The following is a 72,089-nucleotide window of genomic DNA, read 5'->3' as shown; positions in this document are numbered from 1 at the left end:
ACATCCCAATGCTTTTTACCAGGATTAGACATAAATCTGCTGACAACTCCCGCTGCATGTGCAATGTCAGGTCTTGTAGCCACCATGGCATACATGAGACTACCACAAGCTGAAGCATAAGGAACCCTAGCCATCGCAGCTTTTTTCTCAGCAGATTTGGGACAATCGTTCTTGCTAAGTTTCAAATATGCAGGCAATGGAGTACTCAAGGCCTTCCCCTTCTGCATACCCAAAATGTGATTGGCTTCACCCAAATCTTTCATGTCAAATTGACTTTTTAGCTTGGTTTTCAAGTCAACAATGTCCTTCTTGGAATGACCAGCAATAAGCATGTCATCTACATAAAGAATAAGCATAATAAGCTATCCATTTGGTTGTCTTTTCACGTAAAGACATGGATCCTCATTACTGTGCTTATAGCCTAGGGAACGCATAAATGCATCAAATTTTTGATACCATTGTCTGGATGATTGCTTCAAGCCATAGAGACTTTTCAGAAGCTTACAGACCAAATGTTCCTTTCTCTTTAGCACAAACCCTTCAGGTTGGTACATATAAATCTCTTCCTCGAGATCACCATGTAAGAAAGCTGTAATGACATCCATTTGATCAAACTCCATATCTTCAGTGGGACAACCAAAGCAAGCAACATTCTCAGTGTGGTCATCTTGACCACTGGAGAAAAGATTTCCTGGAAATCAACACCATATTCTTGCTTGAAAACTTTGGCCACTAAACGAGCTTTGTAATTGTCAATCTTCTTCTTGTAAACCCATTTCCAAGGCAATGCTTTCCTATCTTTTGGCAATGGAACAAGTTTCCATGTTTTGTTCTTTGCAGTACTCGACATCTCCCTCTTCATAGCATGTTCCCAGTGAACCTTATCATTGGCTAGCATAGCCTCTTTGTAACGAGAAGACTCACCACTATTTGTCAGCAAAACAAAATCCACGCCTGGAACAAAACATTCTGGCGGATGTGAGACTCTTTGAGATCTCCGCGGCTGATCAAAACTCATACTAGCCTTTGTAGTAATTGGCTCGGGAGCTATCTGGACAGGAGGTGATACATCAGAAAATCACTTTTCGAAATTCCACCTCTTTCACTGGTTGTCTATGCATCTTTGTCTCATTAAAGACAACATCACTACTACGAATCACTGATAGACTTTCTGGATCCCATAAACGATTGCCAAATTGACCATCTACACCATAGCCAATGAAAATGCATTTCATGGACTTAGGATCTAGCTTAGCACGCAACTCCTTGGGTACATGTGCATAAGCTTCACAGCCAAATGTGCGGAGTTTTTCATAAGACAATTTATGTCCAGATCATAACTCCAAAGGTACACGAAGCTGTAATGAAGCATGTGGTGATCTATTGATCAAGTACACGGCTGTGTATAATGCTTCAACCCAAAACGCTTGCGGTAAATTAGCATGTGATAGCATAGACATAATCCTGTCTTGGATGATCCTATTCATTCATTCTGCAACACCATTTTGTGCAGGGATATAAGGAGTTGTAAACTCACGCTTAATTCCCCTACTTGAACAGAAATCTGTAAACTCTTTGGAGACATACTCCCACCATTGGCTGAGCGCAAAGCTTTCAACTTATGTTCAAACTGAGTTTCAAAACTAGATAAGAACTTCTTGCAGCAAGAAAATGTCTCATCTTTAGACTTCATGGCATAAACCCAAACATGCCATGTTGCATCGTCAATGAATGTAACATAATAGGATGCACAACCATGGGATTTAGAAGACATAGGCCTACATAAATCACTGTGCACAAGCTCTAAGGGTTTTCTTTCTTTGTCAAAAGAATGTGTACGATGTGTCCGTGTTTGCTTTCCATATTGACAATGCTCACAAAAGGGAAAATCAGAAAACGACAAAGACGATAAGTAGCCCAAACGAGAGAGTGTCTCCATTCCTTTCTTTGACATATGTCCTAACCGGCTATGCCACAAAGCAACAGTTAGCAGCTCGGTTACAGAAAGAACACTATTTTTATCAGATACATAAAGAGGATAAAGTGAACCGACTTTAAAACCATGGGCTAGAATAAGATGACCCTTTGCAACACGCCAAGACTGCTGATGAAAAGTGACTTTGTAACCCAAGTCATCAAGACGTCCAACCAAAATCAGATTGTGTGTCAAAGGCTGAAACATGATGCACATTATGGATGATAAACGTCACCCCATTTGCCATAACCATGGCAATATCACCTATGCCAACAATGTCACAAGAGTAATTGTCACCAAGTGTAACAGAGCCAATGGTTTCCTCGTATGTAGTAAACCAATGCCTATGAGGTGTGACATGCAAAGAAGCGCCCGAATCAAGAATCCATGTATGGGATACTTTACCATTAACAAGGAGTTCAACTGGCATAGAACTCTGCAAAGATAGAGTTCCTTGTGCATCATAATAGACATCATTGTTTTCAGCCAACATATTAATGTCTTGCGCATCACTGTCATCATGAACTATGTTCAGTTCTTCAATCTTAACCAAACTCTTTGGTTTCTCCTCTTTATCATCATAATCTTTGCCTTTACTTTTACCTTTCTCTTTGTCAGGCTTCCAAGCATAACAATCCTTCTTTATGTGACCAAACTTATCACAATAATGGCATTGTAACATTGCGGCGACCACAAGACTTTGATCTACCCTTGATGCATCTCTATTGCCCTCTTTCTTGGACTCACATTGCAAAGAACGGCCCTTACGTTGTTTATCATCTCTTTGCACATAATGAGCTTTGCCATGATGCGAGCTAGTCATGGTCTTTCGACACATCTCCTCTGACAAAAGTGCACTAGTAACATCATCGTACTTTAGCGTACCATTAGGACAGAGTTACTAACAACTATGCAAAAGATATCCCAAGAGGGTGGGCAACGAACAAAGAAAAAAGATTGCTTTCATCTCATCATCAATGGTCATGCACTGTGCACGAATCTGAGCAAAAAGAGAATCAAAATTATTGACATGGCTGCTAGGAACACTAGCTGACTCCTTCATATGAAGGTTGAAAAGTTTTCGCATCAAGAAAACCTTATTGCTAGCCGTAACCTTTTCGTAAGTATCGCATAATTTCTACCATAAAGCATGAGCAATCTCGCATTTTAACAGTGGAAAGTATACCGACTCACCAAGTTGCAATCTAATCGTAGACCTGCATAGCTCATCAAGCTCCTCTGACTCAAGAAGAATCTTTTGTATGTATTTGCACTTGCTAGACTTGGTCTTATAGTCAAATTTATGGATGACATTTATACAATACATGATCTTAGTTTTGGTGATGAAATTGTTGCATCTAGCATTTTATGTCGTGTGATGTATAAGCTCACTTTGTATGATAAGTGTGGGCAAAATTTTACAAATGTAGTTGTGGATTCTAAGGCTATTTCATATGCAAAACTTTGGCATGCACATTTTGGGCATCTGAACTATGCCAGTTTACTGTGTTTGCAAAAATTTGATATGGTTTCTTCTTTGCCACCTATTGAAGCACATGTCAAACATGTTTGTGAAGGTTGTATGTTGGGTAAGATGCAACATTTGAAGTTTTTGAAGGATGGTTTAGTTAGGGCAACATGCAGGTTGTAGCTTGTGCCCATACAAACTCCTTCCTTGGGCAATTACCTTTACTTCGTGACTTTCATTGATAATTACTCTAGGCATGCATGGGTACATCCGCTTAAAGTGAATATACCCGCATGTCGGGTAATCCCATTTTGGCTTGAGGCCATCATGGGTGCCACTTATGTACTAAACAGGTGTCCTACGAAAGCTTTGCAGTCTATTACTCCATATGAAGCATGGCATGATAGAAAGCCTTCTATTGAGCACATGCATGTTTGACATATGCTTTGGTGCCACAAGCACAACACTAAAAATTGGATGATAAGGTTGTCAAATGTATTCTTTTTTGTTATAGTGCTGAAAGAAAAGGTTACAGGTTGTATCATCCTCAAACAAAGCGTATCTTGGTCTCATGGGATGTTGTGTTTGTGGAAGATTCTGTTTAGCCCTTGCTGTCATGTACTAGAGACAGAAATATAACCTCGCAGGACATTTATGACACTTTGTTGCCTCTTCTTAGCGGTGGAAGTTTAAATGTAAATTCCAATGAGTGAAATGTATAACCTATGGGGGTTTCTGAAATTGTTACAGATCAGTCTATTACTGATGCAAAAATGTACATGTACTTGATGAGGAAAGGATGAGAACGAGCAAGCTAGATGTATGCCAAAATGGTTGGTACATACTTTGTGTGATAGTAAATTTGATGGAGCTTTGTCTAGTTGTACTCGTTTAGATTCTCACTATGCATCTTATGCATCAGATTGTTATGCGTTGCATGTGTCTAGCTTATGCAATGTTGAGGAACCTCTATCTTTTGATGAAGCACAAAATTCAAAAAATTGGATGGTTGTCATGCAATCAAAATATGATGCACTTATAGAAAATGACACATGGAGTTTATGTGATTTACCTCCTGGATAAAAGGCCATTGGTACAAAGTGGGTTTACAAGTTGAAACACGAGCTTGATGGTGAGATTGAACGCTATAAGGCTCGACTTGTTGCAAAGGGTTATGCACAGCAAAAAGACATAGATTGTGAAGAAAATTTTGCTCCCACTTGTTGTATGACTATTGTGCATTTTCTATGTGCATTGGCAGCTCATCTTGGTTGGGATGTGCATCAGTCAGACATTATTACTTATTTCTTGAATGGTGACATATTTGAGGAAGTTTGTGTAACGCAGCCTCGCGGTTTTGTCATTCAAGGGCAGGAAGATAAAGTGTGCAAATGTAAAAAATCTTTGTATGGGTTAAAGAAATCTCCTCATGCTTGGTATGAGAAGGCTGACACTTGTTTGGTCAAATGAGGCTTTCGTAACAGTCCAACAAAAAGCACATTGTATGTAAAGCGTGAGGGTGATGTACTTCTCATTTTTGTTCTTTATGTGGATGATTTGCTGATCACTGGACCAAATGAAAGACATACTATTGAATTTAAGTATGATAAGAATGCTACTTTTGAGATGAAATATTTGGGGCCTTTTGCATCATTTCTTGGGTATATACAGTGTAAGCAATGTGATGGCGGTATTGCTTTGTGTCAAACAAGTTACAAAGAGACATGTCTATGTAAGTTTGGACTTCGGGATTGCTAACGTAGTGCCACTCACATGGATAAATGTTTGAAATTGAGTCTTCATGATGTTGGTGATCATGTCAATGTCACTCTTTACCAAACTGTTATTGGCTGCCTTATTATGTATGCAACACGAGACTGGATATTCAATTTGTAGTCGCACTGGTCAACAGATTTATGCATAGCCCAGGGTCTAAGCATTGGCAGATGTCAAGAGGATTTTTTGCTACTTGAGTGGCTCTTTACATCTTGGGGCTTGTTTTATCCCAAGGGGGGATCATTGCCGCCAGATTTACATGTTTTTTTGGACTCAAAATGGATTGGCTATTTTGACACACGAGTGTACACAAGTGGTTTTTGTTTCATGCTCGGTAGTTCATACATATCATGGTTGAGCAAGAAGCAACCTATTATGGCCACTTCCAGTTGTGAGGCTCAGTACATGGCCGTCTTCACAACTATGGTTGAGTGGTATGGCTCAGATGCCTTATGGCTGATTTGGGTGTTGGATCCGACATTGCCAACACTATCTACATTGACAGTCAAAGCACATTGGCAGCTGCAAGGAACCCAGTTTTTCATGCTCGCACAAAGAACATTGAGGTGCATTACCACTATGTTAGGGAGAGGCTCTCAGAAGGAGAGATCAGCTTGGCTTATGTGCCAACACAGGACAAACTTGCAGATCTTTTCATAAAGGCATTGTCTCATGAGAAGTTGAAGCTTTCCACAAAGCTTTGGACTTAGTCCCCTTTGTGGATTGATCATGTTCTCAGGGTATGGAACTTCCCTATACTCTATGTGCCAGCTCTCACTCACCGCATTACTCCTGGGGGGGGGGGGGGGGGGGGGGGGGGGGGGGGGATTTGTTACCATATACATGTGGTAGTGATGTGTGTGAACACACTTAGGACCGTTGGGGTATGTTTTTCCTCACTAGGAGGTTTCCTCCCCGTGCATTGTATATATGCCCATCACTCTAAGACTATCTTATCTTTCCATTGCACACTAAGTAATACACTCTCTGTCGTATGCCTTGTGCTTCCTTCGTCTTGTCCAAGCTGTGTGCATTTTCCTTGCAACCCTATTTTCCAACATGAACTATTCAACAATCTTTTAAACCATGTTCAACAGAAGATATTGCCTATTACATTCTTCCCGACTTTAAAAACTTTGTCATATTATATTCTCTCTTTCTCAAAATTAACTATGTTCTCAGAGTTGGAAGGAGGGATGTTGAGCATGCAAAACATCGAAGTCAGTCCAAGTGGAATCTTTTACGAGATACATATCCCACTTAACCAAAACTCAAGAAGAGTCATACTGCTAAGTTGCTTAACTCTACAATCAAAAATGGTTTCTGGTTCTATCTTTAGAATGACTACTTCACTGTCTAACATCTTTTGTTATAGCATTCCCACAAAAGTTGATGTTTCAAAGAGGAATTTGTAGACACATACAAGTGATCATGATAATACAAGTTACCCTTATACAATAAAATTTTCTCTGTCCCACATGAGAATTCGTTAAAGAGATAATGTTACAATAGAAAGGATTATTATTAATGTCAAATCGAACTTGATCAATCAAATCACTACGCACCACAAAAATTAGATTACACATAGGCCTTCGAGACTCAAGGCATCGACAACCTATTATTTGAAGCCATCACTTCTACCTATTATTGAGTAATAGCTAAATGAAAATAAATTTTCAACTCTGATGATCAGTACGTAATTCAAATTTCACACCAAAAAACAAATGTTGCCAATGTTTCAAAGCATGAACAACAGCTTCTAATTTCAAATCATGCACATGATAATTCACTTTATGGCTTCTCAACTTTCTAAATTTATATACCACAACTCTTCCTTCGTGACATAAAACACATCTTGGTTGCTTACCGCTTGCATTATATGTTACGACAAAAGGTATCCGTAGTTCTGGATTTTCAAGATACAATTTCCAATCACCTTTTCTTTCAGTAATTCAAATAAATCTTGACATACTTCAGACCATACAAGACCCTTCTTTTTCTTTGTTAGTGCAGTTAGAGGACTCACAATCTTACAAAAAATCTTTTTTATTAGACTGTTTTAATCAATACACAACGTATATGTCCCATCTTTCTTCCTCTAAAAAAGAATCGGGCTACCCTAAGGAGATACACCAGGTCTGATTAACTCTTTCTTCCACAAGTCGTTGAGTCCGAGTTTTAATTTGTTAAGTTTATCTATGTTGAATTGATAAGGAGCTCGTGAGTATGGTCCGGATCCTGGGTATAGACCTATCCCATGGTCTGGTGATCTAGAAGGAGGCATACCTGACAAGTCATCAGGAAAAACACCCTTAAACTCATCAAGAAGCTTTTTGTTATACATTGGATTTTTCTCCTTTTCTTTTTCAGGCTCATCTTTTAATTCATTCGCGAAAATTATAAAAGTCTCACACCCTTGTCTAAGTTCCCTGATGAGTTTCATGACTGAAATCAGAATACACTTCGAATCTCTTCTTTTTCATGAAAAGTGTGATTATTTTCATCGGAAGATTTGAAAGAAATTTCCCTTTCTTCACAATAAATCAAAACATGATTTTTAGTCATCCAATCCATGCCAATAATTATATCATGTGTACCCATGTTTATGACATAAAAATTGCATTTTTTATTCTACCCATTTTAAAAAAAGACAGATATTTAAATAGCCCTTTCGTGAAACTTTGATTACCGTTGGCTAATTCCACATGTCTTTTAATTTCTTGGGTTGATTTCAAGTTTAAGTCCTCTGCCAATTTAGAGGACAAGAAGCAATGTGTACTATCCAAATCAATTAAGTCATTCAATTTCAGATTTTTTATTTTACCCACGAATTTGATCACAGAAGCTTTCAAATGACGCATCAAAGATGTAAAGAACCACAAAGAAGGGTCAAATGACTTACCTTTATCATCTGTGTCGCCAGTAGTCTCCATTTTAGCCATCTTGGCATGTACTACCTTATCAATCACTTTGCTCGGGCATTCAAATGTCCGTTGTCCTTGCTCTCCACATCGAAAGCATAATCCAAAGTCTTCAAGCTCTTTTGAGGAACTCCACGTCTTGCTGCCAATGCAATGGAGATTGCTTCTTCTAGTTTTTGTTTCCATTTATATTTTCCCATTAGAGAATGTGATGGGAACCAAGTGCGCATGTATGGAAGCATACAAGAGAGGGAAGGAGAAAGGGGGAAGGGGATGAAGCTGCACATGGAGTTGGGTTAGTGGAGAGGAAAGTGAGAGAGTGTTAGTTAACTCTCTAACTTTTTCTCCCTATATTGATTAGGGAAAAAAAGTAAAACAAAAAGGGTGGTTTTCCATGGCCACCTGGCCTACACCCCAACAACCTCCCACTTGAAGGTCATGGTGGCCAATAGTGGCATCATTATAATTAGTCTATACAAAGTTGATGAAGCATCACCTAGGCTTCATCCTACACCCATAAGTTCTATGCAATGTGTAAATCACTCTGAGGCTAGGCTCTTCGTAAGAGAATCTGCGGGGTTGTCGTCAATGTGAACCTTGACAAGCTCGATGCGCTTTGCCAACCAATGCATCTCATATGACATGGTATCTGACCTCTATGTGTTTCAACTTTGAGTGAAACATCGGATTTTTTGCCAAAGCAATGGCACTCTGGCTATCACAATGCAATATAGGAACCTCGTGAATGCCCAAATCTGCCAGTAGGCGAGCTAACCATATAGCTTCTTTGCTTGCATCAGACGTAGCAACATATTCTGCCTCAGTGGTAGATGAAGACGTGCAATCTTGGAGACACGATCTCCAAGAGATAGCTGCTATAGTAAACGTGAACACATAGCCAGATGTGGATCTTCTATGATCCACGCAACCCGCATAATCCACATCCGTGTAACTTCCAATAAAAGCATCACTGTTTTCGAAGCATAAACGCTTGCTGGCAGTACCCTTCAAGTATCTGAGGATTTTCTTCACTGCTTCCCAATGCTTCTTGCCAGGGTTTTCCATGTACCTAGTAACCACTCCCACTGCATGTGCAATGTCTGGTCTTGTGGCTACCATAGCATACATTAAACTGCCAACTGCTGAAGAATATGGCACTTTTTTCAGTTCCTCTTTCTCAATAATTGTGTTGGGAGAATTTTCCTTGCTAAGTTTGGAGTATGCTTGCATTGGGGTACTCAATGACTTCCCTCCCTTCATACTAAAACGTTGCAAGACTTTGTGGATGTACTTTTCTTGACATAATTCAAGGATTCTACGTTGCTTGTATCTCTTGATTTGCATACCAAGAAAGGGATTGGCATTTCCCAAATCTTTCATGGAAAACTGAGTGCTTAGCATCTTTTTCAACTGATTGATCTCATCAATTGAATTGCCTGCAATAAGTATATCATCTACATACAAGATCAAGATGATTAAAGAACCATTGTTCAACGTCTTTGTGTATAGGTAGTGATCCTCTTGACTTCTTATGTGACCCTGAGACTGCATGAATTTGTAGAATTTTTGATACCACTGCCTTGAATCTTGCTTGAGGCCATAGAGTGCCTTTTTAAGTTCACAAACCAATTCTGCCCTGGTTGGCTTTTGGGTGTCACATACAAAACCCTCTAGTTGTTTGATGTAGACGTCTTCATCTAGATCCCCGTGAAGAAATGTTGTGTTCACGTCCATTTGGACAAGTTCGATGTCCTGGATAGCAACCAAGCCAAGCACACTGCGAAGTGTAGTCATCTTGACTACTGGAGAGAAAATCTCATCAAAATCCACACCTTTTTGTTGCTTGAAACCCTTGGCAACTAGACGAGCCTTGTATTTAGGCTCGAGATCTTTCGTTGTATACTTCTTCTTGTATACCCACTTGCAAAGTAAAGCATTTTTGCCTTTTGGTAATTCAACCAAATTCCATATCTCATTATCCACAATCAAATTGTGTTCTGATTGCACAGCGTGCTTCCACTTAACGCTATCTTCCATTTGTATAGCTTCTTTGTAGGAGGTTGGCTCTCCACTGCCAGTGACCAAAATGTGGTGTATACCAGACTCAAACCGCTCGGGCGCACGTGATACTCTTACAGAGTGTCTCAGTGACTGACTGCTGGACTCTACTCTTTCCGGAGCAACGGTAGCATCTTGCACTTGAGGATTAGGTGCAAAACTACTGAATTGAGTTGGTTCGGAGGCTACATCCTCAAAACAAACGCGTCTGTACTCAACATCTTTAATGGGCTTCTTGTGCTTTTTTTATTCATCGAAAATGACGTGTGAGCCATTAGGAAAAGTTTGGACTCAAAAATGGGCCTTGTAAGAATTGTTGATGTGGCATAGCTTTCAAAAAGTGGGGATTGGTAAATTTTTTGCAAATAAGATCCAAACTTGTCGGAGGTTGGATATTTAGAACCTACTCCTCAAATGCTATCTATTGATATATAGCATGCGTGTATCGGACATTGCCTTCATGTAGATCTAGAAAAAGGTGATTTTAGATTACCGTAACGGTAACAAAACTTGGCTGATTGAAAAAAAATGGCATAACTTTCATAGAATTCATCCAAACTTTTCGGACCTTGGCTCTTTAGAATCCATTTTTCAAGAACTTTCCAATGATAGGTCGTATCATGGGGTTCTAAGCAATATTTAGAGGGGTCTACCGGGTTGCTTTCTTTTGTACAACTTTGATGATGTGGCACTCTTAAAAGGCCCAAAAATGAGTTCAAAATTTTCCTAATGTACAAATGACTTTGTTGAATTTTGGGTGCCAGAGATGATAGCCCATCTCTCCATTTGCACCATACCCGATAAAATTGCATTTGTGTGACCTGGGATCTAACTTGCAATGAAGTTCTTTGGACACATCTGCATATGCCTCACATCCAAATACACGTAAATGCTCATAGCTTGGTATTTTCCCAATCCAATAATTCCTTTGGAATTTTGAAATTCAAAGGAGAACTAGGTGACGTGTTAATGATATGCACTGCTGTCAGAACACCTTCCCCTCAAAACTCTAGAGTAAGCTTCGTCATAGACATCCTAGAGATAACTTGCTCTTGAATCGTGCGAATCATTCTTTCCGCTATTCCATTTTGTGCAGGTGTGTATGGAGCAATAAACTGCCGACGAATGCATTTTCGATTGCAAAAATCCTTGAGCTCCGTGGAGACATATTCTCCACCATTGTCCATGCGCAAAGCTTTGAGCTTTCTTCCTGATTGGTTCTCAACCATGGCAAGGAATTTTTGGAACATAGAAAAGACCTCTTCCTTACCCTTAAGGAGATACACCCACACCTTTCTGGTAGAATCATTTATGAAGGTGAGAAAGTAGTTTGCCCCCCCTAGAGTTTGATGTGGCATTGGACCACACAAATCACTGTGCACTAAGTTTAGGGGTTCGCCTAGTTTCTTGTTCAATGGTGAAGATGTCAACCTAGCTCGTTTGTCGTATAGACAATGCTCACACAATGGAAAGTCCGTGTAATCTAGCACAAGTAAAAGCCAAAACGCTGAAGTGTTTTCATTCCCTTTTGGCTAATATGCCCTAGCCGGCTATGCCACAACTCAGTAGACGGCAGGTCGGCAACATAGATAGAGTGTTTGTCGACACTCGAAACAAAACATAGAGTACAGGGATCCGTTTTTACGACCTTTCATCACGACAAGGTTGTTCTTGCGGATCAGCCAAGAACGATTACTAAAAATTGTAGTGTAGCCAAGAACATCCAATTGCCCTATAGAAAACAAGCTCTTTGTAAGCTTGGGCACATTTTTGACATTCTACAACACAAAATTAGTGACATTATGCATCTATAGTTTTACATCACCAATGCCAATCATGTCAAGCTCGTAGGAATCACCAAGCTTGACTATGCCATGCATGGATGCATAAGAGGAAAACCACTCTCTATGCAGTGTGACATGAAAACTTGCACCAGAATCAAGAATCCAATTTTGTGCATAACCCTCATCCTGTGCAACCAAAGCTAGTATGGACTGAGATCTAAAGTGAAAATGAGAACATCTGAGGGGATCTGTTGTTACCTCTGCATGAATCTCTGTTGGCATGATGATCATCACTAGAGGAGGAGCATCCTCTAATGTAGTGGTAGGTATGGGAGACTCAACCACATTGAGCTCCTCAATAATTATCGTACTTTTGTATTTTCTAGAATTATCTTTTTGTATGTTTTTCTGATCTCTTAGGAAATTGCGACAAATCTTTTTTGTAATGGCCCTTCTTATGGCAATAGTAACACTCGACATTTCTGGCACTGCGGTCTCTACTTGAGTTCTTGTGTCTGCTAGGACTATGAGGATTTCCCTCTCTGCTTTTGCTTTTGTATTTGTTCTTATCACGGCCTCTTGCCTTCGTTGAACTGCCAGCCATATATGCATCTCCATGACTAGCACCGTCGAGAGATTTACGTCGAATTTCTTCAGTGAGCAACGCATCTGTGATAGCATTGAACACTAACTTGCCATTTGGAGCCGAATCGCTAATGGTTGTGCAAAAGATGTTCCATCAGCTAGGTAGAAAGCATAGCAAGAATATAGACTTTTCGTCGTCGTCAAACTTCTTAAAGCCCTGAGATGTCAACTGATTGAACAAGGAGTTGAACTCATTTAAGTGACTAGAAACTGTGCTACCTTCTTTCATGTTGAGCTTCATAAGCTTTTTCATGAGAAAAACTTTGTGGATGCACTTTTGCTCTCCCATGTTGAACATAAGCTATCCCAAAGTTCCTTGGTTGTTGTCTTCCCTATGATAGTAAAGAACACTGACTCGGGTAGATGTAGACGTATCGTAGCCATGGCTCTCGCATCCAAAAGCTCACACTGAGCTTGCGTATAGTCATCATCCTCTGCACGCTCTTTCAACGGTTGTGATAGGCCTTTGTTTGTCAAAACATCTTTCATGTGCTCTTTCCACATGGTGAAGTTGCTGCCATTGAACTGGCAAATAAAATACTCCTCCTTTTTTGAAGAAGAAGCCATCGCTGACAAGCGGGTTTGAGAGATGCCAAACTATGGCAAGATGCTGCAAAAATTTGGGCAGAGTAACCTTTGTATTGGGAGTATAATCTCAGCCAAAATAGGCTCAAAAGTGCCAACAATGAAAGTCACAACTCGCGTGCAGGAAATCCAGCAGAGTCTCCTTTATATAAGGAGTCAAAATTCAACACAAAATACGCATAAATATGCCAAATGCACTAACCGGACATCTACTGCACAAAACCATTACTGTGTGACCACCGACTCGACGTCAAAAGCATATGAAACCGTCTAGATACATTTCCTATGGCGAGGGTACCAAAAGTGGGGAACTCCAGCTATCTGTATCACCAAAGGTATCTCAACATTCGAGCACACCCCAGCTCAAAGAAAACCTCACGCTATCAACCCTCCAGAGGCTAATGCAGACACAAATGGACTAGCCACAGTTTCACAAAGAGCTCTTCCGGTCCGAGTCTCAGAAACGACTGGACAAAACTGCCAAAATAGCCAAAAATGGCTCCACGTAGTACAGTGGGCAGTGTCGCCAACTCAATGTACATGAGTAAATCGTGCTCAAACACGCGCCAAAAACTGTTGCATGTAGTAAAAGTGATCCTTGTGGGTATATCAACTCTCAAACAGCTTAGTAGCACTAGGTGTGCTCACAGCAAAATGCATCTGTCAATGCATCTGTCCGCAGAGAATCTGTTGTCGAAATGATTGTCAAATCATCTGTGAAAGCGTTGTGTTTGGTAATCTAAAGCATCTGCGTGTGAACAGGTTGAAAAACCCCATGTAACCTATAACATGCGTGTTGGTGTCGCTATGTGCCAATTTCTGTCCTCGGGCAAAAATGCGCTAGTCGAATAGCCGCCAAAGGTGTCGTAGCCAACAACCGTGCCATAAAGCGCGATCGATACGCTCGGTGTTGATGTCAGGTGTCACTCCTCTATGGTAGAGGCACCTCACCCGTGTGTGGGCAAGCACAACAGTCGATCGCGGAAAAAAGTCGTCCGCGTGAAACTAGTGTCGTGTCGGATACCTAGGAATCCACCCCAATGTGAAGAATGTCAAGACGGTGCGTTAGAAATGGTGTCGAAAATCGATGTGCCAATGCAGAGTAGTAAATTGTTGATGTCAATGTCGTCTCCCGCCGCCCGACGGGAGTGGCTAGCTGAATAGCTGTAGACGATGCTCGAGGCTGCCTTCGACGCTCTCTCTCTGTCTCTCTCTCGCTTGCTCATTATCTTTCAAGCTCAAGATCTCTCTCTCTCTCTCTCTCTCTCTCTCTCTCTCTCTCTCTCTCTCTCTCTCTCTCATGCTCGCACTCTCTCTCACACAAGCTGTCTCCAAGCCGTATTGAAGAGTCGGCATCCGGGCGTGGGGGATATGTTTGCCGATTCCGAGTCCGACCGAAAAGCTTATCGCTCTTTGTCTCTCGAGGTGAGAGAGTCAGGGTGTGAGAACCAAGGGTCGGGGTAGCTCGATCTCTTTGGTTGCGAGTCGGGGGGGAGGGGGTCGAGGGTCTTTGGCGAGAACAGACCCTTGCACACAAACAAATTGTGTAGTGTCTTGAAAATTTTAAAAAAATCAATTCACTGGCGAGTTTGGCTTTTTTTCCTGCTTGTTGCAGGCCAACTGTCGACGTCGAGTGTGTATGTGTGTGTGTGTGTCCGACACAGCCACACAACCAAGTGCGCCCCCTCTTTCCCAGCACAGCTGCCTTGTGTGGCGAGGAATTCCTCCCCTTCTGCTCGCTTTCTGCAGTTCGCGGACCTGCCCCTGCTGACTCTGCTCGCAAGTAATTCCCATTAATCTCGTCGACTCAATGCCTCAAGCCTGCTGCAGATGCCCGATTCTCCAATGCTTTCCAAGCTCTACAATAAGCTGCTCATTTTTACTTAATGCATCTTCTCGATTGGATGCAGTTTGTGTCCGTGTGGGCACACACACGCTCCCAAGCTCTATCGATTGGGCGCCCGACTGATGCAATTTGATGCTCTGCTTTACTTCCCTAAGTCTCTTGCTCGGTTTGCTGCTCGAGGGCCTAATTGGCTGCTGCCTCTAAGCCCGAATGCGCCCAATTGTGAGTTGCTCGCACTGCTCACTGTCTGATTACTGCTCGGCATTGAGTGTGTGTGCGTCGTGTGTAACCAACACAAGCTCGGTCTGCCTTTACTCGATGCTTGAGCTCAAGCTCCATTTCCTTCTCCTGCTTTGCTTGCCTTAAGCTCTGAAGCTCGGGGTTGGTGTACACGCGGTTAGCCGAGGAGGGGAAGTCGACAACCTTGGGCTCTGATACCAATTGATGGGAACGAGTGTGCATGTATGGAAGCATGCAAAAGGGGGAAGGGGATGTAGCTGCAAAGGGAGTTGGGTCAATGGAGAGGAAAGTGAGAGTGTGTTAGTCAACTCTCTCACTTTCTCTCCCTATATTGATTAGGGAAAAAACGTAAATAAGATGGTTTCCCACGGCCACTTGGCTTACATCCCAACAGAATGTTCTTCGTTGTTATTGTTCGTTGTTACCTTGCCAATTAAAGAAAGATTGATTTGATTGGCTCCGAGGATTTGTTGCAGTGTTATTTGGACGATGAGCCGTCGAAATCATCCTCCTAGTCTAGTTAAAATTTTCCCACTTCTCTGTCTTTGCCATCGCATCTAAGAAATCAAAACAGTCTCCACCCTTTACTTGAAATGTCAGCACATCTCCTAAGCCTTCAATAAACTTCATCGTTAATGCGTCGCATGTCACCTCTGGAGAAAACGCAAAAATTTCTCCTTGTACTCATGTATGATCAAAAATGGTTTATCGGCTTCTTGCTGCTCGAAACCATAAAATTCCATCTCTTTCTCCATATTGTAGTGAGAAGAACAATACCTTTTTTTAGCTTGTGAATGAAACTCCTTCCATGCAATCACAAGCTTTCGTCGGTACGAGTCTACATGTACAATTTCCACCATAGCTTTGCAACGCTACGAAGTTGCAGCATAGCAATCTTCACCTTTGCTTCTTTGAAAAACTTCGTAAGGCAAAGAAGTCTTTAAGTTCTTCAATTTATGCTTCCAAATTATCGTCGGTCCTTCCTGTGTCATCAAACTCATTGAGTTTAGCCTTCAACTTGTTTGATTGCTTCTTCTCCCGCATCGTCATTATCTTTGTTTTGTTTCTTCTTCGTTGACCCTCACCTTGTGGAGGCGATGATGGACCGTTTTTACCACTCGATAACTCCACCCAAATCTCACCTCCACCTTCTCCTCCGCTTCGACGTCCACCTTCTCCTCCACTTCCACCTTCTACATCAGCTATTCCCATTCCTATATCAGCTTTCTCGCTCATGTTAAGATCTTTAGTGAGCCACCGGATAAGCTCAACTTGTTCCTTCAATCTTTGCTCATATGCTTCCATCCTTTCCCTGCAGAATCAAAATTGCTCTAATATCACTTGTGACGCGATACGGAAGAGATAAACAAAAAATGCAGAGTATGCAAAATAGATAGACAAAATAGAGAATTTGTATAGATATAAGATAGTGATTACAAGAAGAACATAGCTCGTTTCATAACCTCCTGATCGCCCGTGAGCTAACTCACTCTCAATCACAATCCCAATCTTGTGTACAATCTTAATCTCAATCACACTCGCACTCTCAATCACAATCATGATCACTCTCTCAATCCTAATCACACTAGGAATCTCAATCACAATCACGATCACTACCTCAATCCTGATCACACTAGGAATCTCAATCACAATCACAATCATGATCCCACTCACAATCTCAATCTCTAGATTCCTAATCACACTAAGAATCTCAATCACAACCACAATCATGATCCCACTCACAATCTCAATCTCTAGATGGCAACAACGATCATAATCACACTCGCAATCTGAATCACAATCACAATCATGATCCCACTCTCAATCTCTAGATGGCAACAACGATCATAATCCAGATCGCAAATAAATCATAATCTCAATCCAATGACACCTTGCAAAAACTCCGTTTTGAATATCACCTTGATTTCATTGATGCCTATAAAATAGCCAAAACAACATACTCGTGTGACCAAGTGAACACGATAATTAAATTAGAAAACACTATTTAAGACCATCATGAAGGGTTACAATCACTTCTTGGTTAGGTCAAGAAGCAAAAGAGTTGTTACCTGTGTATATTTGCTTGTAGGCTAATATGTTGTTGCTTCTAAGCTAACCTGTTACGCTGGCAACTTGCTTATTTCATTAACTTTGTCATACAAAGTCAAATATGGACTCCCAGGTACTCAAAACGACGAGAATGGGTCTGGTGGACAAGGCATCGTAGGCAGAATAGCGAAGACCCTCTTATTTTGGATGAAAAGGTAACTCTTTTGTCACGACTCATAAAAACCTATTTTGAAGGCTCCTTTTAACATATCTTGAGTTTGCCCATGTATTTTAAGCTAAAACGCTTGAAGATAAAACATTGATATCAATAAAAACACCAATAAAGTTCCCCAAAGAGTTGGTCTAATGGTAAAGCTTTGGCCTCTCAACCTACGGGTTGTGGGTTTAAATCCCCAGTTGGGTCACTCTCTAGAGGGACACCTTGTGCTCACATGGTGCTCACATTGCTAAGGCTCTTGCCCTTGGACACTCGAGTGTATCCTCCTCTTGGGGTAGGTCACCCGAGGAGGTTCCTAGATGGTTGCTACGAGTTCTCTCTATCATTCCCAGCACATGGTGCATCAATTAGATGGCCATGGTGATGCCTACACATGGCTCTTGCCCGATGGTGCGCGGCACTTTCCTGACCATGCACCTTCTCCTCTGGGCCCTCTGGTGTGTCGGAAAAAAAAAACATTAATAATGATTGTTTTTTAATTTTTAGTTTTACTATCTATAACAAGTATCCTCTATTCACTAATCATTATCAAACACTTCTTTAGTGTATTAGTTTAAAAGAAAGAGAATGTATTTTTTTCTCTCAACATGTTGAACGCATTTACATAAAACTAATACTCTCTACCCAATGAACTATCGCACAATCTTTAAAACCATGTTCAATAGAAGATATGGCCTATTGCATTCTTGAGACGGCAAGAGGTAGCCAATAAAGCTAGCTATAAGGGCTCTTTAGTGAACATATGGCAATAAGTAAAACTAGATGCTCAAAGGGGAGGTCCATCTACAGCAAGAAAGCTAGCTATAAGGCCCTTTAGTGAACGTATGGCAATAAGTAAAACTACATGTGATGCTCGAAGGGGAGGTCCATCTACAGCAAGAAACCAAGTTGCAAAAGCATGATGTCAAGCCTAATGGCACTCCTTGTGGGTGATGTGAACGCATGTGGCCAATGAGGCCTACGGCTTTCGAGTTGTAGCCAACCATATTTGGTGTTGGCAAACTTTACAGAGGAGCACAGAGCCACGACAAAGGTAGAGGAGGAACAGAGGTGTTGAAAGGGTTGAGGAGGGGCCTCTTTCAAACTAATGCAATGTTTTTAAATGATAGCCAATAGGTGCCAAACTGGGTATAGATTCGAAGTATGTAGAGTGTGTGCCTACAACTTTTTAAAAGGAAAGGAAGAGAATTGATGGGAGATGCTTCATATAGGCACAGTGTACGTGGGGCAAGCAATGGCAAAAGACGGAACTCGCACGAAAGGGGACGGATGGCGGGATCAACTAGGCATGCACATGTCGAGCAAATTGAGAGAGCATATGTAAGGCTGTAATAAATTGAGTGATTATTAGAAGACATTTGGCATGTTAATGGAGAGAGAGAGAGAGAGAGAGAGAGAGAGGCTCTTTTTTATGCATTAAATCGTGAAGATGACAGAGAGAGCAAAACGTGCACACAACACACACTTTCATAATGAAAATGTTCAAATGAGTATAGTAAGGCTTCATAACAAAGAAAACTTAAGAGTGTCACAATTGCCACCACATTTGTAAGGTTCTATATATATATATATATATATATATATATATATATATATATAAGAAATAGCATTTAACATTGTATACCAACAATTCAAATAAATATTCTTCATATTTTATTAAACAAGCCATGATGTGAACCATCAGACCCTTGTGCACGGTGTTTTCTTGTCGACTGTAACACTTGCTGGAAGGCCGAGGGGGGGGGGGAGGGGGCATTGCGAGTCATATGTGGGATAGGAGATTGTTGCACGTACGAAGTGTATCCTTGAGCCAGATCTGCTGCCACTAGATATTGGCCAAATGTGCCCTGGGGACAAGGGTTGCTCCGGAAGGGGAGCACCCAACTGCTCTCCCCTTGCCCTAGATGTTTGGTGGTGCTTCTAATGGCGTTATTTTTGCTAGTGGGATTGGTGACTCCCCGGATTCTTCACTTGCTCGATTGGGGTATGAGGCATGTTCGTTGAAATCCTTTTGGTATGCAAGGCAAGGTGTGGCAAGATTTGTCCTACATGGTGAAACCAAAGGTCTCTTTGTGGTGGGTGAGCTCCCCTTGCAACTGATGGTGGTTGCTTTGGTCTTCTACTAGTCTAACTGCACGTGGTGCGCCAAAAAAGTCTGAAGCTTGTAGTTTGTTCGAGGTGATGGAGCTAAATGCTCTCCCCTTATGCGGATCTACATAGGAAGTTCGGTTTTGATCTGCTCCGACTGATATGATGGTATGTTTCCACCTTATGGAGGCTTTGGTTGGGTCATGAAGTTGCCTTTGGGCACTCTCTCTCTCTCTCTCTCTCTCTCTCTCTCTTTGAGTCGATGTCCTCTTCTAGTTTGAAATGCATTGAAATGTCGAGAATTGAAGATAATGTGATGGTGACAATTGGATGGTGAAAGTTTTGCACGTTTTCTCCACCACTCTCGTATGGCCTTCTTGGCCAAAAACACGTATGGATGGTCGCGCACTGAATTGGTATGGCTAAGGTAACTCTTTTTAACGCGCCATGACACCCCTCATGCATATTTATATCAAGACTTTTGCACAAGAGACGGAATCTTCAAGAACCCAAGAACATTCTGTATAATCTATATAATAAAATATGAAAGTAGCCAGCAGTATTTCGAATAATGGCAATTGCAACAACCAATTAACATGGCACACGCTACGCGTGTGTGTGTGTGTGTGTGTGTCTCTCTCTCTCTCTCTCTCTCTCTCTCTCTCTCTCTCTCGTATGGGATGAAGTTCACGGGGTCCCTCGCCTAGCCCCTGAATAAGGTACAAAGAACAAGAAGTGAAACCTACGGCTGCAAAAGCAGCGCAAAGCAAAACTATTAACGGGGAGATGCTGCTTGTTGACCCAGATATAGCCCCCTACCTTGCTCAACCCTTCCGTGGTAGCCTTGACCTCCCAACGGCTCGACCTCTGTTCCATCCTACCTATGACTCAAGAGTTCCAACGGAGGACTTGGAAGAGTGTGGACACAAGAAATGCAAGCTACTTAAACAAGAGGGTTGTCGTGACAACAAAGAAATGGACAAAAGCCACATGCCCTAATTTACCATTTTTCCATGACACAAGTTCAAATTTACCTTGAAGCAATGATACACTTACACTATGCCTACAATTTCTGTCAGCTTGTGAAGCTCATCGAGCATTTCAAACAAAAGAATGCAGGCGCAACAGGCACACACACACGAGCATACATCGATACAAAGAACTGCATACTAATTTCCTGTCATAAATCTAGAGATGCAGTGCAAACTCCGCCATGATGAAGCCTAGCACTAAAATAATATATAGGAAAAATTAGCACAAAAATAAGGTAGTTGATAGGGCAGACGCACCATAAAAGATAGAAAGAAATCAAACCAAATCACTGTAGTATTTTTTAGAACAAGAGAGCATGAGGTGACTGCTTCATTTCTCTGGTTCAATTTTCACTTGTGCAAAACGATTGTCCATTTGTTACGTTTGAGAGGTCCCCCCTCATTCCACCACCTGCTCCTAAAGGCATTCTTATATAGTCAGCATCTACATGTATGCTGAAATGGACTTAGCCAAATGGTACTTGAAAGCGCTTTGGAAAGCTGCCATGCGCAAATGTGAAGCACCACATACAATCATACAAATCTGGGCATTAGCCTGCCTGTGACAAGCTTTATTTTACAGTGTGTGCCCGGCAGGCGGGCTAAGCAAAGAACTAACATATGAAACCATTAAAAACTCACCCTTTCATCCAAAAGGATGTTCTCAACCGGGTGTAATTACAAGAGGCTTATAACCAGGAAAATTTACAAACATAAGCTGGCAATTAACTCCCTGCAAATTTCCATAACCCTTGGTGTGAGAGAACCTGCTGAATCTCTCAAATCCAAGACGTAACCGTAAATCTGAACTTTCCAGTAGTGAGTGTTGCCACAACACACAATGGCTGCATCAATCTTTCTCCTTTTGAGCTTTCCATGCAGTACCTCTTCTGATAACACAAATAGGTACATCTTTCAAGAAGGGATCCATCAGTTGTCATGCAGTATGGCCCAAATTTTGCAGCTCAAGCCTAAAAGAATCACAGGCATCTTCATTCTACCTCCTGTGCGCCAACCCCAGGCAATTGGAGTTGATTGAAAACCAGCTAGCTACATCACAATCAGGACGCCAGCCTGGGCTGATAACCAGATGAAATCACATCCACGGAGAGGGCCTCTCCTGGCTCCTCCTTAGGTCTTACTTGTCCATAATAGTCCCCAGCTCCTGCAATATTTGAACCCATTCCCACTTGTGAGGGTCCACCACCTCCCTGAGAGCTGCCCTGATTGTACATCAATGCTTTCTGCATTGTGTTATTAGTTTCCATGTCCGCAACCTCTAAAAGCTTCCCAAATAATTGTTCCTGTAGAGAAGTAGCACCTCTTCCTTGCCCTGTCCCCCAAACATTTGCCCTAGGTCGTGTGTTTGAACCAGGCGCCACTGTGGCTACGCTGACTTCATGATTACTGTTCCTGGCTGCTGGCACATCATGATTGTGCTTCCCCTCATACGTCGTTATAACTGACTTGGGATCTGTTGAAGACCTTTCCACATGCTTTCTCACTGTGCAACCCACATTTGTACATTTATAATAGCTCCTGCGCATCCCACAAAATCTCTCTCTCTCTCTCTCTCTCTCTCTCTCTCTCTCTCTCTCTCTCTCTCTGACTTTGTATCATATCCACCACATTGTAACTTTCTGGTCTCATAGGTCACTTTGGCCTTTTGAAGACGTTAATATAACATTTCATTTCTGGTCTCATAGGTCACTTTGGCCTTTTGAAGACGTTAATATAACATTGTAACTTTCTGGTCTCATAGGTCACTTTGGCCTTTTGAATATAACATTTCATTCTCTCTCTCTCTCTCTCTCTCTCTCTCTCTCTCTCTCTCTCTCTCTCTCTCTCTCTCTCTCTCTCTCTCTCTCTCTCTGCGTGTGTGTGTGTGTGTGTGTGTGTGGAAGAGAAATCTCTCACAAAAAAGAAGTGGCGGAGTTGAAAAACCCTCAGAATGCCTAAATGGTACGGACTCTGAGGGAAAATATTACAAAGCATGCCCATCTGAAAAAACCATATACACGTAACCACTTGGGCAGAACTGAAAACTGAAAGGCCAAGAAAAAAACCTCCCCTAAAGAGAGTACAACTGCCCTGCCTAGGTCAAAAGGAAAGAGGCTAACGGCTGCCTCTGAAAAATAGGCACTCCCACCAAAAGCTCACTCTGCAACTCTATATCAAAGATCAAGGCCACCAGAGGTGATATCGCGTAAGGAACCGGCTGCAAAGGCAGCTGGTACCATCAGGGCTGAGAAAAGACAAGGAGAGGGAGCAATCGATGACGGAGACGATAGAGAAGCAGCAGCTGGTATCACCAAAAGCTCTACTGAAGGAAACCATAATGGAAAGCCAGCAAGAGCGCCCAAATTGGAGCTCATAAGGAGTCTCAACCACTGTAGAAGACAGTCCACTTGCTGAAGGGGGCTCCTATAATCCTTGGGCTGGGGAAGATGGTATCTGCCAAGCAACAGGCAGAATTTTGTAAGCAGGGAAAGTGCTATGAGTGTGGTGAAGTGGGACATGTTCTTGCAAAGTGTCCAAAGAAAGAAGAGAAAGCCAAAGATAAACCAGAAACTTTAAAGGCAGCTAAGGATAGAGCAAAGAAAGAAAAGATGACAACAGGACTTGTACCAGAGGTGATATGGAGTAAGGAAGGGGCTGCCAAGGCAGCTGCTCGATGTCATGCCAGCAGATCACGAGAATGAGAAAATTGAGCTCTACGGAGCGTGAAGCAAAGTATAGGATCAAGAAGCCTCAATTTTTTTCGACAATGGAGCCGAGGCCGACTTACCAGATATAAGCGACTCCTTTGGGAGCTAAGCTTGAAGAGATGGGACCACAAATGGATGCAGCATTAGCGACACCAGGGCATGAAGTCTCCATAACGCCTGTCATTGGCAAACTTCGTTTGCATTGCCAGGGTTACTTGGGGCACGAGGACTTTCACATCATGCCTCTAGAAGGGTGTGATGTACTCTTGGGAATTCCTTGGCACCACAAGGACAATGCGGTAGTGGACTATCGGGCTAAATAAGTTCATTTAAAGAATAGTAAGGGTAAAGATGTGATCTTAGATGTAAAATTGAAAGGCGAGTCGGTCCCACTTGTATCAGTTGTGGCCGTTTCCAAATTAAGCCTTTTTGTTTACTCAACCTTTCTAAATCCTTTAGAAGAAAATAAGAAAAGAGGATTTAGAAAATAAGAAAAGAGTCAAAGCAATGGAATTTTTTTCAATCTCAAGCCAATTGTTTCTCATAGGGTTTGTCTGACGACAACCTCCTAAAAGGCATGATATCATACGATTGATTTCATACTTGGAAATACTCCACCAAACCGGCCACCGGAGCAAGTGAACAAAGCCCAAGAAGAAATCATGAGCCAAGTGAAAGACCTTCTGAAGAAGGGTTTGATCCAGCACAGTTCTTCACCTTTCTGTTCTCCACTATTCAAAAAAGATAGCTCTAGGAGAATCTGTATCAACTAGAGGGCTCCTAATAAGATCACCATCAAGAAGAGGTTTCCAATACCCAGAATCGATGATTTACTTGACAGATTACAAGGTTCTACTTGCTTCAGCAGAATCAATCTCAAAAGTGGCTATCAAAAGATCAAGATCGCTCCAGGAGATCTATACATCAACATTCGAGATATTTGAGATATTTCTTGTCCAAAAGATCAAGATCGCTCTAAGAGATGTATACATCAATTGTTAGTCCCCTTGCCGGATCCATGCTGCACACATCACCTGACACGAGCCAAACTCACACCTAGACACACGTAGCGAGCGGACATCAGGCTCAACTCCCAGCCATAGAGCGAATATGGGCTCACCCCCGAGTGAACATCACGCTCACCCCCGAGCCTCGGAACCTACAGCCAAGCGGGCTAGCCTCTGCCACAAGGGCCGATGTCCCATACTACCAAGCCCACACCAGTACAAGTGTGTGGATAGAGCTGCCAAGGGCCTAGAGTCCAAGTGTGGTGATCACACAAGATGTCTCACAATTGAGGCTCAAGTCCTATTTATCAGACTTCATAACTAAACAGCCAAGTTCACTGGCCGAACATACTGAAAACGCCCAACAAGTGGCATGGGCGTAGGTCATTGATGTGGGGTGTGCGACGGCGTCCCGGGGAGGGCTTCACTGTCGATTTTTTTTAAATAAATAAAATTGGTGTGTCTAGCATCGTGGGCGCTTGTCTGCACGGCGTAGGCTCGAGACACTTGATGTTGAAGACCTCTCTGTTAAGGTTTGAATCTTGTGGCCGTGCCGTTTTTTGTAGCCTTCAATGGAAGGCGTCGGGTTAACAGAATCTTGTAGAAGAATCTCAGTACGAATTGAATAAAATAACCAACCTGCCAATGGGACATAGGCCTTATTGTTTAGATAGTCTGGGGACATAACACTTCCCCCCTTATTTTTAATTACTGTCCTCATCAATGTCCTCGATTATAAACATGGGGAAACGATTCCTTAACGATATGACAGACTCCCAAGTGGCTTGGGACTCGGGATGATGCTTCCACTTGATCAAATATTTGGGGTACGAAGACTTGCGGACCCTTTGAAAAGAGAACCGATTTGGGTTCAAGTGGAACGTAACGGCGGTGTCTTCCAAGTTCGGGATTTGCTTAGGAGGAATTACTAAGTCATCCTAACAGCGGCTTACGTGGAACACGGGTTGTACAACATTGTCTTAAGGCAGGTCCAACTAATAAGAAACCCCACTTATCTTCTTTGTGATTTGAAACGGATCACAATAACGAGAAGATAACTTTGAGCATGGGCCAATTCGGATCATTTCGAAATCCTTCGGTACCCTAAGGTATACCCACATGCCCTCCTCAACTTTGTGGGGTTGTCGATGTTGATTAGCGTAAAAAGTGGCACGATCTTGTGCCGTCTTTATGCTTTCTATCTTTGAAGAGATTTTGCTTTTCTTTGTTTTAGCCCCAAAATTTCTTTCTAAAATATTCCAAGCATCACAAGCATGCATCAATAAAGTGAACATAGTTATCATAAAGGGCTATGATGATTATACCAAGTGCCTGCTATAGTAGCCTTGCCTTCATCAAGCATTAGCACAATTGGTGACAAGAGAGGATACCATAAATCGACACTTGTAGCGCCAAGATCTTGCAAAAAACAAAAAAGCTTATTTAGCGTTATTTTGAATCAATTTTAAGGGGCTTTTTTGAAGATCTTCAAAGCTTCTTTCCTTTTGAATAGCCAATAGTGACAGCGCTTCAACACAAGCTCCATCAAAGATTCAATTACAGAGCTAGACCCTCAGGAAGTTGTACCCTTGTGAAGCAATAATAAAGAAATATCAAAAGGGGCGCCAGTCTTTGGGGCCAAGGCATCTGGAGACAGAACGTCGTTCCATGTCCTATCTATCTATCTATCTATCTAGCTATCTAGCCAGGGGAGTTACCTCCTGAGAGACCTGAGGATCATACCATAGATCTTGTGCCAGGTTCTAGTCCACCGAATAGACCACCATAGAGGGTTAGTGCAACCCAACAGAAAGAGATTATGAGTCAGGTCAACGAGATTTTAGAGAAGGGGCTGATTCAGCCCAGTTCATCCCCTTTTTGTTCGCTCGTACTCCTAGTGCAGAAGAAGGATGGTTCATGGCCCATGTGCATTCACTATCGCGCCTTGAATAAAAATACCTTCAAGAACAGGTTCCCCATACATTCTTGATCGGCTTGAGGGAGCGTCATTGTTTACAAGGATAGACCTAAAGAGTGGGTACCACCAGATACGCATTAGGCCAGAAGATGCACATAAGACTACGTTCAGGACAACATTTGGTCTCTATGAGTTTCTTGTCATGCCATTTGGTCTCACAAATGCTCCAGCCACGTTCAATAGAATGAGGACACAATATTTAGACCACATAGAAACAATGTGGGTACCTTCTTTGACGACAAGATTGTCTACTCAAAGTCTGAAGAGGAGCATAGAGATCATTTGACTGCAGTTTTCAATGAGTTGCACATGAACAGGCTACTCATTAATGCGAAAAAGAGTGAATTCTTTCTGGAAGAGATCCACTTCCTTGGGCACATTGTTTCAAAGGATGGGGTACGCATGGATTTTGCCAAAGTGGAAGCAATAAGGTCATGGCCAGACTTGAAGTCTGTACATGACATTCGAGGCTTTCTAGGCTTATGTTCCTACTACAGGAGGTTCATCCAAAATTTTGCCGAGATTGCTTCTCCACTCCATGCACTGCAAGGGAAAGCAGTCACTTTCAAGAGGACAACCAAGGAAATTTTAGCCTTCAAACACTTGAAAGAAAAGCTGACTTCACATTAGGTAATCATTTTGCCAGATCTTTCGGAACCTTTTGTGGTTCAATGTGATGCATGTGGCCACAGCCTCGGTGCAATTCTAATGCAGAATGGCCGAGTAGTTTCATATGAGAGCAGAATACTTTTGAAGACCGAAAGGAGCTTACAAGTTTATGAAAAAGAATTGTTCGTTGTAATTCACGCTCTCACTAGTTGGAAACACTATCTGCTAGGGACTGATTTTATTGTCCAAACAGATCATCAAACCTTGCGATATTTTCTCACACAAACGAAATTGTCTAAGAAACACATGCGATGGGCAACATCTTGTCAATGTTCCATTTTCAGATTGTGCATGTGCAAGGGAAAAAGAACGTGGTGGCTGATGCGTTGTCACGAAAGCCCCAAATTTCAGCAGTGTCAATTCCGTACCATTGTGAACTAGATGTATGCTGAAGATTCAGATTTTGCAAGGATCCATGATCAGCTTGTTGATGGGCAACATCATGAGCCATTATGCTTAAGAATTGACTTTCTCATGATGCATGGAAAGTTATGCCTTACTAAACAGTTACAGTCAAAGGTTTTGATGGAAAGTCATGCTCCACCTTATGTTGGGAATCGTGGAATTGATGCGACATTGAAAGGGGTTGAGGCATTCTTCTATTGGCCAGCTTTGCGTCAGATGTTGACACATTTGTAAGATCATGCTTAGTATGCCAAAAAGTCAAATTTGACAAGCAAAAGCAACCGGGATTCTTGCAACCATTGTCGATCCCTGATAGGCCATGGGAAAGCATAGCGATGGACTTTATCTTTGATCTTCCAAGAACGCAAACAGGCAACGATGATTTGGACTATTATCTGTAGGTTCAATAAACAAGCCCATTTCATTCCCGTTAGGAAGAAGATAAAGCCAGAACACATGGTCAAGATATTCATGAGCAATATCTTTAAGTATCATGGGATGCCTCAGTCAATTGCCAGTGACAGGGATCCACGTATGACGAGTCTTTTCTGGAAGGCATTGTTTGAGAACATGGGCACTACGCTAAAGTTCTCTTCTTCATTTCATCCACAAATTGATGGACAGTCAGACGAGGCAAATTCTATTGTCCTGGATCTACTCAAATGTTATGTGTCAGAGCACAAGGCAACTCGGGAACACCATCTCCCATTGGTTGAATATGCTTACAATAACACTGTGCACACGTCAACAGGTAAAGCACCATTTGAGATACTGGAAGGAGGGAAGAAAGTCCCGCCCATTTTGCAGACTAAGGACAAGATATTTGAGGCAGACAAGTATGTGCAAGATGTGGATGAAACATACAGGAAGATAAAGATTGCTCTTGGGAAGACTCAAGCTAAGCAAAAGAAAGTTGTTGATCGTCACCATCGTGAACTTGTATTTTCACTTGGTGATTGGGTGCTTTTGCGCTTTGAAAAGGCCAGGTTAAGGAAAAGGAAAGGCAAGGAACGTTTGTTTCCTAAGCTCAGTATGCGATGTTATGGTCCTTTACAGATTTCAGAAAAGATCAATGATGTAGCTTAAAGGTTAAGCTACCAGAAGGTTGGAAAATACATAATGCTTTTCATGTCAGCCTTCTAAGGCCCTTTGTTGGCGACGTGCCAGAGAATATTCCTGATGAGGAACAGCCCGAATTGGATGAGATTCTTGTTCCTGAATAGATATTGGCACATAAGGAAAGGAAGGTTAGAGGAAAGGTTGCAAGATGCTACTTGGTGAAGTTCAAGAACTATCCATCATTGGATGCTAAATGGATGGAAGAGTGAGAATTGGTTGATTCACCTCAACTATTGCAACTATATCTTGAAGCCTTTCAAATGGAACCCACAGTGATTGATGTAGCTCTATGGCATAATGTGAGAGCATGCATGGTTCATGATGCTCAAGAGAGTACTTAAACAATTGTATCTACTCTTTCCATACAGAATTTGGCTAGAGAATTCTGTGCTTGAGTACACCAGAAGACTTCTATGCTTTGTAACAAATTGCTGACGTGTCAAAGCCCTGAAGAATAAAGCCAACTTGGAGATGTCGGCCGAGGGGCCTAAACCCTAAGAAGAACAAGTAATAGAAGAAGAAGTCCTACCAACTTATGGGGACCCCGTCCGATGGGGCCCCAAGTGACATAAAGAATTAAAATAAAGCAGGACCCACACACACGCAAACTCATGACGTGTCAAAGCCCTGAAGAATAAAGCCAACTTGGAGATGTCGGCCGAGGGGCCTAAACCCTAAGAAGAACAAGTAATAGAAGAAGAAGTCCTACCAACTTATGGGGACCCCGTCCGATGGGGCCCCAAGTGACATAAAGAATTAAAATAAAGCAGGACCCACACACACGCAAACTCATGACGTGGCAGATTTCTGAAAATTGCACTAGCATGATGACGTGGCATGTTGTACGGATTTCCGCGTTTTGCGTTGACTGCTGTACGGAATTCCGTGATTTATGCTGGCAACTTTTTGCCTTTGCTTTTGGACCAGATGCTTTTGAGTTTGAAGACTTTTCACTGTAATTGCTTTTTAGGCCAAGGGCCTTTAAATATGAGGTTAGGGCTCATTCTCTGGCATTCTTCTTGGAGAAGGTGCAGAGTCTGGAGTACCGGCTTGTACTATGTTGATGCAATATAAAGAAATACCGAAAAGGGCGCCAAGGTTTGGGCCAATACTCTCTGGGGTGGAATTCAGCCACTCCGTGTCGCGTGTCGTCTCTCTCTCTCTCTCTCTCTCTCTCTCTCTCTCTCTCTCTCTCTCTCTCTCTCTCTCTCTCTCTCTCTCTCTCTCTCTCTCTCTCTCTCTCTCTCTCTCTCTCTCTCTCTCTCTCTCTCTCTCTCTCTCTCTCTCTCTCTCTCTCTCTCTCTCTCTCTCTCTCTCTCTCTCTCTCTCTCTCTCTCTCTCTCTCTCTCTCTCTCTCTCTCTCTCAGTTCAGTTGTTATTGAAGTGCTAAAAGTCTGTTTCAGTCTGTTCTTTTCTATTGGCACGTGGCCCACCCTGTGACAGTGGTATCAAAGCATCAGGCGTGTGCTTTTTTGAAAGCATACCAGTCCCACAAAAGAGCAGACATAGCAAACCAGAGACTTATTAGCCACTCCCACCCTTACTTCATCGCGCATCGGGCGCGCTCCCGTCTTCACCGCTCATGTCTTACACGGCATAAGCCATAAAGATCACTTGCAAGAGAAGGATCCAAGATTTGTTTCGAGCTGCTGTTTTTTTTCTCAGAGGCAGTGCCATGCAGATGTTGATAGCTACTAAGCAGCATACTCCAAGTACTTGGCAAGCTTTCAAGAAAATTTTTACCCGAAGTTATATGGTTTCTGATATCTTCCTCGGAGTACAACTTCTGGTAGAGTGGGGTATTCTGAAATGCTTGCCATGGAAACCCTAGCAGATTATATCTTGAAATTTCTCGACATCTCTCAGTAGATGTCTCTTCTCGAGTTGATAATCTTGGAGGTTCGGTGCGATTGCTATCTTGGGATTACCATCGCCGCCAAAGAAACATTGTCTATCCAAGAGCTGATGGATCATGCTGTGCTTGGCTACGACCTTACGGAATGAACCTAACCCTAATTTTTGGTGCATGTTCTAGGATAGAAAGTCAATCGACTTTTCGAGCTCGACTAATATCGAGATTGCTTTTTAAGTTTGAAATCTGTTTGAGAACTTGTTTGGTGATAATGTTTGAAATTTGTTTGAAATGGATGGTATCTGTTTTGAACCTGTTTTGGTGCCGATTTGAAATGTTTGACTATGGTTTAAATATTGGATTCATTGATTGTACTCCCGAGTGAAGAAGTGAGAAATAATGTTTTGGTATTGTTTGAACCTCAGAACGACGGAGGCCGATGCCTGGGGAGCGTTTCGTTGTATGCTTGAACCTCCAAGCGACGCAGACTACGGTCTGGGGAGCGTTTGGTTGTACAGTCCTCTGAGCTCATGGCCCAGACCTTTTTAGGTTATTTGTAGGGGGAGTAACGAGGTAGTCGTTGAGTAGCTTCATACCGCAGACCGTTTGGCTCGGGGGAGTGCTCAGCGGCGCTGTTTGATGTGTCTTGTAACATGCATATGTAAGCATTTGTGTTGCATTGTGATGTGCCAATTACTGAATATGCCTAATTGGATGAGATTGCCTGGGTATGTAATTTTAGTGCATCAAGACACCCGTGGAAGATCAATACGGTCTGGGTGTGATGGCTAATTTTACTACACCAGAATATCAAGAGTTTCGATCTGAACGAAAGGAGAAGCTAACTCCTTGATCAAAAGAGCCGAAAGGAGAAGCTAACTCCTTAACAAAAAGAGTAAACTAATTGTCCCTCGAAATGTCCCTCCGAAATTTTTGAGCTAACTTGAGTTGTTTTGCAGATATGCTATAATCGCGGACGTGTCAAAGCCCTCAAGAATAAAGCCAACTTGGAGATGTCGGCCGAGGGGCCTAAACCCTAAGAAGAACAAGCAACAAAAGAAGAAGTCCTACCAACTTATGGGGACCCCGTCCGATGGGGCCCCAAGTGACATAAAGGATTAAAATAAAGCAAGACCCGCACACACACGCAAACTCATGTCGTGGCAGATTTCTGAAAATTGCATTGGCATGATGATGTGGCATGTTGTACGGATTTCCGCGTTTTGCGCTGAGTGCTGTACGGAATTCCGTGATTTCCGCTAGCAACTTTTTGCCTTTGCTTTTGGACCAGATGCTTTTGAGTTTAAAGGCTTTTCACTGTACTTGCTTTTTAGGCCAAGGGCCTTTAAATATGAGGTTAGGGCTCATTCTCTGGCATGCTTCTTGGAGAAGGTGCAGAGTCTGGATTACCGGCTTGTACTGTGTTGATGCAATATAAAGAAATACCGAAATGGGCGCCAGGTTTGGGGCCAATACTCTCTAGGGTGGAATTCCGCCAGTCCGTGTCGCGTGTCGTCTCTCTCTCTCTCTCTCTCTCTCTCTCTCTCTCTCTCTCTCTCTCTCTCTCTCTCTCTCTCTCTCTCTCTCTCCAAAATATCTTGGATTCCCATCATAGAATATATGTGATATCAGGAGATATCAATGTGTATTATTGGCATGCAAGCGAGGTCGCTTGCAGTATTTCAAGGGTGGGGTGTGTCACCAAGAGGTGTATTTTTTCCATTGCCTTCTCTAAATATGTACTACATATTTTTAATTATTTTACTTTTACTTGTTTTCCCCGGAACCTTTGAAAAGGTGCAAGTGGACATTGCAAGGCCATTGTGAAACGGCTGTGGTTGAACGGGTTTCTCACATCGGGAGTCTAGGTCGGTCGGTCTGGGACTGGTTGGGCCAGTTAGCACTGAATTCTGATGAGTATGGAAGCTTGTGTGCGCCAGATGGAATTTGGGCCACTCAGCAAGTCACTTATAGCTTTATAAGTTAGTGGGAACTAGAGAATTAACTCAAAAGGGGCAAACTGGACACATGGCGGCTCCAAGCAGATTTGACACATCCAGCATGAAGAGGGGGCGCCCATTTTGAGAGGCGGCTGAGTTTTTCTCATTAAGGGAACTTACAGTGTGTGTGTGTGTGTGTGTGTGAGTAGTGGGTGCAAATTTACAGCTTTAATGGAAAACTTGCCTTCTCCTTTGCTCTATGTAGTGCGACGATTTGCTCTCGCGCATCTCTCTCCCCACTTTGCAAATAACGCAATGCCCCACTAATTGGGCTGTTCAGATGATCATGTACAATCTTGTGGGTTTCTGCGTGTTTGCTAAGGCAAGAGCCTTCTGAACAGGAACCGGATTAGCTTTTTGCTAATCCCCCACAGGTACGCACAGCCCCATCGCCAAGGAACACAAATTTGGAGAGTTTTCTCGCGTGAAAACTCCTCCAAATCACAAGGCAACTAACCCATGGCGTACGGGAGGTCTTGAGGAGCGTGTTGATCAGGTTTAGGGTTTTGCTCCTAAAGTGCACCAGAACTTCACAAAAGCTTCGGGAAAGCTAGACTGTGGTTGTATAAGAGTAAAGAAATAAAGAAAGAATAAAGAAATACCGTAAGGGGCGCCAGTTTTTGGGGCCAACACGGTGTCGGTCATCATTGCGCAGGGCATTCTAGCCACTGGACGCAAGTGTTGAGTCTCTCTCTTTTCCATCAGTACTATGTGTGTAATTAACAGGTTGTAGATTTGATACCGCCCTTTACTATGTACTGGCTCGTTATAACAAGCTTTTGGGTTTGACTGCTTTTCATGTAAACTATTTTTAGAGGCCAAGGCCTTTAATATGACCCAGGGGCTCTCACTCTGGAAGTCTACCCGCAAGGGATGCAGAGCAGAGCCATGGGAGTTGTAATTAGTTCAAGCAGTATAAAGCAATACCGAAAGGGGTGCCAACGTTTGGGCCAATGCTCTCTCGGGGTGGAACTCCGCCACTCCCCGTCTCGTGTCGAGCATCTCTTTCAATTCAATTGTTATTTGAAGTGCTTAAAGTTGTTCAGTCAGTTCTTTTACGTTGGCACGTGGTGCCCGCCCCTGTGACAGAATCTGACAGAGACAACACCCCTCCAACGATTAGTCTACGGGGAGATGAAGAAAAGCTACATCCCCACGAGGGAACAAAAGAAACCATTGAAGACATTTCCCTTCATCCATCCTATCTTGGCCTCGTCACATGCCCAAATTCTGTAATTCAATGGAAAAGGGTGATGATTTTGATTTTAACTCAGTCCATGGTGAAGAAGTACAACGAGGGGAAGTTCACGATGGAGCACATATCAACAAGGAGTGGGGAGATTGGTCTCAATTCTACTCAACGTAGGTGATCAACCAAACAGGATACCTACCCTTCCTACCTTTCCCTCGAATCGGTACTTGAATAGCGAGAACTATGCCATTTGGAACGAGACCATGACGGCGGTCTTCGACTCTTACGAGCTTGGAGGTTTTGTCAACAATAGCCAAAGGATGAAGCTATGGGAGCTTGTCAATGCTCAAATCCAACCATTTATCATCCTCACCATTACATCATGGGTCATCAATCACTAGAGTTACCGGGAACATGTACTTTTGGCCCCTAGAATGCCAAAACGACGTTCCAGGCACTTCACGTTGCACCGAACAGGTCAGAACGGCCGGCCATTCCAAACTGACAAGAGATACCACCGATTTTCAAATTCTTTATTTTTTTTGGTGAGTCTCCCCCATATAAAATGCCCCACCCCTTACCTTCACAATGCACACAAGCTATCAAGGCTCAAGTCTCAAGCTCTAGCCTCTTTAAGGCTCTCAAGTCTACAAGGCTACAAGCTCTCTCCCTCTCCAATCTCTCTCTCAACTCTCAAGCTCTCCTCCTCTCTCCCTCTCCCTCTCAAGCTCTCAAGCTCTCAAGCCTGCACGACGCACGTTTGCCATGTTAAGGTTGGATGGTCTTCAAATTGAGTTTTTTGTGAGTGTTGGAGTCAAAGAACTCTGATGCTACTTGTATTCAATCACACAGAGCTAAAAATTGCATTATTTGGGCGTTTTTTATGCCTCCCGTTGCGGGCCCCTCGGCCGTTCCCCCATTCGCCAGAATCCCGTCATCGTTCCCATTCCACGTTACGGGTAACTCTGCTTTCACGAAGACTTTAGATTTGCAGATACTTGAAGATCCAGATGATCATTTGCCTCTTGAGGTTGATGAACCCTCTTCTCCTATTCCTATCCCTCACGCTACGGAGGAGAATGCACACATTTGAGATGATGCAGATAACAGTGGTTCTCACCATAGTGCAGAGGTACAACCAGATGTACCAATAGCTCCTCCCATGGGAAACAAGTCAGACAAAGTTACCAAAGTGGCTGTTGGAGACCTTGTGAGATGCAACGACTTCAAATTTTCCACCAAATTGACGCAATGCCGAAAGAACTTAATTCCATCAAGAAGAATAACACTTGGTGTCACGAACTACTAACGTGTCAAGCAACTCAAGACCATGAGGATTGGGCGCTCTAGCCCTAACCATAACCAACCTCCAGATCCTGATCGCGGGGCCTAAACCCTAGCAACTTACAGATCCTCGCCGAGTGGCTTTTAAGATTAAAATCCTAACCCACAACAACTATTAGGACCCCCATTCGATGGGGCCTAAAATAAAGCAGGATACCACACACACAGACTGGCGTAAAAACTGATGATGTGGCAATTGTAAGGGCGCCCGCAAAACGTGATGCCATGCTAACGTGGCAGTTGTATAGACGCCCACGAATTACGAAAAATATTGACATCATGCTGCTCTACAGATAGCCATGATAGGCGCTAGCTTTTGGAGACCAAATGCTTTTAGACTCTTTGCTTTTCACGTAAACTGCTTTTGGATAACCTGGGGCTTTCAAATAGACAATGTGAGCCTTTTCTTTGGCATTCTAGCGGGAGCGGAAGTAGAGGAAGAGCCACAAATCTTGTACTGTGTTGAAGCAATATAAATAAATACTGAAAGGGGCGCCATCGTTTGGGGCCACCGCACTCTTGGGGTGGAACTCTGCTACTCCGTGTCTCATGTGCAGTGTTTCTCTTTTAGTTCAGTTGTTTTGATTCTTGAAGTGGGTACAGTCTATTCAGTGTATTCATTTCCGCTGGCACATGGTGCCCTCCTGCTACAGTGGTATCAAAGCGCCAATCGTGTGCTTTTCTGAAGAAATATTAGTCCTATCAAGAACAGACAAAGCACAATGGCGTTTCTAGGTTCTACAGAGTACTTGCAGTTTCTCGACGAGCTTTGCGACATACATTCGCGGCATCCTAAGCAAAATCTCCCGTTGTTGCAAAGTTTCCAACAGTTCCTGGATAACATGTTGCCCCCTCTGATGCCCCAGGTAGTATCACCTTCTCCAGCACCAAAAAACAAGCACTTCTAACTGACAACAAACTCACCCTTCTGTTCCAATTAGGGGAGTCCTTAGAAACATGGCACAGCCGTCTGAGCTTGATCCAATGCATCCGCCTTTGCCACCACCTCCCCCACGTCCATTGCCACCTGGGTACAATGGTTGGAGCGCTTATGGATATCCCTACTATCCACATCTTGGCTTCGCACCGAACCAACCAAAAGATTTCAATGATGGTGGGACTTAGGAGTGAAGGATAGAAAGAAAGCCGTGCAATTCCTCCAACAATTTGACAACATTTATGCTTTGGGGAACTACACCGAAGAATCGAAGATTTCTCGAGTTGCGGGATTTCTCAAAGACAATGCTATGCACTGGTGGAGTTCAATCGCTACCCAACCACATGCTCCAAGGACTTGGCACGCTTCTTCAAGACTATTCTTGCACGTTGTTACATGACCTACCTATTTGAAGTCTAGATTTTATCAAAATGGGAAAACTTGAAAATGTTTGCCACGGAGACCATGGAAGACTACAACCAAAGGTTTCTCGATGTACCTTTTGGTGTCTTTCTTCAAGTTAATTTCCTTGAGGACCAATGCAAGAGATATGCAATTGGACTACTATCACTCTCACAGGAGTATTGTCTTTCCAAACAAGTATCAATAATGCAAGAGCTTATGGACCATGTTGCGGTCATCTACAATCTGATGAAAGAAAAGCTAGAGTTTACTGTCACAAGACGGGCACCACGTGCCAATAGAAAAGAACAGACTTTTAGCACTTCAATAACTGAAGAGCGCGTGCGAGAGCGTGTGTGTGTGTGTGCAGCAATGGAGAAGAGAGGAGACACAGGTTTGAGTGGACTCCAAACACAGTAGTGTTAGGGTTATGAGTCCTTATTCTATTATGTAGAAAGAATGGTCAGTGTTAGTTCCCGGTAGTCTCCGGCCGCCCAACACTTAGGCGCAGCACATTGAGCTTTACCACCCCAGCAACCTCCCACTTAAAGGACAATGTGCCTTTAAGCTGGGGTGACAGTGTTTATATATATACAATACGGGTAGACAATGACCATGATCATCTACCCAATGAGTGCCCGACAATGTGCAAACCGCTCTGAAGGTAAGCCCTTTGTTAGAAGATCATCATGATTTTCAATGGTGTGAATCTTGGCAAGCTGCAATCGCTTGTCCTCAAGCACCTCACGAATGAAGTAATCCACATGCTTTGTCTTTGCATGAAACACTGGATTCTTTGCCAATTGTATAGCACTTTGGCTATCACAATGTAACACAGGCATCTCAACATTGATTCCCAAGTCTCCCACCAGCCAACCAAGCCATATAGCTTCCTTGCAAGCTTCTGAAGCTGCAACATATTCAGCCTCTGTAGTAGACAAGGTAACACAATCTTGCAAACGAGATCACCATGAAACTGCACCTCCAATGAATTCAAAAACATAGCCTGAAGTGGACCTTCTCTTATCCAAGTCTCCCGCATAATCTACATCCGTGTAACCAATTACACATGCTTCCTTTCTTCCAAAGCAAATGCACATGTCTTTTGTACCATTCAAATATCGCATAACCCCTTCTACTGCCTCCCAATGTTTCTTGCCTGGATTTGACATATATCTGCTAACAACTCCCACTGCAAAAGCAATATCAGGACGTGTAGCAAGCATAGCATACATTAAACTCCCAACTACAGATGAATAAGGCACTTGTGCCATTTCAGCATGTTCCTCTTCAGACTTAGGGCAATCATTTTTAGAAAGTTTCACATATGGAGGCAATGGAGTACTCAATGCCTTCTCCTTCTCCGTATTGAAACGCTTGAGCACTTTAGCAATGTACTCGTATTGAGACACATAGACAAATTTCTTGCATGTGTCTCGCTTAATGCGCATGCCAAGGATATGGCTTGCTTCACCCATGTCTTTCATTTCAAAGTTTGCATGTAACTCTGACTTCAAGGCTGAAATCTCATCCCTGCATTTCCCGGCAATTCACATATCATCCATATAAAGGACCAAAATCAGCAAACTACCATCGTTAGCTCGCTTAGTGTAGAGGCAATGGTCCATATTGCTACAGTTGTAGCCTTGAGAGAGCATGAACGAGTAGAATTTACGATACCACTCCCATGATGACTGTTTTAGACCATAAAAAGTCTTTTCTAACTGACACACCAAGTCTTCATTGCCCTTCTCAACAAAACCTTCTGGCTGCTGCATATAAACTTCTTCTTGAAGATCACCATGTAAGAACGCCGTCTTGACATCCATCTGGTTAAGTTCCATGTCGTCTTTAGCAACCAACGCAAGTACACACAGCAGAGTAGTCATCTTGACAACCGGAGAAAAGATCTCATCAAAGTCAATACCCTGCTGCTGCTTAAATCCTTTAGCAACAAGTCGTGCCTTGTACTTGGGTTCATTATCATGAGGTGTAATTTTTTACTTGTACACCCATTTGCATGGTAATGCCTTTTTACCTTTAGACAACCGAACCAACTTCCAAGTTTGATTCTTATGCAACGAGTCCATTTCTGATTGCATAGCTTTCTCCCACTTTGCCTTGTCATCCATTGACATGGCTTCCTTATAGCAGGAAGGCTCTCCGCAATCTGTCAACATAATGTAGTCCAATGAGGGAGTAAATCGATCAGGAGGCCTTGAAACTCTTGTAGACCTTCTAATAACTGCTTGAGCCGGTTGTCCCTCAACAACATCTTGTACTGCAGGAGGATTATGTACTTGTTGTCTGACATTAGGCACTTCAGCCCTAATTCCATCTTCTTGGAAGATAACTCTCCTGACCTCCACTGTATGCACAGGCTTCTTATGCATCTTTACTTCATTGAAGTATACGTCATTATTGCGAACTATCTTTTTAGCTTCAGGATCCCATAACCGAAATCCCATCTCGCTAGGATTGCCATAGCCAAGAAATATACATTTCTTTGACTTAGGAGCCAACTTGCTTCGAAACTCCTTTGGAACATGGCAATACGCTTCACAACCAAAGACTCTAAGATGCTTGTAAGAAGGTGACTTCCCAGACCAAAGCTCTTCACATACCTTCTCATCTAAAGCCTTGTTATATATTAATAAGATGGACAACAGTTGCTAACGCTTCCGCCCAAAATCCATTAGGCAACTCTGCATTAGACAACATGCTACGTAACTTCTCTTGTATGGTACGGTTCATCCTCTCAGCAACACCATTTTGTGGAGGGTTATATGGAGCAGTCAACTCTCTTTTGATGCCTTTGGAATCACAAAATTTCTGAAAGGCTATAGTGATATACTCACCACCATTGTCTGAACTCAAGCACTTTACTTTCTTGCCAGATTGATTCTCCACTAATGCCACAAAATTCTGAAATTTTGAAAGAACTTCATCCTTCTTCTTGAGAGGATATACCCACACTTTCCTTGAGAAGTCATCAATGAATGTAACAAAGTACAATGAACCTTCCATGGATACGTTAGGCATAGGTCCACAAACATCACTATGCACTAACTCTAATGGCTCACTTTTTCGAGTGCTTCCCCTTTTATGTGGTGACTATGTTTGTTTACCATAAAGACAATGCTCACAAACTGAAAAGTCTGAGAAATTGAAGCCAGGCACATAACGAAAACGAGATAAGATTTTCATTCCCTTTTGAGACATATGTCCTAACCGGCAATGCCACAAAGAAACACTTGGCTGCTCGATTACACAAATAACATGGTTTTTAACATTGGATACATGTAGCATGTACAAAGTCCCAGACTTTGAACCATGTGCTACCACTAAAGAACCTTTGGTGATCTTCCACGAACTATCACCAAATGTGCAGTAATATCCTGCGTCATCCAATTGTCCTGTACAAATCAAGCTTTTGGTAAGCTTCGGCACATGTCTCACATTCTTGAGCATGAATGAAGAACCATTCTGAGATTTCAGCTACACATTGCCGACACCAACTATGTCGCAAGCAAAATCATTGCCAAGACGAACACGACCTTTACGGGCTGCATCATATGTACTGAACCACTCTCTGTGAGGAGTCACATGAAACGAAGCACCTAAGTCAATAACCCAATCCTATAAAGCATAGTCATCAGTGGCAACCAAAAATGTTGAATCCATGGCAGATGTGAGATAAATATCTCCATCAGAATCTTCAACAAAAACATTGTTGATCTCTTCAATCTTTATACTGCTTTCCTTAGTCTTGCCTTCTTCCGACTTCCTATCTTTACTTTTCTCTTGTTTCCACTTTCGACAGTCTTTCTTCATATGACCCTTTTTGTGACAATGATAGCACTCAATGTCTTTTCGGCCACGTGATTTGCTACGAGATTTTTCTCTCAGATTATGCTTGCCCTTTTCTTGTGATCGACCACGAACAACAAGAGCATTGCTAGTACCACGAGAAGTATCAAGATTCTTCCTGCTAACCTCTTCAGTAAGCAAACTGCCCTCAACATCAGCACATGTTAAACCATCAAGAGGTGTTGAGTTAGTTATGGCTGTGCGAAAAGTATCCCAACTTTCTGGCAACGTAACTAGCAAGAACATTGCTTTGACCGAATTGTCGAAATTGACTCCCTGCGCCGAAAGCTGACTGAAAATTGTGTTGAACTCATTGACATGGTTTCACTTGAATGTGCCCTCATCCATCTTCAAATCAACTAACTTTTTCAGCCAATAAACCTGTAATGCTGCACTTTGCTTCTCATACAGGTCACATAACTTCTTCCACAGCTCATAACTAGTCTTTTCCATGTTCACATTGAAGTACACATTCTTTGACAAAGTCAGCATGATGGTGGACCTGGCAAGCTCATCCAACTCCTGCCAATCATACTCATCCATATCCTCAGGCTTTATCCCTTTCATCTTTATCGGCCGGATCTGCTTCTTCTGTACTAAGACGTTGTAAATTTGTTCCTTCCAGAATGGGAAGTTAGTGCCATCTAACTTCTCAATGTTGAACAAAGAGTTCTCCGATGATGAAGCCATCACTCGACAAGGAACAAAAGTGATAGATCCGCTCCACTAAAGAAGATGATAGAAAACCTGAAAATTTTCGGTAGAGTCTCCCCTGCAAAACTGACTTCTGAACCCAAAACAAATGTGTACAATGACTGAAATGCCGATCAAAGTGGCTAAACCGGCAAGATAAAATCTCAAAGAACTGTCAATGTCAATGTCTCCAACTCTAGAAGAGTGTCTCTGACCAACTGAACACTGTCAAAGGCATACGCATAAAGATGACAGCAATGCCAACAATGGCGGGTCAGCAGATGCACACTAATACAGCACTAACCACATAAAGATACATGCTATGTCGATACCAAAACTATGGGGATATCGGGGGCTCGCTCCAAAACCTGTATCACCGAAAGGATCTACACATTTGAGAATCCCCCAGCTCAATAAAACCTTACCACGACCCTCAACAATAGGCTTTGCATATTTCCATCACAATACATAAACCGCATAAGATCTTATATCAACCACAGAAACCCTTTTCTGTAACCGCTGCGACGGTTTGCCTGATATAAGAGACCCTCAAGACCTTACATCAAATATGCATGTGACAGACATTGCAGAAAGAGTCTGCAACGAAAACCTGTACAAAGAAGAACAGACGAGGGTAGACCACCCTACTGTCTAAACTGAATACCTCTCAAACTGTGCAAATTTGCAAAAACTTCCTTCTGCAAAGTTGTAGACCACGCAAAAATGGTTGGGGATCCCGGGAGGGAATGGACTTGAAATTAGCTGTTTTTACAGATCAAAACAGATCTGTAAAAATCTGCAGCTTCTACTTCACGACCTACAGGCAGTCTGAGTGACGTACCTCAAAATCGGTGAAGATTTTGAAAAAACTTTCTTCTGCAAAATTGAAGAGGACAAAAAACCGGTCTAGAATCGACTTAAATGAAGACGTTTTAATAGGCCAAAATAGATCTGCAAAAACGTGCTGCAGTTTTTGCTGCTTCTCCGCTTGCCTCTCCGCTGAGCTCCAATGGTGCTCCCAATCCCTGAGCTCTGATACCAATTGAAGAGCGCGTGCGAGAGCGTGTGTGTGTGTGTGCAGCAATGGAGAAGAGAGGAGACATAGGTTTGGGTAGACTCCAAACACAATAGTGTTAGGGTTATGAGTCCTTATTCTTTTATGTAGAAAGAATAGTCAATGTTAGTTCCCGCTAGTCTTCGGCCGCCCAACACTTAGGCGCGGCACATTGGGCTTTATCACCCCAACAATAACGACTGAACTGAGAGAGAGAGAGAGAGAGAGAGAGAGAGAGAGAGAGAGACGGGACAAGGAGTGGCGAAATTCCACCCCAAAGAGTCTTGGCCCCAAACCTTGGCCCCCCTGTCGATATGTTATATTGCATCAACACAGTACAAGCCCATACTCCAAACTCTGCACCTTCTCTAGGAAGCATGCCAGAGAATGAGACCATGGCCTCATATTTAAATGCCATAGGTCCCAAAAGCAGTTTACATGAAAAGCCTTCAAACTCAAAAGCTTCTGGTCCAAAAGCAATGCCAAATACCTGCCAGCGTAAATCACGGAATTCCGTACAACTGCCATGTCAGCAGTCACCACAAAACGCAGAGCGTCCGTACAACTGTCACATCATCAGTTTTTGCACAAGTCTTGGTGTGCATGGGTCTTGCTTCATTTTAATTCCTTTATGTCACTGGGGCCCCATCGGACAGGGTCCCCATAAGTTGGTAGGACTTCTTGTTTGCAGATTCAGCCTGGAAAACGCAGATTTCAGCATCTGAGTTATCAGCGCATCGTCGTCGCCATCGACATCGTCACCGACATAGAGTCGGAATTCAACAGATAAAGATTTGCAGATTTCAGCCATTAGAGTCTTCAGATTTCAGCTCGTCTTGTCGACGACAATGAAGTTGTCGTCCTCATCGTCGTCGACATCGTCGGCAAGTCCAAAGCATTCTAGAGATTTGTGCAATCAATAGTAGACCGCTCTCGCCATAGAGAGTGGGGCCAACATTCAAGTGTTGTATTCTTCTCTCTCTAGCTCTCAGTCTCAGTACCTTCATTCATAGTGTTCACCACTTTGTTTGTGATCATTTGCACTCTCTCACTAAAGGAACTTCCGGAAGGCTTTCCCTTCCGTAAGTAAAAGGAACCTTGAGCACAGTTCGGAGCACTCATCTTGAGCAAAGTTCAACATTCACTTCCGCTGCACCTAACATTGGTATCAGAGCTTTGGCAGTGTTCTGTATTACTCAAGAAAAGAACCGCAAGAATTTTTTTTGCTTGTTGCGGTCACACGTAACCCAAGTCCTCTTGGGCGTGTCGATTCCTAATCGTGTTTTTGAAGAGTGACAGGAAACCCAAGAAAGAAGGGCTTGTCCAACCTCCCCTTGTTTCTCTTTTCACTAATTGAGAGCGGACCGTGCACTTAGCAGCCAGCCAATCGACGTGAGGTGGGAAAAAGCAACCTTGGTGTGAGCGCAAGGGCGCCAAGGAGTGCACCCGCGGAAAAGAGAAGAAATCGGGTGAAGAGAAGAACTCGGGTGAAGAGAAGATCCTTCTCTAACACAGATTGCAAGCTAAAGAAGAACCTCAAGAACTCAAGCCCTCAAGACCCTCAAGGACCCAAGAACCAAGACCCACAAGAACCCAAGTTCCTCGTGAACTTAAGAACCCACGATCTCAGAGTATGGTCATCACCCGAAGCGGAATGGATACTTTTCTTGGAGGTGGTGAGCATGAAAGTAGCGAAGAAGAATTTCCCCACCAAGGAGGTTTTTCTGACCCTCTCCCTTCCCCATCTAAGTCAAGGATTGCACTAACTCCTACTCCTATGGAGGCTTTGGACCAGATGTTTATGCGAAGGAAGTTAGAGCGCGAAGAAAGAATGGCAACCATAGCACATGAGCACGAGCAAGCACGCTTGGAAGCCAAAGAAAGACAAGCCGAATTGGATCGTGAGCGCAAAGTAAGAGAAGCAGAATTTGATCGCGAGAACAAAGCAAGAAAAGCAATGAACGACCGATACATGAAAGAGATGTTGCGACTCTTTTCTCGAGTGCAAGCACAGATGCAAGAGATTCGGGAAAAGGAGACTCTCTCCGTCTCTTCTTCTCCAAAGCATGACACAAATGATTTGCATGATTATGATAAGCATGATGATTTGAATGACAATGATAAGCATGATGATTTAAATGATAATGACAAGCATGATAATTTGCATAAAGATGACGTGATTGTTCACAAGGATGATGTGTTAGTTGATACTTTCTCTAGTGAAGCTAACCTCATTGCAAAGACGATCAATCACGAAGCACCGATCTTGGCTCTCGAGTCGAGGTCGAATTGGATCGTGAGCGCAAAGTAAGAGAAGCAGAACTTGATCGCGAGAACAAAGCAAGAAAAGCAATGAACGACCGACACATGAAAGAGATGTTGCGACCCTTTTCTCAAGTGCAAGCACAGATGCAAGAGATTCGGGAAAAGGAGACTCTCTCCTTCTCTTCTTCTCCAAAGCATGACACAGATGATTTACATGATTATGATAAGCATGATGATTTGAATGACAATGATAAGCATGATGATTTAAATAATAATGACAAGCATGATGAATTGCATGATAATGACAAGCATGATGATTTGCATGAAGATGATGTGATTGTTCACAAGGATGATGTGTTAGTTGATACTTTTCTCTAGTGAAGCTAATCTCATTGCAGAGACGATCAATCACGAAGCACCAATCTTGGCTCTCGAGTCGAGGTCCAAAGAACCCCCTCACAAAGAACCGATCTTGGCTCTCGAGCCTAGGTCCAAAGAACCCCCACAGGAAGTATTCTGTGTTCGGATGATTAGTCAGCACGCATTCTTTGAGTGTTTCATTCGTGATGCTTTCCTGTATTTTAGTCACCGTCTTTATGTGATCCCTTTTCATAGGCATGACATAGTGTACGATGAGCACGATTCACTCATGAATGAGCACGAATGTATGCTGATTACTCATGAAAAGATGAAATGTTTGCATCCAAGGAATTCACATTTTATGTCTCTTGAGTTTGAGGTATGCTGATTTTTCTCATTGTCAACATTGCATTTATAGTAAGCACACTCAAACACCGCACAAGGAAAGCAGTATTTTGTCTCGTTTATCGATGATGCTACACGTAAGGTGTGGGTGTATCCAATACGTGCTAAAAGTAATGTTTTGGATACTTTTAAGAAGTTTCTTGCGTTTGTTGAGAATCATACTGGCAAGAAGCTTAAGTCTTTGCGCTCAGATAATGGTGGAGAGTATGTATCAAAAGCATTTATTGACTTTTGTGCTGCTAAAGGCATTAAAAGAGAGCTCACTCCTCCTTTTAATCCCTCCCAGAATGAAGTTGCAGAGAGGTTAAACCAGACTATCCAGGACAAAGTTCGGAGTATGCTGTCACATGCTGCATTACCTCATGGTTTTTGTGCCAAAGCTGTGCAAACAGCTATTCACTTGATTAATCGCTCACCGAGTTAAGACTTTGGGTGGAAAGGTGCCTGAGGAGGTGTGGTCCAGCAAGCCACCCTCATATGCACATTTGCGAGTGTTTGGTTGCGAGGCCTATGTTCACATCCGGAGTGAACTGCGCACCAAACTTGAACCCAAGTCTAGCAAATGTATTTTCCTAGGATATGGTGAGGACGGTGAAATGGGGTATAGATTATGGGATCCCACATTGCGGAAAATCATACGCAGCAATGATGTCATCCTCAATGAAAATTGCATGCATAAACAGCCCATAAGAGTCAAGGAAGTGTGGAGGGTTGTTTTTCGTGAAGATGTGACTTATGGACAGCCAAGAAGGCCCAATGTTCAGTAGCAAATGCATGCTGAAAATGGTGCTGAAAACCAGCCAATAGGTGCTGAAAATCAGCCCCAAGAAATTGCCATTGATGCACCACAGGTTGGGGAACAGGTTGATGGCCATAGGCAGCCCGTTGATGTGATGCAACCAGCCAACCTGCTGTTTTTGATGACTTACAGGCCGAAAACCCACCTGTTATGGATCATTGGGTGTGTATGTCTACTCGGGTGACAAGGCCCCCTGATAGATATGAACCGTCTTTGGACTATGTCATGCTTACTGATAGTGGTGAGCCGTCTTGTTATAAAGAGGCTATGCAACGTGATGACAGTAAAAAATGGTTCAAAGCAATGGTTTCGGAAATGCAGTTTTTGGAGAAGAACCATACATGGGATTTGGTAGGTTTGCCTAAAGGGCATAAGGTTCTGCCATGTAAATGGGTTTACAAGAAAAAGGTCACATCTGATGCTTCTTCTAAGTACAAGGCACGTTTGGTTGCTAAAGGGTACAAGCAAAAGCATGGTGTTGACTTTGATGAGATTTTCTCTCCTGTCGTGAAGCTTGCCACATTACGACTTGTTTTGGGTCTGATTGCTTCTCAAGATATGAAATTAAAGAAAATGGATGTAAAAACAACGTTTTTGCACGGTGGTTTGCTTTATATGATGCAGCCATAAGGTTTTGTGTCAAAGGGGCAAGAGAAAAAAGTTTGTAGACTCTTGAAGAGCTTGTATGGTTTGAAAACAGTCTCTACGTGCATGGTACCACAAGTTTGATACATTCATGAGATCTCAAGGATACAGAAGATGTAATTCCGATCACTGTTTGTATAGCAAAAAGGCCAGTGATGGAAGTCTTCTACTGCTGATTTTGTATGTATATGACATGCTTATTGCGGGCAGAAATGTCACTAAGTTGAATGCATTACAGCAAAGCTTACGGAAACGCTTTGACATGAAGGATCTTGGTAATGCTAATCATATTTTGGGCATGCGTATCTCTCGAGATAGACCCAACAAGCATCTGTATCTATCTCAGCGAGATTACATTGATAAGGTGTTGCATCGTTTTCATATGGAAGGGGAAAAGGTAATTGGTACTCCGTTGCCTCCATATGTAAAACTTACTGCACACGATTGCCCAAAGACAGATGATATGCTGGCTGAAATGGCCAAGATTCCTTATGCATCAGCCGTTGGCAATTTAATGTACGCTATGGTTGCCACGCGTCCCGACATTGCATTTGCGGTGGGAGTGGTGAGCAAGTACATGAGTAACCTTGGCAAAAAGCATTGGGAAGCAGTCAAACATATCTTGAGATACTTGAAAGGCACTAAAGACATGCATTTGTTCTGGGAAGAGTGAGACATCTGTGCATGGCTTTACAGATGTAGATGTAGACTTTGCTGGACTTCCAGATTGCAGAAAGTCTACCTCTGGATATGTGTTTACTTTCACAGGAGGTGCATTTCTTGGACTTCTAGACTGCAAAAATGTGTTGCTTTGTCTACCACTGAGGCTGAATATGTGGCTGCCAATGAGGCAAGCAAAGAAGCTTTATGGCTCATGCGTTTGGTAGAAGAGCTTGGCATCAAGTAACAGGTTCTTGTGCTACATTGTGATAGTCAAGAGTGCTATCATGCTTGCAAGGAATGTGCTTGAGGACAAGGCTATCACCCTTGTCAAGGTGCATACAAATGGCAATCCTGCAGATCTTCTGACCAAGAGTCTCCCAGCAGACAGGTTTGCATATTGCCGCCAGATGATGGGGGTTGAATGAGTAAGTGTATAGTCAGCTGATGCACCATAGTTAGCTATTCTTTTCTCTCCCGAGGCACATTGCCTTTAGGTGGGAGGTTGTTAGGGAATAATGTTTATAAAGGCATTTTAAGCCTCGAGTCAAGGGCCCAAATGTGAATGGCCCTTGACCTTTAGGTCACTTACTCGTATAATAAAGAGATAGCCCCAAACTCAACGCTAGGGCGTTTTTCCCAAATCGTACGAATTCTCTTCTCTCCACGCCATCTCCTTCTGAACCACTTTCGTGGGCTGCTCCTGCTTCACTCTACCCTTCTTCTCCATCGCCATCACAAGAGGTACCAAGTAGGCTTCTTCTTCACCTTCCCCACACTTCTTCTTCTGTTACTTGTTATTCTTAGGGATAAGCTTATGAGAGGCAAGCTAGAGTTTACACAGAACAAACCCCGACAACAAACCAGAATCCTCGATCACAACAAACAACTCCTCGAGATTCTCGCGAAAATCAACCTCAAAAGCCTCATTTTGACGCCTCAACAACAAGATACTTTATTACAAGAAGGCGGATGTTTTGGATGATTTCAATCAAGGTAAAACTATTTTAGTTGTCCCCTTCAAACTGGCAAACCAACAGAGCCGACGCCTGTGCCAACAGTCGACAAAACCCCAAGACCGCCTTCAACCACAAACCAGCTAAACTTGCCATTGGCCTTGTACCTAACATTTATGCCATAAACCTTGAAAGTACAAATGAACTCTGTAGAGCATATGGCAAAGTCAATGGCTTGAAAGCCCTGATTTTCTTTGACCCAGGAGCTATTGAAAATTTCAGCCATCCAAAATTCCTGAAGCAGATGAACTTTGATTATGATGCATAGGATGGAGAACTTGAAGCAGAGTTAGCCACGTGACAAACTCAAAAAGTGGTACCACTCATTGGTGCTCTTCCAATGTTTATTCAAGGATATCATGGAAAAGCCGATTTCCGCATCATAAAGTTGGGCAAATGTGACGTTCTCTTGGACATGGCATGACAAGAATGACACGACACTCCGGATCCAGAACCGTACGATTATCTTGATGCAGAAGGACAAGCTAGTCGTCCTCAAAGTTCGGCTGTCCAAACAAAAACCCAAATGATTTTTCTAATTGCTTTGAATTTAGATACTTTTGAACTTTTTTAAAGAAAGTATTGTTTGAAATTTGTTTGATATAGAATGTATCTGTTTTAAACCTGTCTTGGTGCCGCCTTGAGAATCATTTGCCTCTAGTTTTAATATTGGTTTCAATATTGATTTCAATGATTGGTAATTTACTCTCGAGAGGAGTACTGACGAGAATTGATGTTTGTGAATACTTGCCCATACTCATGGCCCGAACTCTTGTGATTATTTGCGGGGGAGATTGAATGTTTGAAAAATGTTGTTTATACTCATAGCCCAAAGGTGGATGGTTATTTACGCGGTGGGGGGGTACTAAGAATTCTAAGTAGTGGGTACTCTCAACACCTCCAAGCGAGGCAGGCTGCAGCCCGGGGAGCGCGTTTGGTTGTAAAAGACCTCTATATCTCATGGCCCGGACCTCTTTAGTTGATTTGCAAGAGGAATGATGAGGGAGTCGTTAAACAGCTCATGGCCTTGACCGGGATGATTATTTGCCGGGGGGTTCATCGGCGACTATATGTTTCTATGTTCTATAACATGCATATGTCAGCATTTGTGTTGCATTGTGATGTGCCAACCACTTAATATTCCTAACTGGGTGAGCTTGCATCAATATGTACTTTTAGTACATCAAGACACCTGTTACATATCAACACGATCTGGGTGTGATGGCTAATTTTGCTACGTCAAAATATCAAGACCTCCGATTTGAAATGAGAAATCTGATCGTCTCTCGGAATGACCCTTAAAAATTTTTGAGTTAACATGAGTTGTTTTGCATATATACGGTAATCACGAACGATTACTCTTCTCTCTCAAGAAGGGGGGTGTCACAAACTACTAACGTGTCAAGCCATCGAAGACCCGGCTGGTTGGGGTTTCCCAAACCCAACCCTAGCCGACTTGAAGATCCCGACCGAGGCACCTAAAATCTAAGAGAAGCGGCAACAAAAGAAGTCCTCACCAACTTATAGTTTCTCGTCAAGAGGCCCAATTTTTAAAGAGTTCCCAACAACTTAGAGGACCCCATCCGATGGGGCCCAAGTTCCTAGGGCTTAAAAATAACAAAGACAATACCTCTTGCATAGACAATTGATGACGAGGCATTGTTGTAAGGAAGACCCGGTTTTCGTGCTAGCATGCTGACGTGGTAAACTGTACGGACAGTTCCACGTTTTGCGCAGCCAATTGCTGACGTGGAAAATGTATGGATTTCCGCATTCTTACACTGCTGCTAGCTTTTGGGAGACTAGATGCTTCTGATGTAAACTGCTTTTCAAAGCCAAGGGCCTTTAAATATGTGCCATGGGCTCATTCTTTGGCACGATTCCCCGCATGGAAGTGCAGAGTAAGGGAGTACCAGGTTGTAACTAAGTTGAAGCAATATAAAGAAATACCAAGTTTGGGGCTAGTGCTCTCTTGGGGTGGAACTCCCCCGCTCCGCATCTCGTGTGTCATGTATCACTTTCAGATCATTTATCTTGAAATGTTAAAAGTCCGTTCAGTCTGTTCTTTTCCGTTGGCACGTATAGTCGTCCCGTTACATTGTGCAAGGCTTTGTAGGTGACTTCTTGTATTTGTTGCAAAGAAAGCTCTCCATAATTAGGCACCCAAAAATAACCTATAACAAGGGCAAAAACAAGCACTGGATAAGCTTGGTCTTTTTTTATACATATATTTAAAAGCGTACAATATGGATCCGTACTATACGGACGTACGGTGCTGTGTGGATCCGTACATGCATATGGATACAACCTTTATGCAAGAAACCCGGTTTTTCGTGCCTGGATCAAACATATAGAGATAAAGTACCCGTCACAAAGTGATGATGTGACATGACCTAAAAAACAGACTCCGGACAGAAAGAGTTCAGATCCCCGCTAATGATACAGAAGAAGTTGTGACAACTTGCTGAACCAATCCAAAGGCCAAAATGAAAGGTCCAATTTTATAAGTTGTTCCAACTTATAGGGTCTTGTGCGATGGGACCCAAGGGACATAAGAACATTAAAATAAAGCAAGGACCCCCAATTTGCATGGATCTGTTGACGTGGCAGCACTATATGGACCCCTCTCTTCTTTTTGATATTGAGTTTTGTATAACCTACTTGCTTCGGGTGGTGGATCTCTTGACAAGGGGTGGTATATTGTGGATCTAGCAGGAACTTGTCATCTAGCCCCAATTTTCTACATATGTCATGCACCCTCACTCGTGGTCCCCAATTCCTAATTAGAAGGGAGGATAATCTTGCTACCTATGCTTAGGTGGAGCACTTGGATTTTATGATATTTGTTCGAGCGTGTTGCAACAATTGCATGACCCCTGCTTTATAGTTAAGAGGGGTTTTGTACCTCTTGCACAAAGATGTCTGGACGCAAGAGCAGGTTTTCAACTCGCAAAAATTGTTGATTCTTCTTGGTCTGGTCAAATGGTAAGCCTACAGGTTCTTTGTTCCACAGGTAGTATAGAAGGCCATATTCGCAAGTATTACCTGCACCAACTTAATGTACTGGTCTTTGGTTCGTACGCCCTACTACTTTCTACTTCTACCAGCAGGGTCTCTTCCCAGCTGGTATTGAAGTTCAGAGTTCCAAATGGGGATTTCCAAGCTTGCACTCAAAGAGTGTCCCCTTTTCAGCAGACTCAAGGAGTTACTCCAGCTTCCTCAATACAGCCCAGAGGTCCTATTCAGATCTTTGCGATTACTGCGGCAGATGAGGTGGGGTTTGGTTGTTCATCTTCACGGTCCTCCAACACAGGACATTTACAATATGTTGGCTTCTAGCATTGTGAGTGTAGACAAAGTATGTCTCCTCAGTCTGTCCCAATGGAGGTGCAATGGGCCACTCCGCAATCCTTTTCCTTGTAGCTACTGATGACGTGCCCTCCCAACATGGTGTACAAGTGATGGAGTTCTAGTTTCTATGGCTTCACAAGCTTCCAGAGCTTGACGAACACTGATAGCGATTTTTGGGTAACTTTTACATGGATTTGCGACACAATTGTTTATCCTCAGACCCTGCGAGGATTACTCTCAGTAGCAGCTTGTTTTGCTGCTTGTGGCTCAAGTGCATACTAATGTTGGTGACGACTTGTTAAGACTCCTTTATCACTATGTGGCCAAACGCAGACGGAAATCCATGGAGATTGCACCCCTAAGACTTGTGAGGGGGTGTTAAGGGTTTCCCGCCTAGGTCTGCGGAAAGCTTCTTTGTGCTTATGCCTAGCCTTGTGAGGCTCAAATCATAAACAAGATTTTAGGTGAAGGCCACTTTTTGTCCGTTTCCTAGGCCATTTATTGAGGGATCCTATCCCTTACTGAAATGATTATTTCATCACCACAGCTTTTAGTGCATCCTCAATGTTAGCTTTGATGAGGATTTGCTATATGAGAAGACTTATGCATCTTCCAATGAAACGGCTCGTACACAATAGATTCTCCTTCCACAAAGTTTGTTATTCACCATAGCACTTCAAAATTTGCAAGATCCACCCTTTGATTTGCAAAGGACACATTGAAGAAAATCTAAGCTTTGATATGTTGCAAATGACATATTGAAGAAAAAATCAACTCTTAAGCCCTCGCCAGTGTTCTTAAACAACGTGGTCCCCTTTCACAAGCAAATTGATGCCAATGAGCTTCAAAAGAATACATTTGACGCTTTGAGTTTGCAATTGTACCTAAGAATACGAAAAATCAACTCTAGTGAAGATGATCTAGTAAGGCAGTATTAAGACTTGTGACTATCAAAATACACAAATAGAATCAATGCCTCTCTTTTGAGATAGTCAATGAGCTTTCACAAACAAATCCACTACAAAACCTTGCAATTTGACCCCCAAGTAGTGCATACGTTCAACAAGCAGAATAAAAAGCTACTTGAAACAGATCTCTGCGGCAGACATGTCATGATACAAGCAAGACAAGCGGATATAAAAGAAGAGAGAGAGAACCAACCGAGGGTGGGGATTTCCTTTGACAACTTTCTGCCCATACTTCCTCCATCTATAACCATCATCAAGTATATCCACCTCACTAGTTGTTTGTACAACTACTCTCGGCTCTCGAATAGTTCTTAGTGGAGGGTTTGGAATGACTTCTCTCATCTTCTCAAGTTTTCTGCACAAAAATGCAAGCATATTTAACATGGAGTTGAAAAAAAACCAAGAAGAACAGAACATGCTAAAAACCAGAATAACTACATGCGCTTTGGGTCTGACTCGTTGTCACCACCATCCTCAGCTTCATCATCACTGGTTGAGGCTAATGATGGTTCTGGGGTCCCAATCAAACCACCAGCAGGCTGACTTCTGTCGCTATCAGCCTTATTCAACTCAAACAAAGCACTGGCTCGATCCAATGTTGACGAAAGGGAGCCCTCTCGTGTTGAAGCATCAGTAACATGTGTATTGCTCATTGTATTCCTGCGAGTAGACTGGGGCTTTGTGTGGTTATGCTCTCCTTTATACACAATCTCAGTAATTTGTCCTTCATAGGAGCGCTCAACCTTTTTCTTCACCGGACAACTCGGGTGTGTACATTTGTAGTAACTGCGGGGATACTCGCTACCTTTCACCTGCTTTTGCCCATACTTCCGCCAGTTATAGCCATCTTCAGAGGGTCTCTCGACCAAGTGGGGCAACGGGTATACTGGCACTATTGATTGCGATGACAGCAAAGTCTTTTCTGATGATTCTGCCAATGGTTCATGAGAGCTTACTGCCTGGGAGGAACTATCAGCACCTGTCGATGCAGCTACTGTTACTGATGGCATAGTGGATGTGGGTTCAAAACCAGATGTGCCAGATCCTGCAGATCCAGACACCTGCTGTGAGCTTGCTTGAGCTTGAACCTGTGCCAAGGCCTGTTGATGAGAGAGACCATAAGGACCCTGCAGAAAAAACATACTGATTTATAATCAGGTAACAAAAGGAAGCCCTTGATAGCTACAGACCTCCAGAAAATCATGGAAATTGACCAAAGTTCATTGACAAACCATGCTCGCCAGAGGAGAATTTGGTAACTGAGGATGAGGCTTGAATATGAATGTAGGACTGACATCTTGTCCATAACTCCATTCTTTGTAATTGCTGGGTACAGTAGCACCTGCTGTGTCCTGGGGAAACGGTGGGAAAAAAAACGTTCCAGTTGTAGGTGACAGCTCGGCCTAAATAGCAACACCAAGAACAAAAGAAAGATGACCTCTTAGAAAAAATGAACAGTGATGTAATTTCATGTGCAATCAAACGCAACAGAAAAACAATGGGTTTCGTCCTTGTTTAAGGTCTGTTATACAATACACAACCCAATATCGCAATTCCCTGCCTACAAATATGAAACAAGTATAGCCAAAATGTTCAAAGAATAATGAACCCTTAACACCTATAAGGCATGACATTGGTAGAAGAATGAGCGCTTATAACACCTCAAACGACCTCCTTGGCATGAGGATGCCAGCTTACAACAGTCTCGTGAGGAGGAAATCTTAAATACAACCGATACACTCTTCTCACTAATGCAAACTTCTAGTAAGAAGGTGCCCTAAAGAGAGATGAATCAACATTCACCACTTGCGATTTAAATTTGTTGTCCCAGCAGAGGCCAAAAGTTCTCTGTAAAGGTTGCTACAAGCAAAAGATAACTCACCAGCCCAGCAGGTAGAAGAACAGGTGAGTCGAGAAGAGTGGTGGGGCTGAGACCTGGAGGAATTGTGAGGTAAGGAGAGCGAGGTATGGGTAGCCTGGGAGGCATCATTGACTTGAATCGTGCTCTGGGTGGAAGCCCATCAGAGCCAGGGCCACCTCCTGTGGAAGGTACGTTGCTATCAGCTGATAAAGGAAGACTACTGGAGTTTAGCGATCCGTCTCCTCGTCCATTAGTTGTTGTGGGGGAATTTATTGCTCCTGCTAGTAGTTGTGAGAAGGATTTGTGATCTCCTGCAAAAGGGTCTTGATCCGAAAAGAGGCTTGAAACAAATGTCATCGGGCTCGGGGTTGCGGCATCAGCGCCTTTTAAGAAAGCGTCAGCAGCATTTCTTGGAGGTAGGGTTAGGGTAGGGCGGGTTAAGGCCAGCTTCTTGGCACCTGTAGCTGTCTTGCTCTCTTCTTCTACTGCTTTGGTGGTACTACTTGCAACAGTCTCCATTTGCAACATCAGTAAACAAGTGGGGAAGTCTACTCTAGATAGGGGCTATTTACTGTTCGATTCAAACTTGGTCAGCATCAACCACAAACCGACAATGAATGTGAGTCTGTGCTTCAGCTAGGCTCTCGTGTTTACAATCAGAATAAAGCTCACCTTGACCGGCGGAAACACTCCCCAAATCACCAAAATCCTGAACACGCACGGCGCTTCCAAACAATATCAACGTCGCGAACGAGCCGTGCAAAAAATATACAACACTCCAATTGAAGCCCAAAATGAAATAGATGTTCTGCGTTTTTCAAAATCACCGAATAACCGCCATAGATAGGGTTCCTTTGCCCCTCTCTGATATCCCTCTGCTAACTCAATCGTCCGATTACCTGGAATCTCTGCAGGTCCCTCTACACACAGAGCTTCACGGCCCAAGAAGCTCTCAATCGCCCAAACGCTACATAAGAGCCCAGCTCTTCTGTGGAGTAGCCCGCAAAGAATAAGCCTGCACGGCAAGAGATCAAGCAGTTCTGAAGTGTGGGAATTCAAAGTTACGTAATTCGCTTCGACAGGATAAGAGCACAAAGTATCAACAGTCGCAGCTTGCTACCTTACCAAGAGTGAAGTGTGCAGAACGAAGGTAAGAAAGAAATACACGTGCTTGTAATGAACACGTGAATGGGCTGATTTGCGCCTTTGGGCGCATCGCATACGCAAGTTTGAAAAGGAGGAACCTAGAAAAGTATGAACCTTGGTTCCTGAATCCTACGTGTTCTAATGAACATCAGCAGTTCAGAACCCAAATTTTTAAACAAAACTTGTTTTCCTTCGTGGGTATGAAAGAGTGAAGTTTTCCTTCTGTGTGTGTGGATGTGAAAATTTAAAGTGACTAATCTGGCCGGTGGCCTTCGGCCTCTCTCTCTCTCTCTCTCTCTCGCGCACACAGGCCGGATCAAGCAGCTCGCCTCACATGTCAGGGAGAGGGAAGAGAATCCCTCCCCCTTTTGTAATAGTATGGATATTGGGTGCTTTTGTTTAGATCAATGACACGATTGTGTATATATTTTACAAACACAAGCTAATTATGTGAAATGGGTAGTCGAACATGCCAGCAACCTAGTGGAAATGAACACAAAGTCCCATCAAATAACATTCAGGATGTACATTTTAAAATGTTGTGTTGTAATATGTCAAAGGGCTCTATAGGAGTCCCAAGTTGCAGTGGAGTAACCTAATCATAAGCCTAAGATTAATCTCTATATTAAATTAAGTTGCCCTAAGAGCTAAGTTGGTCTGTAGATATTCAAGGCATCTTGTAAAGACTGAAAGGAACTTTTGACATTTGGAGAAGAAAACTTACATGAGTTGGACAAAGCTGGCTATGGAGTTTCCACTTCAGCTTCTTTCCTATTCATAGATTATATATACATTTTATGCACGCGTATGATTGCTTGCTTGCTTCTACATCCAAGGCTCATTCCTGGCTTGTGTATGTATGTTACTTGTGCATTCTATATGCATGAGTATGCATGCTTGCTTACCTATGCAGTCATAGCAACTCATCTCCAAGCATGTGTATGTAAAGTGAACTATGAGTTTGTGTGTGTGTGTGTGTGTGTGTGTGTGTGTGTGTGTGTGCGCGTGCGTGCGTGTGTGCGCTCACGCACTCGCACCTTGTTTGCCTTTGGTTTCCTCACAATATTCTTTATTGAATGTGTATCTTTTTTCATGAGGGTATGTGTATCAAAAGAGCATGCTTCTTGAAATGTATGAGTGTGTTGAGAGAAAGGGGTCAAGGTGAGAGTTGTCTAGTGATGACATGTAAGGTAGGTAATTCCAAGATGATGGTATCTTATACGTTTGGGTTTATGTAGGGTGGGCATAGGAAGACAGTGCATTTCTTCTCCCGTATGTGTTTTCTTTGAAGAAGGCAATATTACATAGGATGTAATGGTGCACATGGATTGCCTATAGTGGTGATAGAGCTTGCCTAGACATTGAGAGGGGGGGATTTTTTGTCACAAGCAAAATTGGTAAGTGCTTTTTTGGAATCCCTGAGCAAATTCCTACAAGATTCTCTCTTGGGATAGCTTCCTACAATGTTAAAATTATCTTCTTCTCAGGTGGTGTGTGGGCATGTTAATATAAAGAGGAAAATGGTATAACCTTCCTATCACCTAAGTGTGGTAGATTGGTTATGCTATTTCCCTCTTAAATGATAGGACTTGAGTTCAGCACGATAGGTCTTTGAGGTCTCTTAGGATAGCTTCCTACGATGTCAAAATTCTCTTCTTCTTCTTCTTCTTCTTCTTCTCTCATTTTACAAGCCTCATGTGCATGCATTCTCTCTCTATTTCATTTTCTCTATATGCTTTGATGAATCAAAATCACATTCACGAAAGGCATAACAACACTATACTATGAGCAAATTCCTTAAAGAGTCCTTTTGACATTACAATCTCTCTCTCTCTCTCTCTCTCTCTCTCTCTCTCTCTCTCTCTCTCTCTCTCTCTCTCTCTCTCTCTCTCTCTCTCACACACACACACAACAAGGCACACTCAAATTCATGAAGGCACATATGCTTTGTTAATTACTCTCAAATTCTTGAAAGGCATAATTGTTAAAGCTATGCATCTCAAGTGAGTGCCATTTATGTGTCTTTATTTATTTTGTCAATTTAGGAATTTTTAAAAATTATTTGACAAGAGAATTGGATTGGGAAAAACAGTTGAGGGGTATATAAAAAACCCCATCTTCCATTGTAATAATCATCTAATTCATTGTTGAGTTGGTTGGTTTCGGCAATCTCTCTCTCTCTCTCTCTCAAAACCAAAGATGATGTGCTTACAGCTTGGCGCAGTCTAAAGCTTGGGAAGGGGGAGTCAATCCAAAAGTATGTAGACAAGTTTTAGGATCGCTATCTCAAAGCCACTGTCTTCAAAAGAATTGAATTCTTAGATTTAAAAAAACAAACAAAATTGTGTAGGGAATTTTGAGGACATGTGCATGTATATTAATGCTCAAAAGCCAAAGATGATCTCATAAATCCTCCACCTCCATGGTTGCTACCAAGATGTTCTCTTTCAACAAGATGCCTTATAAAGATAATGCATATGAAAAGAGTGAGAAGGATCCCTATAATGCATGTTTCTTAAGAGTGTAGTCAACAAAAAGAAGAAAGAGAGGGGTGTATACAAGGGGCAAAGCAAACTCTCATTGAGAAATATAGAAAGGAGAATTGGTGTTTTAAGTGTAGAGATCAAGGGCACACCTATTGTGCATGTTCCACAAAGAACACGAAGAAGAACTCTTCTTATGCTACCCATGTCTCTTATCTTATAGAGGTCGATTAAAAAGCTACTCAACTATGTTATGCATGTGGTATGGCTAGGGATCAAAGTGCTTTCATCTCTTTGATCTTGGCTTCACTCATAATGTGCTTTTGGTTGAGTTAGCTCAAAAGTTGGGCATAAGAACTGAAGAATTGGGACCAACGCTTGATGCATTTGAAGATTTCAAAGGACAACACGTTCCGGTTACACCATCAATTGGAAAGTTAAGGCTCCACGTGTAGGGCTACGTAGACCAAGAAGAATTCTTTGTATCTCCTTTGCTCCATGAGGATGTGATTCTAGGAGCACCATGGTTTCATCCCATGGCTACTCAACTTAAGTATCCTAATAGAGTCGTAAGTTTTTATCATAGAGGTAGATCTAAATTCTTAGTACTAAGGGGAAGGGAAGTACAATTCCAATAAGACTCCTCTCCCACTATTGTGGAATTCAATGGCAACTCATGTTCTAATGATGATATGAGTCAAACGTCTTTCCTTCAATCATATATTGATTGCTTTATGACTCTATCCCAAGTGATTTACCTCCCTCAAGGGGGGATGATGACCATAGGATTATATTGGTATATGGACGTGCTCCTCCTAATAGAGCTCCTTATCATGTTTCTCATGCCTAACAAGAGGAGATTATCTCCCAAGTTAATGAGATTACAAAAAAGGGAATGGTATGTCCAAGTTCATCTCCTTTTTGTTCACATGTGCTTTTAATGCAAAAGAAGGATGGGTCCAGTAGAATTGGCCTTAAAGTGGCTACCATCAAATAAGAATTGAACCTATTGACAAATACAAGACCATGTTCCGTACGAAATTTTGGTTGTATGAATACTTGGTAATGTCTTTTGGCCTTACCAATGCTCCTGGAACCTTAATAGGTTGATGGAAAGAATCTTTCAAAAGCATAGAGCATACACAAGCATATTGTTTGATGATATAATCATCTACTCTAAGACTTTGGAGGAACACAAAGAGCTCTTAATTTAACGTGTTTTTTGAAGGACTGCGTGCTAACAAGCTCTATGTAAATGGAAAGAAAAGTGAATTATTTTTCAACGAGATAAGATACTTGGGACATGTTATCTCTAAAGAAGGAATCTGTATGGATCTGGACAAGCTTGGAGTAATAAATGATTGGTCACAACCAAAGAATTTACATGAACTACGAAGCTTTATAGGCATGTGCTTCTACTATAGACAATCTATAGAGAAATTCTCTATAATAGATGGGCCACTCCATGATTTAACTAAGAAACATATTAAATATCAATGGAGTATTAGAGAAATTCTATCTTTAATGAGCTCAAACAAAAGCTTATGACAAAGCCACTTTGTCATATTTCATAAAACCTTTTGAAGTCCATAGTGATGCATATGGTGATAGCATTGGTGCAATCCTTTCTCAAGAATGACATTCAATTGCTTATGAAGTCGCCGACTACACCCACAAGAGCAAGTATTTGGAATCTATAAGAAATAATTGCTTTATGTATGCATTAGATTCATGGAAAAACTACTTGCCAAGTACATCTTTCATCATACAAACCGACCACCAAAGTATCAAATACTTTTTGACACAAAGGAAGCTTTTTGACAAAGAAATGAGGTGGGCTAATTTTCTTTCACAATTTCACTTTCATGTAGCTCACATTTTAGGAATGAAAAGCGATGTTGCAAATGCACTCTCTTGTCGGCCTAAGGTCAATGCTATCTCTATTGCATACATTCATGACCTTACAAGCATGATTGGCAAGTATGCAGAAGATGGAGACTATGTAACTATTATGGTTGACTTTGAGAATGATGAGACCCATAAACCTTTCTCACTAAAGGACGGCTTTCTATTACACGGTTCATGAATATGCATAACAAAGAATCCATGTGTGAAGGTTATGTACAAATCCCATGCACCTCCTTATGCAGGGCACCATGGATTTCAAGCCACAACCCGTGCAATAGAAACTTATTTCTATTGGCCCAATATGCCACCTGACATTCAAGACTATGGAGAGCAATTCATAGTATGTCAAATTTCAAGTATGATAGACACAAGGCCCCTCAATTGTTGCAACCTTTGCCAATCCTAGAATCTCTATGGGAGAGTATTTATATGGACTTTATCTTTGGCTTGCCAAAGTCCATACATAAAAATATGGGCAATTGGAGAGTGATTGATCGATTTAGTAAACAGACTCATCTTATACCTATCAAAAAGACTACTAAATCGCTCTACATGGCTACTTTATTCATTTCTCAAATTTTAAAGTATCATGGTATGTCAAGTTCAATAGTCTCTAAGAGAGATTTGCATACGACAAGTCTTTTCAGAGGGGGGCTATTTGAAAACATGAGCACACGTCTTTATTTCTCTTCAGTATATCATCCTCAAACAAATGGCCAAAGTGAAACCACAAATTTGACTATTCTTACTCTCAAAACTATGTTGGGGTGAGAAGGACCAAGGTAATGAATGGGAGAAATACTTACCTTTGGTAGAGTTTATACACAATAAAACACAACGCTTACTTCTATAGGAAAGTCTCCATTTGATATAATTGAAGGTCGTCCCAAGCCTCCACCTATCTTAAAAATGCATAAAAAGATATTTGCAGCTGATGAAAATGTGTGTGACATTAAGATAGCCTTTCGAATGATAAAAGAAGCTATTTAAGTGTCACGAAAAAAGAAAAAAAAGAGATGTTCATAAGTAGAGAAGACCTTTAGAGTTTTTGAGAAGAATGGATTTTGTGTAAATATTCTAAAGCCGGATTATCTCAAAAGACGGGCAAGAACTGGCAAGGCAAATCCACAGGACATCAAAACTTCTATGTTAAACTCACTAAGAGGGAGGATTACCAAAGCGAGCAAAGAAATCCGAGCAAGGCAAAAACACGAACAACAAAACCAAGCAAGAACTACTCCATTTGCAAGGTTTTACAAGATTATGCTCCTATATACTATATAGTAATAATGGATAAATTAATTACTGCATTGTTAGTCCCATGGGTTGGGAGGTGTTTGCAGAAGTTTGAGGGCTAGAATGGATAGGCAAGGGATTATCTCATGAGTGCTACTGACTTAGGATGCATGAGCAACTGCTCTCTCTCTCTCTCTCTCTCTCTCTCTCTCTCTCTCTCTGTGTGTGTGTGTGTGTGTGTGTGTGTGTGTGTGTGTGTGTGTGTGTGTGTGTGTGTGTGTGTGTGTGTGTGTGTGTGTGTGGGCACTCTCCATCGTACAATCCATCCAAATTCATTAAATCAAGAGAAGATCACTCCATCCTCCACTTGGTGTGATAATCAAAGACATTATTCAAAAGAAAAGCCCAAGTAGAGTAGGTATTATTAGCTCATTCACTAAAAATGTCTCTTTTACTAGCAACAATAGATTAGTACGAGTGAGATGAGGAGTAATGAGTAAGATCCTAGCTAGGGACTTAATGAATCAAGATTTTTCTAGTTTTGCAAAGACAATTTTATTAATGCAACATATTATGTTTAGATTTTTGCTACACATGCTTCCTTGATGGTCTTTTTGTGTGTTCTACTCTTAGAAACATTAATTGAACTACTTTGATCATGTCTCAATCCAAGAGCTATTCAAATATATGATTTTAAATCTTCAGAATTTTGCAATACTTTGGTAGTGAGAAGAAATTTAGTCTTGCTTGGATGTAAATTGTACTTTGTTTTGAATAAGAATATTTGATGATATCATGTTACATTTTGGACATGACCTTATTTCATAAAAAGCACAACACTATTGTAGCATACAAGTAATGTGCGAGATGAGCTCTTTGTCAAATCATAATAGCTAGTAAACTGAGTATACTGAGCTTCTAACTTTTCTAACATCTCAATTACAACTCATGGTCACAATGGTCTCTAAGTTGATCTTGGCTTCCAGTATTCACACGAAGAAGATGTATGGTTTGATCAAGAGACACAAGTTTTGCATGACAAGAATTTGAGTATGCATATAACTGGTGACCCAAATCTCAAGCTAAATATAATATTAAAAGAGAAACAGCTAGCCAACATAGTAACACAAACATTGTTCACAACATGAACCCAAATTGCAAGCATCTTGTGTTTAGAACATACTCTCTCTCTCTCTCTCTCTCTCTCTCTCATGCATGCTTTATTCAGGGTCATTCATAAAACTAAAGTACATACTAACTCTCTAGACACATGCAAGATGGCAAAGATTTCAACCACAATTATATTGGCCCCTTGCCTATGCAATTTGAGAATTTTTTGTTGATGGAGGCTTGACGTCATTAGACTTTTTGCGAAGAGAGAGAGAGAGAGAGAGAGAGAGAGAGAGAGAGAGAGAGAGAGAGAGAGAGAGAGAGAGAGAGAGAGAGAGAGAGAGAGCTATATGCAGATGTAGAGACAATTGACTTGCTTTATACAACTCTCTCTCTTTGTGCACATCCATATACCTCTCTCTCTCTAGGACAAGTTTAAGACTAAATTAGATCATTTAATTGTTCTTACAACATAAAAAATTTATCCTCTTCCCCCCTCCAACCCCATTGTGTTTCAAAATGCACTAAGTTTGGATGAGTAGAGAATCTCTTGGGTTTGTAGAGCAAGAGAGAGAAATGATGCAAGCTGTGCGAAGTCAGTAAGAAATTGATCAAGGCTCTCAAGTAAATCCAACTATCGACTTGTGGGACTTTTCAAAGTGTATTGCCACTAGATGAAGGATATGAATAATGGCACCTCTACCTCATATGATAGACTCCATTTTGCTCTTTGAAGCAACCTTGTAGCTTTTTAAATCTACTAAAAGCTACTACTTTTTAAAACGCAATAAGTTCTACAAGGTGGAAAAAGGTGCGAGGAAGAGCGAGTTGGAAACGGGGATGGGAATGGAGGGAGCTTTTTCTAATCCTTTTACTTCAATAGTGTTTGCATGGATAAAGCTTTCCACGCCCTGTGTGGAGAGAGCCTTTTGGAGGGAGCTTTCTTTGTTATTTCCCAATCCAATTGAACCTTAAAACTAACATGTACACCAAAAAAATTATTGCTTTGAACATAGGAGAAGGAGAAGAAGACATCAAGCCACCATATTAAATCGCAAAATTCTCCAAATAGAATTACAATATTAATTTAGTAGCTCACATGCAATAACCAAAAAATATGCTTTGCATATAGCAGGAGAACACACAAGCCATTTTCTCTAATCATGAATTCCCTAAAAAAGAATCACTCTAACAAGTCTGCACAGTTACAATTACATTTCCGCACTGGGGGATGTGATCAAAACAATATAAGTACATTTTTGTTTCATGTCGTACGATGACAATTGAACACATGAAGAAAATTTTTATTTGTCGCCTTGCTTTGATGGATAAACATATTGTGGTTTAAATCCTGCAAAGATCAATGATCAGTCAATGCTACAAAGGAACAAAGAAGAAGTTGAAAGTTGAACCAGCAGGCCGTACGCAGGATCATAGACATGTGCTACCATTGTTGTCCACCCCGTTACCCTTGCGTATGTGATTGAAACAAACCCAAATTCTTCTCAAGTCTCCACTCCTATCTTGCCGCATTCTATTTACCAGCTCAACACCAGATCCATGGCAATTGAGTCAACATTTTGAGCACATGGCATCGTTTAGTACGGTATGTGGATTGCCTTGGAAATAGCATACGGTGGAAAACCTTGTAGCTGCAATTGTTTTTCAATCAAATAAATTGGGACTTAGCACCGACTCCAGTGCTTGTCTCTCTCATCCAATGTTTAAACATGAGATTAATATCACATACATGCATGTTAGCAAAGATTAATTGAGACAAGTTCGGAGACAATAGAAAAAAATTGTCAACACCTTTGTGTATGGATCAATGGTCGCATCTCCTCCAGTATAGAGAGGAGATCATTGTTATTTAGTTGCTCTCCATTTTCTCAAACCATCGCTCCCATTATCATCAGCTTTGCAAGGTTGAATTGCAAATGCCTAGGTCTAGTCATTGGTGTTTCAGACACCACACGAGACACAAGTTCTCTCGTTTGTAGAATTGCCGACGGCAAAACTCCCTTTGCGACGAGGTGGTTATGCCTTCAGATGTAAATGAATAATCGGGTCCAATTGTATTCAACGAGCAAGTAATAGACAACACATGAACACTCTCAAAGCTGAATTGGACTCTGACCGTAGTGGAAGCATCGAAGTGTCCAATTTTTGGAGATCAGCATACCAATTGACGTAATTGATGTCTGCAACTTCCCTGTCCAAGAAGTCTCATTCGGTAGTTTGCTCATTGCATTGATCGAGCACAAGCTATTTTTGCAAACGAGATGTCCGACACATTTACTTCTCTTGATTAAAGTTGGATACCTCATTCTAGAATGAACAGGCTTAACTTGACAATGGCCATCATACTTCAGATCCATCCCTAACATTTTGGGGGCCACTGTAGCCAGCTCATAAACACAGTCTCCATTGTACACTTGGGAAACTTCATCTACCTTTTTCTTAATCAAGCACTTAGAAATCATTCAACCTCAACTTGGGGTACTTGTGGCTATTTAGCACAATGAATTCCAAAGTAATTTTTTCAATCCGGTTTGATTTCGAGGATATTATTTTGTCTTTGTTTTCTTCTTCCCTTTAATCATCGTTTATTGCTTGCTGGCAAACAAAAATGAGTCCTGATGTTTATTGGCCAAGTTACCAGCAAAAAAACCTTCGTTTTCATCAGTGGAGCTGTGAGAAAATTCCATTATTGCCACACTTGATATCCACACCCTTGTTTATGGCTAACAAAAACTTTGTAGACAGGGTTGAATCCAACACAAATTGAAATTGATGACCTAATGTCACACCAACTTCCACCTTAGTCTGAATGTTGCCATCTAGAGTGGAAATGATGGCAAACATCTCGTTGTTACTCCTACCCCCATAATCGCTAGGATTCACCATGGCAAATATTGATGGGCAATCAAGCAACAAAGGTTCACCGCTAACATTATTCAAGAACAGACTCACCTTGCTTGACGAAGAGGAATCCATTACTCGTTGAATCCTTTATAGCTCACTGACTGTCTAGATATATGTAAGCTGACACCCAAGCCTATATTTATAGACAATCAACACCTATATTTGGACCTAAGCTTGAAATGTACCATGTTTGCTGAGTGAAGTTTATCAATTTGAAGCCAACATATTATTAGCTCAAAATGAGTGTAATTCTGGCTAGATGAAAAATCACTTCCACCTTTGTGTTGTTTACTATTTAGGATATTAGTTGCCCCAAAACTCAAGGAAGAAGAGTTACATAGTGAGAACTCCATAAACACATTCAAAATTGCCCTTTGATCATGAAGGAACTTCCAAAATATTCATCAAAATGTGAATTTTATTAGTAAATTGGCATAGAGAATTTTTTGTAAATGGGCCATAACTTTCAATACATGGGCTTTCCATTTTCAATAAGCATAAAAACACCTTTAGAACTACCTATGCTAGCTATGTATCATTTTAGAGTTAGTAAGTTGTCTTTTAGGATGATCTAATGCCAATTTTATGAAAATTGGTCAAAAACAACACACGTTTTTGTGGCTCAAGTTAGGTTTTAAAATGTTATTCAAACCTAACTCTAAAGGTCAAACCAGAAGCCCAAAAGAATTCCAAAAATTTTCAAGTCATAAGCTAGCTTTGTGGATATAGAGCACTTTAGAAGCTCCTTGGCATCTCAACAAATAATTCTATGAAGTTGCTGAGTTAAGAGGACACAATAGTGTCCAAGGACAAAAAATGTCATGTTACCGATATTCTAGTGCCGAATGTAGTGCTTTGTGATGCTTTTTTTCCAAGAAGTCCAGTAAGGGGCGCCTAATATGAACGATCACATAGGCAAGGTATTAAAAATAAGGGAAAATTACCAAAATACCACTCTAATTTGTGGAAATTCCCAAAATACCCCCAATATTTTCTCATAAATTCCCAAAATGCCCTTCAAATTCTCCAAAAACCCAAAATACCCTGGTTGTGAGATTAAATTTCTTCAAAGATAATTTTTTTGTAGTTTTTCATAAGAAGATTGATTGTCTATCAATACAAGATGTTAAAAACACAATTTGAGTTGATTATGTATGCTTTGGAGATGAATTGCTTCCTTATTTTTAGACCTAATTGTCTTTTTTAACGAGGTAATTTGTGACAAATTACATGTTGATCACTCAAAAATGGATCTCAATTTTCAAAAAGGGATAAAGATTTAAAAATCTTGACCAATCTAACCAAAATAGATACAAGGGTATTCTGGGAATTTTTGAAATTTGAGGGGTATTTTGGGAATTTCCACAAATTAGAGGGGTATTTTGGTAATTTTCCCTAAAAAGACAAAAGGCAAGGCTATTTTTTATTTGAAGATATAAAAGCTGGCGTAGCTAAAAATAAAGCTACATTGCAGGGGGGGAGAGGGTACTTCCAACTTGTGGCGATCTGTTGTAGAAGAGGGACCGAGCAGCGAGTGGCATGAGCAGATGACTGAAACACAAACAGAGTGTCGTAAAGGAGGGGAATCACCGACAAGCAGAGGAGAGAGGAAGCAGCTCGGTGGGGGATCAACAGTGCTAAAGCAGGAGTTGAGGAAAGGTGCATTTTGTAGAGGAGTGAGGAGGAGTAGGTAGCATTGAGACGAGCTGTAGGAAATTGGCGTATATTTCAAGCTTTTTAGGTATCACTCTCTCTCCCTCTCTCTCACCCTCCCTCCATCTTGCTCTCTCTCAATCTAAGCGCTAGCACTCATTTGCAACAAAAACGTCGTTAGCAGAGAGAGGTTTGGAGAGAAGATTAAAAAGAGAACACCAAGTGGTAGTGCTTAAGAGATATTAGGGGAGAGGGGCGATCATTAAGCCTTTGAAGGTATGATCTCTCACCCTCTCCATCTCCTTCTTTCTCTCCCTGTCTCCCTTTCTTGCGAGTAAAGCCAGTGAGTGCTAGTGCTCATATTGAAATGCGCATGAGAGAGAAATAGAGAGAGGAAGCATAAGAGAGAGATAGCAAGAGAGATTTTCATAAAATGCTAACGCTAGCACTCATTGCCATAGAGAGGTCGGAGAGTAGCTTTTTCAACAAAAAGCCAAGCGCTAGCACTTAAGAGAGATGAGGGGAGAGGCGCTTCTGAATCTACTCATGAGAAACGAGGGGAGAGGATATTTTCAACTAAAAAATCAAACGCTAGCACTCATTGATGCTTTTCAAAATGGAGAGTAGTAGAGCGGGAGGGTGGGAGGCGCCTATATAAAGGCATGGTGTGTGTTTTTTTTTGTGACTTTTTAAGCTATTTTTTGTTACGATCATTAGCCTTTGAAGGTATGCTCTCTCACCCTCTCCATCTCCCTCTTTCCCTCCCTATCTCCCTCACTTGCGAGTAAAAAAAGTGAGCTCTCCATCTCGTTCCCTCCCTATCTCCCTCACTTGCGGGTAAAAAAAAGTGAGCGCTAGTAACTCGAGATAGGGAGGGAAAGAAAGAGATTGAGAGGGGACGAGATAGAGAGGTGAGAGATCTATAAGATTTGGGGTCATGAGCGCATTCTTGGGATGGGAGGCGGTCCTCTGATGTCAGCTCATTCCACTTCTAAGCCACAGGTGATGGGCAGGCAATAGGTCACCATATGTTTTACGAAGCCTATGAAAGTTGGTAAGCATGGGCAAGTTGGGAAAGAGCAAGAGAGAGATAAAGCAATAAATGGGGATTGTATAGAGCAAGAGTGCGAGACACACACACACACACACACACACACACACACACACACAGAGAGAGAGAGAGAGAGAGAGAGAGAGAGAGAGAGAGAGAGAGAGAGAGAGAGAGAGAGAGAGAGAGAGAGAGAGAGAGAGAGAGAGAGAGGGATGATGAGTGAAAGACAAAAAGAGGGAAAGAGGGTGAGAGAATTCTTGCAATAGCAATGTGCATAATGCATCAAACTTGACAACTTCTGGATTTCCTTGGGTCATAAGTCTCCAAACACTAGCAAAAGTCTGGTAAGAATCCGACAAACCATCAAGAATTTTACGCAAAAGGGAACTGTTAGAAATGACTTCACCTGTAGAAATAAGCTGCTCATTTATATCCTTGACACTAGCAAGAAAAGTGTTCATTTCATCTTCCTCATACATAATCTTCCACCCCAGCTCTTTACGCGGCAATGCAATTTTAGCCTCATTGCAACTTGCATAAAGACCAGCTAGAATATCCCAAGCGTGTTTTGTAGATTTTGATGAACAAATATGAGGAGTAATAGTGTGCTTCACAGATAACATAATCAATGCATGAGTCTGTGCATCTTTACATCTCAACGAGCTTGCTCAGTCGTAGGCAAAACAGCTTTGGCAGTAGCAATTCTACCACCAAAACCTGCGACATCCTCAACATCACCTACATCCTTAGAACCAAGACGTACATCAATGCCCTGCACAATATTCCAAACGCCCTTTGACACAAGGACATGTTGCATCAAATAAGCCCACATAGGGTAATTGTCCCCATCTAATCTATCCTCAGCAAGAAACATCTTGAACACATCTGTGTTGTTGTTAGCCATGGCAAATGCTACATCTGATGTGAAAATTACCCAAAAAGAGGAGAAACAAAGTGGGAACAACACATGCTATACAACACAAACCATAGAAGACTGTAAGGGACATGTTATGTAGAAAACAACACTAGCAAATTTTTGCACAAAATGATGCTTGTGCAGTACTACTTGTAGTGGAAACGGAGACCAAATCAAAAATCTGAGCAGACTGAGCTCTACAGTCTCACCCGAAGTATTTGTTGACCTGCTGACACTCACCAAAGCTCAGAGAAATCGGAGAAAGTGAGCAAGCATGTGCTGGAGCTGCTTGTGGCTAAGCCCGGGAGGATGCAACCTTCTCTAATACCAATTGTTGGAAATAGGGTTGCAAGGAAACACACACAGCTTGGAGAAGACGAAGGAAGCTCAAGGCACACAACAAAGAGTGGCATAGCTGCTTCTTGGCCATATAGCATTTTGAATGGTGTACAATTAATAGATATTTGTAAACAATACAGAAAGCCCATAGAGCTGGTGTCAGCTTCAAATCCCAATCTGTGCAATGAGATTCCACTGTTTTGGTCAAGATAGAAATTAAAGTCTTGTTATGCTCTCAACTTGGCCATTTGCTTGTGAATAATAAGGTGTAGACTTATGGTGGGCTAGCATGAAGTTTGTCGTAAGCTCATTTATCACTCCATTTATAAAATGAGTACCATTATCACTCACAATCTCAAGGTGACAACCAAATTGTGTAATAATGTTCTCAAAGAGAAACTTAGCAGTTGACCTTGCATCAGCCTTGCGTGTCGCCTTGGCTTCCGCCCACTTTGTTACATAGTCAGTGGCAACAATAATATATCCAGATTGAGTGTCACGAGCTACCGGACTAATTGGGCCTACAAAGTCTAAACCCCATATTTCAAATGGTTAAGTCACTTTAATAGGATGTAAGGATAAGATATCTTATCCTTTCATTGTGTGATCTTGTAACATTGGCATTCATCACGCCCTTGTGCAAAAAGTGATGCATCCTTGAATAAGGTAGGCCACCAATAGCCTGATTGCAACACCTTTCTAGCAGTTAGTTCCCCTGAAAAATGTCCTCTGGCTATACCCATGTGGGCTTCTTGCAGTATGTATAAAAACTAATCCTCACGAGCACAACGACTAAGAATATTGTCCTTCCCTAGCTTGTAGAGCGTTCCCGCAATTAGAGAATAAGGTTTGCATTCCTTTAATAGTTTTCGAACTATATTCTTATGAACCTCTTTGGGTGGAAAACCATTAACTAAAAAGTTCGCAATCTTCTCACTCCATTCAGGCATGGTCTTGACTAGGAATAGGGAAGTATCGGACAATTCATCATCGATTCCAGTAGGGGCTTCACCGTTGGGTATGTGAGACAAATGATCCGCCATGACATGTCTTTTACCGGGTCTCACCACAACGATCAAATCAAAATCAAGAAGAATTAATAACCATCGTGTAATTCTTTCCGTGGAACAAGGTTTATTTACTAGATACAACATTGCTTGATGATCCACATAGAAAACAAACTTGTTGGCAAGAAGGTAGTAGTGAAATTTCTTTACTGCATAAATCATCGCTAAACCTTTCCGTTCTGTAGTGGTGTAGTTCCTCTCAGCAACATTTAATTGACGACTTGCAAAGCTAATGGAGTAGTCCAATTTATGTCTCCTGGTTGAGCTAGAACACATCCAATAGCAAAGTTTGATGCATCAATATGCACATGAAAATTACATTCCAATGGGCACTTGTAGGATGGGAGCACTTGTCAAGGCCTTTTTTAATAACTCATAAGCATGGTCACACTCTGCGGTCCAGTGGAACTCAAAAAGAAGCATGTACAATGGGCGAGCTATCTCGGCAAAGTTTAAAATAAACCGCCGATAATAACCAACATGGCCCATGAACCTTTGAACTCCTTTATAGTTTGTAGGTAGTGGCAAATTGGAAATGGCTTTAATTTTTCTCTCATCTATGGAAATCCCATTTTTGGACACTATATGTCCTAAAATGACTCCATGTTTAACCCAAAATTGGCTTTTGAAAGGGTTTAATGAGATGCGATACAATTTGCACTTTTCAAATACTTTTTGTAAACATGATAGATGTTCTTTCCAAGAAGAATAAACACAAAGGTTATCTAAGAAAGATTTGCAAAACTCCCTCCTAAAATATTCCCTAAAAGCAGTGTTTATTAATCTTTGGAAGGTAGCAGAGGCATTGGTTAAGCCAAAAGCCATAACACAAAATGCAAACACTCCAAATTCGGTTATAAAAGTAATTTTAGCTTGGTCCTCTAGTGTAATTGCGATTTAATTGTAGCCAGAGTACCCATTTAAAAAGCTAGAAGCTTCCTTCCTTGCAACCCTTTCAAGCACATGTTCTGAATATGGCAAGGGGTAATGGTCTCTCCTAGTGGCGGCATTGACCTTCTTGAGATCCACACACACTTTGAGTTTCCCATTCTTTTTTGGCACAACAACTATTGGAGACACCAATTTTGAGTGCTCAATATGGTATATGAATCCGCATTTGACAAGATTTTCAATCTCTTCTTGAACAATCTTTGCATACTTAGGATTCATTGGGTAGGGTCGTTGCTGGACTGGTTTAGCCATGCTATTCATGGGAATTGTGTGCTGCACCCCGGAAGGTGAAACACCTTACATATCATGATATGTCACGCAAATATATCCTTAAATTCCTTGAGAAGCTCCTTAAGTACATATTCCTCAATCTCTGTCAGATCTTGGGCAATAAAAATAGGTTTGGATTCCGCACTTGGGTATGCTAACTCTATTTCCTTAATTTTTGATGGACCATCATAGACTCCATTACTTCCATTAATAGGTGTTCTATGGGCCTTAGTATACACAACCTTACGCTCCTCCGTGGTGTAGGATTTGAAATACTTAGGTGCAGGATGTATATATGTGGAGTCTTATTGTTCTGTGGATTGTGATTTCTCTTCCGCTTCCTTTTGTTGTTGAGCTAGATCTTGATTTTGTCGTCTCCTTACAGTACAGATCAACTTTGGCTTCTCTATAGATTCTAGATGTGCGATGTCAATATGTCGTGGAGAGCACCACAAGATGCTTTGAAGGTATTCACCCCAATTATTTACCAACTTTCGATGAGCATCACATGTCCCCACATAATTGAGCCGTTCAGTGGTAGATTTTTTCATTTATCCTAGCACGTATATTGGCTCGATATTGTTGCCTCTTATATTGCTTACTCCTCTTGTCTAGTTTTTTATTATTGTAGATCTCTAATGCAGAATCGCTAGATGAATTGCTACTTGTGTCTTCTCCTCTCTGGGATAGATTGTCATCGAGGGTACCACTGGGCCTTGGATGGTTTGTCCCAACATTTGCACCAAGATTTAACTCAGATTCTTTGTCCT

At 41.9% G+C, this 72,089-nt stretch overlaps 2 protein-coding genes across 2 annotated transcripts; both read right to left on the bottom strand.

Moving 5' to 3' along the window:
- Nucleotides 1–20,981: 20,981 nt before the first annotated feature.
- On the bottom strand, nucleotides 20,982–54,792 carry LOC147464100 (putative WRKY transcription factor 4). The gene is made up of 5 exons (XM_086492825.1): nucleotides 54,286–54,792; nucleotides 53,636–53,806; nucleotides 52,842–53,530; nucleotides 52,597–52,758; nucleotides 20,982–22,243 (listed from the first exon to the last, which is right to left on the bottom strand). The coding sequence occupies exons 1-5, from the start codon at nucleotides 54,790–54,792 to the stop codon at nucleotides 21,766–21,768; spliced, it is 2,007 nt and encodes a 668-aa protein (XP_086348951.1). The 3' UTR covers nucleotides 20,982–21,765.
- A 52-nt stretch (nucleotides 54,793–54,844) lies between these two features.
- LOC147464099 (uncharacterized) lies at nucleotides 54,845–55,480 on the bottom strand. Its single transcript, XM_086492850.1, has 4 exons — nucleotides 55,390–55,480; nucleotides 55,236–55,279; nucleotides 55,164–55,184; nucleotides 54,845–55,072 (listed from the first exon to the last, which is right to left on the bottom strand). Exons 1-4 carry the CDS (start codon nucleotides 55,478–55,480, stop codon nucleotides 54,845–54,847), a joined length of 384 nt encoding a protein of 127 aa, XP_086348976.1.
- Between the last annotated feature and the right edge of the window lie 16,609 nt (nucleotides 55,481–72,089).

This window comes from Adiantum capillus-veneris, chromosome 2 (genome assembly GCF_014529385.1).
Source record: "Adiantum capillus-veneris isolate H3 chromosome 2, ASM1452938v2, whole genome shotgun sequence".
NCBI lineage: Eukaryota > Viridiplantae > Streptophyta > Polypodiopsida > Polypodiales > Pteridaceae > Adiantum > Adiantum capillus-veneris.
The sequence above is the reverse complement of the archived record's forward strand: the minus strand, read 5'-3'. Positions and strand labels throughout refer to the sequence as shown.

Coding starts and splice junctions, on each gene's coding strand:
- LOC147464100 (XM_086492825.1), bottom strand. CDS start 54,792: ATGTTGCAAATGGAGACTGTTGCAAGTAGTACCACCAAAGCAGTAGAA. Junction 53,807..54,285: donor TTCTTCTACCTGCTGGGCTG/GTGAGTTATCTT, acceptor GTTGCTATTTAG/GCCGAGCTGTCACCTACAAC. Junction 52,759..52,841: donor GAGTCAGACCCAAAGCGCAT/GTAGTTATTCTG, acceptor ATTTTTGTGCAG/AAAACTTGAGAAGATGAGAG.
- LOC147464099 (XM_086492850.1), bottom strand. CDS start 55,480: ATGCGCCCAAAGGCGCAAATCAGCCCATTCACGTGTTCATTACAAGCA. Junction 55,185..55,235: donor CAGAAGAGCTGGGCTCTTAT/GTAGCGTTTGGG, acceptor CTCTGTGTGTAG/AGGGACCTGCAGAGATTCCA. Junction 55,073..55,163: donor GGGACCTGCAGAGATTCCAG/GTAATCGGACGA, acceptor TGAAAAACGCAG/AACATCTATTTCATTTTGGG.